The 72,089-nt window shown below is 41.9% G+C and overlaps 1 pseudogene; it reads left to right on the top strand.

The window, feature by feature from the left end:
- The first annotated feature begins 17,400 nt into the window (after positions 1-17,400).
- LOC133241714 (pregnancy-associated glycoprotein 1-like) lies at positions 17,401-55,096 on the top strand (annotated as a pseudogene).
- Positions 55,097-72,089: the final 16,993 nt, after the last annotated feature.

Here is a 72,089-nt window from a genome sequence, read left to right as displayed (position 1 = left end):
ATCTCAAACTCTCAATTTATCTCTCTCCCACCTTTCCACTTTGTTAACTATATTTATTGTTTTGACGGAAGGAAGGGTCTAGGCACTTTTTGGATGAAGGTCTCTACTTGTGACAGTGCAGTGGCCAGGGAAAGCAAGCCTGAGAGAGACTCATTTGAGATGATGCTAAATGTTTAGAAGGACCCAGCCATACAAAAAGCTGGGAGAATAATATTCTAGGTGTGGGAAGTAGCCCCTGCTAAGGACCAAGATAACCAAGTTTAATAAATGGCTACCCTTCCACTGCCAACCTTTCTTGCATGCTTGGAACTTGGCCTACAGGTCAACCACCACGACCTCATCCCATGCTTCACTTGTGAGTTAGAAGAAATGAGGCATGTCAGCCTTCCCAAGAAGGGAGAACCTGGGGCTATTACGAGGCTGAATATGGTCTGGACAATCTGTTTATCACCAGGAGCATCAGGTGCCAGGGGCACCACCAATGCCTCTGACTATCTCCATGTACTTGTTCTCAGGAGTAGAAACACCAAGGAACCAATAGAGCAAAGAAACAAATAATGGCTGCTGTTTCATCTTGCCCCAGGTGATTCCCATGGCCCTTTGACCACACCTTTCTCTGACCAAAAACTCTTTCCTCTATTCCTTCTTCAAAGGTGGCTTGTGAATAACATCAGAACCTGACTGTGAAGCCTGGTGGCTGGAACTCAACTCGCAGTCAGCTGGGACCCAGAGATGTCCAGCCTTGTCCTGTGTTTCTGTCCTTTTCTCCAACCAGATTCATAAAGCAAAGTCTCTACAAAATATAAGGGTGATTGTAATTCTCTCAAGGCCTTTCAATCTGCAAAGTCTATTTGGAGAATGAAAGAGGGAACACATCCCCTGCATCCAGGCTAGTTTCAGACCCCAACCTCACTCAGCCAGTGGTTCCCTGAGGAAACATAAGGCACATATCTAAGTTGCCAGAAGGCTGAGAAGAGAATGCTTCTTGCTGTGAATGCAGGTTCATGTTACCCAGTCAGCAAAGGGTCTGTCTTGTGTGAAGGAGGAGTGGGAGCTCTGGGGATCTGAGTTGGGAGTGAGTCAGTCACCACCTTCACAACTGCCTCTGAGCGTGGGTCTCCCCCACTGTGCCTGGAACCCCAAAGAAAGATCACTGAACACTGCTTTCCTGCTGCTACATGCAGGCAGGTCTGCTGATAAAATCGAAATCAGACTTGAGGGGCAACGGGAAGGAAATTTTTACTCTGGTGCTTGCAGACCTCTGAGAGGTACCCAGGAGTGGATGCAATTGGGCTTTCTCTCATCTTTCCCTTACTGGAAGTCTCCTAGCCTGGAAACCAGAGATTCTGGGTCCCAAGCCTTCACTAACTTACCTGCAGCTAAGGTGAGTCATACACCCCAGGGTTCAGTTTCCCATCTCTTGGATGAGGGAGACTGGACTTGCTCCAGAACACTTGTTCCAAAATAAGGTTCAATGCCAATCAGTGTCCCAGTTGCCCAGAGGTGCATGTTGCTGAGGATGCTGAGGCCGCCTCTGTTGGGCAGGGGGCTGTAACTGTCTGGTGATGTTCATGGGTCCTGGGCTCAGGACTGGGAGTAGTAGACCACTTTGCACACATCTACTGTGACACCTAGGACCTTAGAGGCCTAGCCCCCTGGAACTTTTCATCATTTGGGTTCTGTGGGATGAGATAAGGTAGTTATAAGTCAGAAGTTACCACTGGGGAAGCTTGTAGATTCCTCAGCAGAAACCCAAATTAGGCTGATGAATCATCTCTAAAAAAAAAAAAAAAAACACCTCTGGGAACTAGATATGCCAGGACTCTTAGACAAATTTTGTAGTATTTTAAATACCATTTTAAGTAGGTCATCTTTTAGATTACCTGCCATTTGCTCTCTGGCTTGGAATGATACCCACAGTTAGAGTGGGATCAAAGGGCCTCTGGGGGAGGCTCTCCCTCTCCCTGTGACTCATTAGCAGTGAGTACAGCTCTCTCCCCTCCACATCTGGAGCAGGAATTCCAGCAGGAAAGACACAACCTCCAAGTTTAACCGGAAGACTCAAGAAGGTCTGGTCCTCAGGGAGGCCCTTTTCTTTTCCCAGTGCTTCTTCCTTCCCTCCTGGGTTCTGTGCAGGCTGCCCACCTCCTGGTTACTGCACTCTGAATTCCTGCTCATTTCACTTCCAGATATCTATGCAGTCCCACTTGTGCCTTCCACCCTATCCTGGCCCAATCCCTCACCTGCAGATGGCACTAAAGAAGGGAAAGCCAAGACGGGTCTTCCTAGTTCATTCTTCCTAAAAATGTATGCATTCCTTCTGCTTCCAGACCCTGTCCTGAATCATCAATATCTCCACTAGATGACTCAGCTTAGCAGAGGAATGGAGATGCAGATGGGAGAGGGGGGCAGTAAGGGTGTCAGGTGTGGGGGAGAGTTTTCAGATGACAAGAGATAAGTTGGAGTAAGGAGCATATGGTCTTGCAACCACTCATTCATTGGGGACCTGCTTGAATCTGTTATCTTGGTCTCCTCAGGGTATCACTAAGACAGAAATTTCAAAATGGACTTTCTATAAACTTCTTACTGCAAAACAATTTCAAACATAACAAATATAAGAAAGAAGAGTGTTATACACCCTACATTTCATCATTCGGCATCAGTAACTACAAAACTAACCTCTTAGTCCCACAGGTTGTCATAGACTGGAGACTATGCAACATCAAAGTGGTGGACAATTGAGTTCACAGGAAGACATTCTTGACTTGCATCAGTCTTTCTCTTCTTGTTATGTTCTCACATGTGGTGGTTGAAGGGAACAAGAAGAGGGAAAATGAGAGAGGAAAAAGAGGGAGAAGCTAATCCCATCATGAGGGACCACCATCAAAACCCCATCTCAACCAGAATACCTCCCAAAAGTCCTACTTCCTCATACCATCATATTGAGAGTCAAGGGTGGACACAATTCAATCCATAGCAGCTATGCATAGCATAGCAGCTATCTGTTTTTAAATCAAGACAGACTGTCATTTCATTCTCTTTTACTCCTTATTCATTTTTCCTTAAGTATTTTAGGACGAATGAACATTTCATAAGATATACATAATGAGTATTTGTGGTCGAATGATAGGATATGAAAAAAAATGCTCTTTTGTTCCCAATAAAAGGAATATTTAATATCCAGTCCATGTGAAAATTTCCCTGATTCTCAAAAGGCAGATGTCTTTTCACAGTTTATTGAAAGAATGTATTCATATGTTGCACTTGGTTGTTCTCCTTTAGGACTAAATAACTGTTCCTCTCCCAATTTTAATGCCATTTGTTTGTTCAGAAACAAGGAGGAAGCAGGGTGGTTTGTCTTACAGAATGTTCCTATTGGGACAATATCCCAATGTCACTATTGGGTTTAGAGCAGGAGTCCACAATACCAGCACAGTGGGTCAGGAACAGTACCAGTCCTTGGTCTATTAGGAACAAGACCTCCACAGCAGGAGGTGAGCTGCAGGCCAGTGAGTGAGGCTTCATTTGTATTATAGCTGCTCTCCATCACTCTCTCATCACCCCTAGAAGGGACATTCTAGATTCTTTTCCTGGAACTGTTTGTAGTTACATAACCTATGCTTAATAGAAACAAAAATAGCTTAAATATTGATGATTATTTTTCTCTCTCAGTGCTCAGAATAGTGAGTTGGTGCCCCAGTAGTCTATCACAGTGACAAATTGGATGTTGCCTATTAACATTTGGACACATTCGGACAGCTTAAAATTAAATATGAAAAGCCCCATCCTTTATGGCAAATAGAAGGAGAAAAGGTGGAAGCAGTGACAGATTTCTTCATCTTGTAAAACCACTGTGGATGCTGATTGCAGCCATGAAATCAGAAGGCATTTGCTTCTTGGCAGGAAAGCTATGAGAAACATAAACAGTGTGTTGAGAAGCAGAAACATCATTCTGCCCAACAAACTGGTAGATGTTTGGCCTTTTCATTTGGATTCCTAAACTTTCTCTCCAGTCCCCATTGGTCTCTGAAGTCCCTCAGCTTTCAGGTCCTTCAGGAATCCCAAGATTAATTTGAGCATTTCTTTACCCAGTACTGAAATTAGCCATCTCTTTAAGATCGTCTGATGAGAAATGTATTTGGAAGCTAGATGTTAGACCTCAGAATAGTCCCTGTTATCAAGTTGTCATTCCTTTTAGGCTTTACAGTGGTCGTAGGAGGAAGTACACATTTTCCTTAAAAATTAAAATAAAAAGGAATATAATTAGTTGGTACAAAATTACGCTTTCAGTTCAAGATTTAAGACAGCAGGGTTTGAATTAAACTTCTATATGTTACGTATGAACCTCTTTTTCTAGCCACTGAAAGGCTTACTTCAGAACATTAGTTTTAATTGTTGTCGTGCTTTTACCTGTTAATATACATACGATTCTGTCACAATAACAGAAACAATATGAGGAACAATAAGTTGTTGAATTATTGCTCGCCAGAGCTGCGATGGTGGTGCAGATGCATGGCGGCTGCAACAAGAGCGCAGATGCATGGCAGAGAGGAACTACCCCACGTCCACATCAGGGGCAGCAGCCGAGAGGAGCTACCCTACTTCCAAGATAAGGACCAGCAGCTGTACTTTGCTGGAGCAGCTGTGAAGAGATACTGCACGTCCAACATAAGAGAAACCCAAGTAAGACTGTAGGCACTGAGAGAGGGCATCAGAGGGCAGACAGACTGAAACCATAATCACAGACAACCAGCCAATCTGTCACACGGACCACAGCCTTGTCTAACTCAATGGAACTAAGCCATATCCTGTGGGCCCACCCAAGAAGGACGGGTCATGTTGGAGAGATCTGACAGAATTTGATCCACTGGAAAAGGGAATGGCAAACCGCTTCAGTATTCTTGCCTTGAGAACCCCATGAACAGTATGATAAGGCAAAAAGATATGATAATGAAAGATGAACTGCCCAGGTAGGTAGGCACCCAATATGCTACTGGAGATCAGTGGAGAAATAACTCCAGAAAGAATGAAGGGATGGAGCCAAAGCAAAGACAACAACAAGTTGTGTATGGGACTGGTGATAGAAGCAAGATAAGATGCTATAGAGAGCAATATTGCATAGGAACCTGGATTATTAGGTCCATGAATCAAGGCAAATTGGAAGTGGTCAAACAGGAGATGACAAGAGTGAACATAGACATTCTAGGAATAAGCGAACTAAGATGGACTGGAATGGGTGAATTTAACTCAGATGACCATAATATTTACTTCTCTGTGCAGGAATCCCTTAGAAGAAATGGAGTAGACATCATAGTCAACAAGAGTCTGAAATGCAGTACTTGGATGTAATCTTAAAAATGAAAGTATGATCTCTGTTCGTTTCCAAGGCAAACCATTCAATATCATGGTAATCCAAGTCTATGCCATGATCAGTAATACCAAAGAAGCTGAAGTTGAACAGTTCTATGAAGACCTACAAGACCTTCTAGAGAACACCCAAAAAAGGTGTCATTTTCATTATAGGGGACTGGAATGCAAAAGTAGGAGTCAAGAAACACCAGGAGTACACACAAATTTGGACTTGGGGTACAGAATGAAGCAAGGCAATGGCTAATAGTTCTGCCAAGAGAATGTGCTGGTCATAGCAAACAACCTCTTTCAACAACACAAGAGAAGACTCTACCCATGGACATCAACAGATGGTCTACACCCAAATCAGATTGATTATATTCTTTGCAGCCAAAGATGGAGAAGCTGTATACAGTCAGCAAAAACAAGACTGGGAGCTGACGGTGGATCAGATCATGAAATCCTTATTGCCTAATTCAGACTGAAATTGAAGAAAGTGGAGGAAAGTACTAAATCATTCAGGTATGACCTAAATAAAATCCCTTAGGACTATACAGTGGAAGTGAGAAATAGATTTAAGAGACTAGATCTAATAGACAGAGTGCCTGATGAACTATGGACGGAGGTTCATGACATTGTACAGGAGACAGGAATCAAGACCATCCGCATGGAAAAGAAATGCAAAAAAAGCAAAATGGCTGTCTGAGGAGGCCTTACAGATTGCTGTGAAAAGAAGGGAAGCAAAAAGCAAAGGAGAAAAACAAAGATATACCTATTTGAATGCAGAGTTCCCACGAATAGCAAGGAGAGATAAGAAAGCCTTCCTCAGCAATCAATGCAAAGAAATAGAGGGAAACAACAGAATGAGAAAGACTAGAGATCTCTTCAGGAAAATTAGAGATACCAAGGGAATATTCCATGCAAAGATGAGCTCAATAAAGGACAAAAATGGTATGGACCTAACAGAAGCAGAAGATATTAAAAAGAGGTGGCAAGAATACACAGAGAAACTGTACAAAAAGGATCTTCACGACCCAGATAATCACGATGGTGTGATCACTCACCTAGAGCCAGACATCCTGGAGTATGAAGTCAAATGGGCCTTAGGAAGCATCACTATGAACAAAGCTACTGGAGGTGGTGGAATTCCAGTTGAATTACTTCAAATCCTGAAAGATGCTGCTGTGAAAGTGCTGTACTAAACATGACAGAAAATTTCAAAAACGAAGCAGTGCCCACAGGACTGGAAAAGGTCAGTTTTCATTCCAATTCCAAAGAAAGGCAGTGCCAAAGAATGCTCAAACTACAGCACAATTGCACTCATCTCACACACTAGTAAAGTAATGCTTAAAATTTCCCAAACCAGGCTTCAGCAATATGTGAACCATGAACTTCCAGATGATCAAGCTGGTTTTAGAAAAGGCAGATGAACCAGAGATCGTATTGCCAACATCCAGTGCATTATCAAAAAAGCAAGAAATTCCAGAAAAACACCTCCTTCTCCTTTACTGACTGTGCCAAAGCCTTTAACTGTGTGGATCACAATAAAATGTGGAAATTTCTTAAAGAGATGGGAGTACCAGACCACCTGACTTGCCTCTTGAGAAACGTGTATGCAGGTCAGGAAGCAACTGTTAGAACTGGACATGAAACAACAGACTGGTTCCAAATAGGAAAGGAGAACGTCAAGGGTGTATATTGTCACCGTGATTATTTAACTTATATGTAGAGTACATCATGAAGACTCTGGGCTGGAGGAACCACAGGCTGGAATCAAGATTGCCAGGAGAAATATCCATAGCCTCAGATATGCAGATGACACCACCCTATTGCAGAAAGTTAAGAAGAATAAAGAACCTCTTGATAAACGTGAAAGAGGAGAGTGAAAAAGTTGGCTTGAAGCTCAACATTTAGAAAACTAAGATCACGGCATTGGGTCCCATCACTTCATGCCCAGTAGATGGGTAAATAGTGATGACAGTGGTTGATTTCATCTTTCTGGGCATCAAAATCACTGCAGATGGTGATTGCAGCCATGGAATTAAAAGACATTTACATCTTGAAAGGAAAGTTGACACCAATCTAGACAGCATATTGGAAAGCAGAGACATTACTATGTCAACAAAGGTCCGTGTAGTCAAGGCTATGGTTTTTCCAGTGGTCATGGATGGATGTGAGAATTGGACTATAAAGAAAGCTGAACCCCAAAGGATTGATACTGTTGAGCTGTGGTGTTGGAAAAGACTCTTGATTGTCCCTTGGACTACAAGGAGATCCAACGTGTCCATCCTAAAGGAAATCAGTCCTGAATGTTCACTGAAAGGACTGATGCTGAAACTGAAACTCCAATGCTTTGGCCACCAGCTCTTGCAAAGAGCTGACTCATTTGAAAAGACCCTGATGTTGGGAAAGATGGAGGACAAGAGGAGAAGGGGATGACAGAGGATGAGATGGTTGGATGGCATCACCAACTCAATGGACCTGAGTATGTGTGGACTTTGGGAATTGGTGATGGACAAGGAGGCCTTGTGTGCTGCCATTCAAGGGCTCACAAATAGTCGGAAACGACTGAGCAACTGAACTGAACTGAAGTTCTTGAATATAGTTTCAGATTTCTTTCCTTTTTTTCTTTTTTTTAAATTTAAATTTATTTATTTTAATTGGAGACTAACTACTTTACAATATTGTATTGGTTTTGCCATACATCTACATGAACCCGCCATTGGTGTACACGTGTTCCCCATCCTGAATCCCCCTCCCACCTCCCTCCCTGTACCATCCCTCTGGGTCATCCCAGTGCACCAGCTCCAAGCATTCTGTATCCTGCGTCAAACCTGGACTGGTGATTAGTTTCTTATATGATATTATACATGTTTCAATGTCATTGTCCCAAATCACCCCACCCTCGCCCTCTCCTACAGAGTCCAAAAGACTGTTCTATATATCTGTCTCTTTTGCTGTCTCACATACAGGGTTATCCTTACCATCTTTCTAAATTCCATATATATGCGTTAGTATACTGCATTGGTGTCTTTCTTTCTGGCTTACTTCACTCTGTATAATAGGCTCCAGTTTCATCCATCTCATGAGAACTGATTCAAATGTATTCTTTTTAAAGGCTGAGTAATACTCCATTGTGTATATGTACCACACCTTTCTTATCCATTCATCTGCTGATGGACATCTAGGTTGCTTCCATCTCCTGGCTATAATAAACAGTCCTGTGATGAACATTGGGGTACACGTGTGTCTTTCAATTCTGGTTTCCTCAGTGTGTATGCCCAGCAGTGGGATTGCTGGGTCATAAGGCAGTTCTATTTCCAGTTTTTTAAGGAATCTCCACACTGTTCTTCAGAGTGACTGTATTTGTCTGCTTTCCCACAAACAGTATAAGAGGGTACCCTTTTCTCCACACCCTGTCCAGCATTTATTGCTTGTAGACTTTTGGATCACAGCCATTCTGCCTGGTGTGAAATGGTACCTCATTGTGGTTTTGATTTGCATTTCTCTGATAATGAGTGATGTTGAGCATCTTTTCATGTGTTTGTTAGCCATCTGTATGTTTGGAGAAATGTCTGTTTAGTTCTTCGGCCCATTTTTTGATTGGGTTGTTTATTTTTCTGGAATTGAGCTGCATGAGTTGCTTGTATAATTTTTGAGATTAGTTGTTTGTCAGCTGCTGCATTTGCTATTATTATCTCCCATTCCAAAGGCTGTCTTTTCACCTTGCTTATAGTTTCCTTTGTTGTGCAGAAGCTTTAATTTTAATTAGATTGCATTTGTTTATTTTTGCTTTTATTTCCAGTATTCTCAGAGGTGGGTCATAGATGATCCTGTTGTGATTTATGTCGGAGAGTGTTTTGCCTATGTTCTCCTCTAGGAGTTTTAGTTTCTGGTCTTACATTTAGATCTTTAATGCATTTTGAGTTTATTTTTGTGTATGGTATTAGAAAGTGTTCTATTTTCATTCTTTTATAAGTGGTGACCATTTTTCCCAGCACCATTTGTTAAAGAGATTGTCTTTTCTCCATTGTATATTCTTGCCTCCTTTGTCAAAGATAAGGTGCTCATAGGTGTGTGGATTTATATCTGGGCTTTCTATTATTTCCATTGATCTATATTTCTGTCTTTGTGCCAGTACCATACTGTCTTGATGACTGTGGCTTTCTAGTAGATCCTGAAGTCAGGAAGGTTGATACCTCCAGTTCCATTCTTCTTTCTCAAGATTGCTTTGGTTTCAAGGTTTTTTGTATTTCCATACACATTCTGAAATTATTTGTTGTAGCTCTTTGAAAAATACTGTTGGTAGCTTGATAAGGATTGCATTAAATCTATAGATTTTTTTGGTTAGTATACTCATTTTCACTATATTGATTCTTCCAATCCATGCACATGGTATATTTCCCCATCTATTTGTGTTCTCTTTGATTTCTTTCACCAGTGTTTTATAGTTTTCTATATATAGGTCTTTCAGTTTCTTTAGGTAGATATATTCCTAAGTATTTTATTCTTTTCATTGCAATGGTGAATGGAATTGTTTCCTTAATTTCTCTTTTGATTTTCTCATTATTAGTGTATAGGAATGAAAGGGATTTCTGTGTGTTGATTTTATATCATGCAACTTTACTATATTCATTGATTAGCTGTAGTAATTTTCTGGTGGAGTCTTTAGGGTTTTCTATGTAGAGGATCATGTCTTCTGCAAACAGTGAGAGTTACATCTTCTTTTCCAATATGGATTCCTTTTATTTATTTTTGTGCTCTGATTTCTGTGGCCAAAACTTCCAAAACTATGTTGACTAGTAGTGGTGAAAGTGGGCACCTTTGTTGTTCCTGACCTTAGGGGAAATGCTTTCAATTTTTCACCACTGAGGATAATGTTTGCTGTGGATTTGTCATATATAGCTTTATTATGTTGTGGTATGTTCCTTCTATCCCTGGTTTCTGAAGAGCTTTATCATAAATGAATGTTGAATTTTGTCAAAGGCTTTCTCTGCGTCTATTGAGATAATCATATGGCTTTTAATTTTCAAATTGTTATTGTGGTGTATTACACTTATTGATTTTTGGATATTGAAGAACCCTTGCATCCCTAGGATAAAGCCCACTTGGTCATGGTGTATGAACTTTTTAATATGTTTTTGGATTCTGATTGGTAGATTTTTGTTAAGGATTTTTGCATCTACTTTCATCAGTAATATTGGTCTGTAGTTTTCTTTTTCTGTGGCATCTTTGTCAGGTTTTGGTATTAGGGTAATGGTGGCCTCACAGAATTTGTTTGGAGGTTTACCTTCCTCTGCAATTTTCTGGAAGAGTTTAAGTAGGATAGGTGTTAGCTCTTCTTTAAATTTTTGGTAGAATTCAGCTGTGAAGCCGTCTGGACGTGGTCTTTTTCTTTGCTGGAAGATTTCTGATTACAGTTTCAATTTCCGTGCTTGTGATGGGTCTGTTAAGATTTTCTATTTCTTCCTGGTTCAGTTTTGGGAAGTTGTACTTTTCTAAGAATTTGTCCATTTCTTCCACGTTGTCCATTTTCCTGACATATAATTGCTGATGGTAGTCTCTTATGATCCTTTGTGTTTCTGTGTTGTCTATTGTGATCTCTCCATTTTCATTTCTAATTTTATTGATTTGATTTGTCTCCCTTTGTTTCTAGATGAGTCTGGCTAATAGTTTATCAGTTTTATTTATCCTTTCAAAGAAACAGCTTTTGGCTTTGTTCATTTTTGCTGTGTGGTCTCTTTTGTTTCTTTTGCATTTATTTCTACCAGAATTTTGAAATTTCTATCCTTCTACTAACCCTGGGGTTCTTCATTTCTTCCTTTTCTAGTTGCTTTAGGTGTAGAGTTAGGTTATTTATTTGACCTTTTTCTTGTTTCTTGAGGTATGCCTGTATTGCGATGAACTTTCCCCTTAGCACTGCTTTTACAGTGTCCCACAGGTTTTGGGTTCTTGTGTTTTCATTTTCATTTATTTCTGTGCATATTTTGATTTCTTTTTTGATTTCTTCTATGATTTGTGGTTATTCAGCAGCGTGTTGTTCAGCCTCCATATGTTGGAATTTTTAATAATTTTTCTCCTGTAATTGAGATCTAATCTTACTGTATTGTGGTCAGAAAAGATGCTTGGAATGATTTCAATATTTTTGCATTTACCAAGGCTAGATTTATGGCCCAGGATGTGATCTATCCCAGAGAAGGTTCCGTGTGTGCTTGAGAAAAAGGTGAAATTCATTGTTTTGGGATGAAATGTCCTATAGATATCAATTAGGTCTAAATGGTCTATTATATCATTTAAAGTTTGTGTTTCCTTGTTATTTTTCTGTTTAGTTGATCTACCTACAGGTGTGAGTGGGGTATTAAAGTCACTCACTAGTATTGTGTTATTGTTAATTTCCCCTTTCATATTTGTTAGCAATTTTCTTACATATTGTGGTGTTCCTATGTTGGGTGCATATATATTTATAATAGTTTCATCTTCTTTTTCGATTTATCCTTTGATCATTATGTAGTGTCCTTTGGCTCTTTTCACAGCCTTTGTTTTAAAGTCTATTTTATCTGATATGAATATTGCTACTTCTGCTTTCTTTTGGTCTCTATTTGCATAGAATATCTTTTTCCAGCCCTTCAGTTTCACTCTGAATGTGTCCCCTATTTTGAGGTGGGTCTCTTGTAGACAGCATATATAGGGGTCTTGTTTTTGCCCATTCACCCAGTCTTTGTCTTTTGGTTGGGGCATTCAACCCATTTGTGTTTAAGGTAATTATTGATAAGTATGATCCCATTGTCATTTGCTTTATTGTTTTGCATTCGAGTTTATACACTCTTTTTGTGTTTCCTGTCTAGAGAATATCCTTTAGAGGATTTGTTGGAGAGCTGGTTTGGTGGTGCTGAATTCTCTCAGCTTTTGCTTGTCTGTAAAGCTTTTGATTTCCCCTTCATATTTGAATGAGATCCTTGCTGGGTACAGTTATCTGGGCTGCAGGTTATTTTCTTTCATCACTTTAATTATGTCTTGCCATTCCCTCCTGGCCTACAGAGTTTCTATTGAAAGATCAGCTGTTTCTTTATGGGAAACCCCTTGTGTGTTATTTGTTGTTTTTCCCTTGTTGCTTTTAATATTTATTCTTTGTGTTTGATCTTGTTAATTTGATTAATATGTGTCTTGTGGTGTTTCACCTTGGGTTTATCCTGTTTGGGACTCTCTGGGTTTCTTGGACTTGAGTTATTATTTCCTTCCCCATTTTAGGGAAATTTTCAATTATTATCTCCTCAAGTATTTTCTCATGGTCTTTCTTTTTGTCTTCTTCTTCTGGGACTCTTATGATTCCAATGTTGGAGCGTTTAATATTCTCCTGGAGGTTTTTGAGATTGTCCTCATTTCTTTTAATTCATTTTTCTTTTTTCCTCTCTGATTCATTTATTTCTACCATTCTATTTTCTACTTCACTAATTCTATCTTCCGCCTCCATTATTCCATTTTTTGTTGCCTCCAGAGTGTTTTTGATCTCATTTATTGCATTATTTATTATATATTGACTCTTTTTATTTCTTCTAGGTCCTTATTAAACCTTTCTTGCATTTTCTCAATCCTTGTCTCCAGGCTTGTTATCTGTGAGTCCATTTTGATTTCAAGATTTTGGATCATTTTCACTATCATTATTTGGAATTCTTTATTAGGTAGATTCCCTATCTCTTCCTCTTTTGTTTGGTTTGATGGGCATTTATCCTGTTTCTTTACTTGCTGAGTATTCCTCTTTCTCTTCATCGTGTTTAGATCTCTGAGTTTAGGTTGGCCTGTCTTTATTCTAGCAGTTTGTGGAGTTCTTTTTATTGTCGAGTTTCCTCATCGTGGGTGGGGCTGTACGGGTGGCTTGTCAAGGTTTCTTGGTTAGGGAAGCTTGTATCAGTGTTCAGGTGGGTGTAGCTTGATTTCTTCTCTCTGGAGTGCAGTGAAGTGTCCAGTAATGATTTATGAGATGTCAATGGTTTTGCAGTAACTTTGGGCAGCCTGTATATTGAAGCTCAGGGCTGTGTTCCTGTGTTACTGGAGAATTTGTGTGGTATGTCTTGCTCTGGAACTTGTTGGCCCTTGGGTGGTGCTTAGTTTCAGTATAGGTATGGAGGTGTTTGATGAGCTCCTGTCGATTAGTGTTCCCTGGAGTCAGGAATTCTCTGGTGTTTTCAGTATTTGTACTTAAGCCTCCTGCTTCTGGTTTTTAGTCTTATTTTTACAGTAGTCTCAATGCTTCTCCTTCTATACAGCACCATTGATAAAACATCTATGTTAAAGATGAAAAGTTTCTCCTCAGTGAGGGACACCCAGAGAGGTTCACAGAGTTACATGGAGAAGAGAAGAGGGAGGGAGGATGGATTTAGAGGTGACCCAAACGAGATGAGGTGGAATCAAAAGAGGAGAGTGCAAGCTAGCCACTAATCACTTCCTTATGTGCACTCCACAGTCTGGACTGCTCCTAGATGTTCACGGAGTTATACAGAGAAGAGAAGATGGAGGAAGGAGACAGAGGTGGCCAGGAGGATAAAAGGGGGAATCAAAAGTAGAGAGACAGATCCAGCTAGTAATCAGTTCCCTATGTGTTCTCCACCATCCAGAACACACTGGTGATTCACAGAGTTGGGTAGAGAAGAGAAGGGGGAGGGAGGAGACAGAGGTGAACTGGTGGAGAAAAAGGAGAGTCCAAAAGGGGAGAGAGCAGTCAAGCCAGTAATCTCGCTCCCATGTAAAAATGGGCCTGAAGATTGGGTTCTCAAAGGTACAAAATTTATAACAAATACCAAAAAGCAAAGATTAAAACGCTAGACTAGAGGTTGGATTTTCAAAAATACAATATTAAAGAAAAGAAGAAGAAGAAGAAAAAAAAATAAGACAAAGTCACAAGAATTATAAATATGAATATATATATATATATATATAAGTTTGCTATAAAAAATAGGGTCTTTTTTGCAAAGTAATAGTAGGTTATAAAAATGAAAATTAAAGGAGTAATAGAGGACTTAAAATTTTAGAAAAATTTAAAAAATAAAAGAATGATTGTAAAAATAGTAAAAATATATCTAGGACTTTCTCTGGTGTTGTAATGGGCAGTGTGGGGTCCATTCATTTTTGGATAGTTCCTTGGTAGGGCTTATATTTCTCAAGATCTATAGGCCCCTTCCTATGTAGTTGGTACTAACTACAGGGTTTTAATCTATTGCCCCTGTCACTTCCAAGGTGGTTCCCTCTGTTTTAGCTTCTTCTCTTTGCTGGTCTCTTCAGTGTCTGATTTCCACCCTAACACAAGGGGGGCTGTAGTGGACACTTTTTTAGGATCACTTGTTCAGTCGTGCTGTGGGGAGGGAGGGATGCTGCAAACAAATAACACTGGAGTGCGCTCGCACTGTCTCAGCCACACTGAGCCTGCCTTCTCTCAAGGCTCATGTGCCCTCCCTTCCCACAGTGCTCAGGCTGTAGGTTGTTCTGCCGGGACCGTCGGAGGCTGGCCCTGGGCTGCATGTACCTCCCAGATCTAAGCCACTCAGGTTCAGGCGCTTGGGTAGTCCTCAGAGGCTCAGACTCTGTTGGGCCTGCGTTTTGTGCCCTTCCCAGGTCCGAGCAGCTCAGGTGATGAGGTGTTTGGTGAGTGCTGTCACTGAGACTTATCACCTCCCCCATCCCTGCCACTCGGTTTTCTGGGTGTACAGCCGGCACACCTTCTCAGGCAGATGTTGACCATCCAGAACCCCAAGAAGTTTTAGTTAGCAAAGAAGCCTGCTTGCTGTTTGGTAGATAATGCCTCTCTAGGGCTGCAATTGCCCCCTTCCAGTTCTGGCTGCCTGTCACCAGAGGTATGGTCTGCAGCGGGCTAGTTCTGTTCAGTCCTTTGTTCTGTGCATGGGCCTGGCGATGTCTTAGATTAGGGCTTTGCGTATGGTAGCTATCCCAGAGTCTGATTTTCTAGCCCAAGTTAGTTTGCTCAGATTGCCCTCGAGGCATTCAGGCCCGGTCCTTACTCTAAGCAATGAAGCCTGTGCCTCCCTGCTCAGCCCCCCATTGCTAGTGGCGGGTGCAGACATCTGTGGTGCTTCTCCACTGGGGGAGTTACCATTGGGCTCGTAATCTGTGGGTTTTAATTATTTATTTATTCTTCCTCCCTGTTATGCTGCTCTCTGTGCTTCCAAGGCTTGAGGGTGTTTCCTGGTGTTTGGAAACTTCTCTCTTTTTAAGACTCCCTTCCCAGGATGGAGCTCCATCCCTGCCTCTTTTGTCTCCGTTTTGTCTTTTTTATTTTTTGCAACCTCCTTTTGAAGACACTGGGCTGCTTTTCTGGGTGCCTGATGTCCTCTGCCGGCATTCAGAAGTTGCTATGTGGAATTTACTCAGCGTTTAAATATTCTTTTGATGAATTTGTGGGGAAGAAAGTGGTTTCCCCATCCTATTCTTCCAACATCTTAAGACCACCCCCCTCCTTTTTTTCTTTTGGTTTTCTTTGGTTTTGTTTTTGATGGGCTGTATTTTTGTTTTTCCTTAGAAGATATTCCACTCTAAATGTAGAGTCATAAGAGGAATTTTAAAGCCACTTAAGTAATGTGTTGTTATAGATAGCTAATCAGCAACCTGATGCAATTAGGTTTATTAGTCTTTGTTCTCAATTTGTTCAGTTCAGTCCAGTCCTTCAGTTGTGTCCGTCTCTTTGCAATGCCATAGACTGCAGCATGCCAGGCTTCCCTATCCATCACCAACTCCTGGAGCTTGCTCAAGCTCATGTCCATCGACTTGGTGATGCTATCCAACCATTTCATCCTCTGTTTTCCGCTTGTCCTCCTGCCTTTAATCTTTCCTAACATCAAGGTTTTTCTAATGAGTCAGCATGTTTAGTATATATTCAGTCTCATTTTAAATCAACCAACATGAATTAAATTCCTCTCTGTCCCTACGGCACTCCCAACTCTAGGCCAGAAACAAAAAATTGCAGAGACTGAAGGCTGATTCCAGCACATCACTGTGGAGATTTCGTCCCCCCACCCCCCCTTTTTTTTCCCAGAAAAACAAAAATTAGTTGCTAACATTAAAATCAGTAGATTGAAAAAAAAAATAAAATCAGTATATTGTACATAAATATCCAAACATCTGATTCTCTTGAAAACATGACCAACTTGCCTGCGTTCCAGCATGGGTGAAGTGGAGGAAAGGCTGCTCCCAGAGATAAGGCCTGTGCTGCCCAGATTCCAACATGGCCACCTAGTCCTAGTATCATATCTCCTGCCTCCTGGGGCCATGAGCTTGTGAGAGCTAGACTTCTAGATCTCTTAAGGTAAAGACTACTTTTGTCTTGATCAACTTTGACTTTGAAGCCTTTAACCCAGAACCTAGCACACAGTTCTTCCTTATACAGTTGTTGGATGGATATAAAATATCTTGTGGATGCATATGACATTTCTTCCAGTACTGAAACCATGCAATTGAAGTATTGTTCTGCCCTAAATCTTTGATGCAGACTGGCATCATAGGTGACCCTGATGTCTGCCAATAGACCCACTACCTTAAGCCAGTTGTATGTCCCTGGGCTGTCCCTGAAGTCTTCACTTTGCCATTTTTCAATTTATCCTCCTAGCAATCTCTTCTCCAATGAAGACAGCAATGCATATCTCATGAAATGGCTAGGAAGATGACATGAAACCACAAATGTCGAGCATAGACCCTAGTATCCATTTTCATGATGTTCTTAGAAGTTTTTTTTTTTTTTTTTTCCATGTGGGCAAGGTTCTCTGTCTTCTTAGATGTCCATGCAGATCAGTTTGATTTTCTAGCTAAGCTTCAAGGAAGAGATTACAGTTCAATTCTCTGTATTCTGAGAAGCTTCAAAGGCCACTGACCAAGGACACTGAGGAAGGTAAAGATTTTATCAAGACCTTTGGTTTTTTTTTTCAGATCTTTTAGTGGCCTAAAGAGAAAAACTCAGGTAGGTCAGAGTATATGTAACTGGGGGCTCCTGGTCACCACTACATGCTATGAACCCAAATGTCCCTGAGTACTTGGAGCCAGGAAAGAAGCATGAAGTGGCTTGTGGTCCTTGGGCTGGTGGCCTTCTCAGAGTGCATAGTCAAGTAAGTATAGGGACTGCAAGTCGCATCATATTCCTTTCTCAGATTTTTTTTTTTTTTCATCTGATTATTGGTCTACCTCTCAGGTCTAGAAGGGAATGGAATATTTCCCTAAGAGTCTTAAAGCTCAACTCTTACTTTCTGATAAGTAACTTGCTATAGGAACTGTGGATCCCAAGGTCTTGGTTGGGTTGCACAAATCTTGGGGTCCAATCATATCATGACCTATTGAAAATGCAACGCCTTGTAACTGTTCAGTGCACAGTCAATGCAGATGTCGATGTGGTCTTGTGGAATAGCACTTTCTATATTTTATTCAACATGTCCTCGTTTTTCCCTGCCTACTGCAGTGTGTATATGCCTATGTCTGCATCTCTGTATCACTGTCGTTTATCACTCCATCTCTTTGGAAGTCAGTGGAGTGTATTTCTCTTTGTGTTGTTTTCTTTTAATTTTTCACTTGACTCTTCCTTCCTTCTCAAGCCTCTGAATTTCCCTTACTTGTTCCCTATATCTTGGATTCTTCTTTCAACTCTCTCTTCTCTGTCAACTTGGAGATAGATACACTGTTTTATATCTGACAAGCAGTGTGACCACAGCCAACTCAGAAACCTCTTGCATTTCAAATTGCTCCCTTGTAAAAGAGGATAAGAGTCCCCCTTCTACCTTCTTCCTTGAGATTCTATGAGAAGGAATGAATGGGATGGCAACAGCAATGCTAATGGCTATCACTGTTGAGACTGGAAGATCCTCTGGAGAAGGAAATGGCAATCCACTCCAGTATTCTTGCCTGGAAAATCCCCCTGGTGGGTTACAGTCAATGTGGTCGCAAAGAGTGGAACACGACTGAGCGACTTCCCTTTCACTTTCACTGTATATACATCACTTCACTTATCCCCAAGGTATCCTATTTGGAGGGTTTGTATTGTTACATTCTACTATTTTGCCGAAGGGGAGACTGAGACATCACATGGTCATATGGCTTATTCAAGACTGCAGAACAGAACCTGTATTGAAATCTATGTCTTTGCCATGGTATATGCATAAAATTCTTATAATAATGTGCCTCATAAATATGATTAGAAAATACACAAGGCCATAACAATGCAGTTATACCTTAACACTGACAGCTAATTGTAGCATCTTCTTTGTTTTCTTTGTCAAATGCTCAGTGAAAGAATACCTCTAAGGTGAGTGAAGACCATGAGAAAAACCCTCAGTGGAAAAAACATGCTGAACAATTTCCTGAAGGAGCATGCTTACAGACTGCCCCAGATCTCTTTTCATGGCTCAAATCTAACTATTCATCCACTGAGAAACAGCATGGATGTGAATATTTTGGGAGGATGGTATTCCACAGTGCCCCCTGGTGCTCTAGCTTAGCACTGGGGCTCATCTGGAATTGCCAGGTGGGATGTTGGGGTTAGGGTTCCTGAGGAGGCAGAGACACTGGAAAACAGGGACCCCCCCCCCCAACCAGAGTAGAAGGCACTCTCACCCTCAACTGTTGGTCTTTGTGACTGTGGCCCGGAAATTATCAGGTGTCAGGTAAATATCCATTTCTGTGTCAAAGATGTGTCATTTGTTTGAGGGCGATTGTTCTTTCTGAACTAAGTGAACCACTCAGTTACAGATGAAGAGTGAACCATCACTGATCATAAGTTAGAACCAACTGGAAAGCAATTGTGAATCCCCAGGCAGAGGAATTCAGTTTCCACAGATGCAAGAACGACAGCGCTAAAAAGTTACTGAACCTGTATTCTGTGTATGGACATAAGAATCACTGTGGTTACTGTTTTTAGATTAGACCAAGGGCTTATTTTTACTTCAACAGTGCCCATGCCAGCCTGAGAAATAGACAAAGAGTAAATACATGTCAAATGAAAGGGTCACTTGTGAGCTGTTGATTGGATGTGGTCTGAGTTTGGAGATAGTGGCTGGGGTTGATCAAGAAGGACCTCCTGAAGAAGCGGGTGCTAAGGCTGGGTTTGAAGAGACACAGAACTTCTCAAATGAAGGCATCAGGACTTCCCTGGGTGTCCAGTGGTCCTGCAATCCCAGTGGTTATGCCTCTGGGCTTCCCATACAGGAGGTACCAGTTCAACACCTGGTCATAGAGTCAATATCCTGCATAATGTAGCACAGGAAAAATATATCAAATGCAGATACCTCTGTGACCAAAGTCTGTGAGCTGCACAGTGGTTAGAAGTTGATATCAAGGGATATGTGACACTGAGCAGGAGGCATCACTGTGGGAATAGAGGGTAGCCAGTTCTGCACTAACCCACTCCTTCTTTCTCCCTGTAGTTGGTCTACCTGGGTAGCATCACCATTTGAACACCCCCTCAGGAATTCCAGGTTATCTTTGACACAGGCTCATCTGACTTGTGGGTGCCTTCTGACTTTTGCCCCAGTCCAGCCTGTTGTGAGTACAGACACCCTGTACCCGGACCATCCTTCACTTGCCCTGCCACCCTGTTTCCACCCTTGGCACCTGATGACACTCATCTCTTGTTTCTGCAGCTATACATGTTAGGTTTGACATCATCAGTCTTCCACCTTCCAGCTTACCAAATAGACCTTCAGCATCACCTATGGATCTGGGAGAATGAAAGAAGTTGTTGCTCATGACACAGTTTGGGTAACAGTGTAACATATGCTGAGTCAGGACTGGCTAGGGAGTGACCACTACTTGCAAAACAGATGCAGGACCATCTGGCAGGACCCTTCCTAGCCTAACTCCCATAGATATTGGCCATCTTATCCACAGGATCATGTCTCTGGGGAGGCAGTGCCCATGGTGACACACAAGCAAAGAAATTAGGTAACCCAGAGAGTGGCTTGAGGTGTGGACTTGCAGCTCTTCCGCCCATGAGCAGTTCAAGGTTCATTTTGCTGGGAGTGAGAAAAAAGGATAAAAGCACCCACTTTTATATTCACGGACTGTTCCAGGCACTTTCAGGTGATAACTGGTTTAATCCTGCATCAACCCCACACAGAAGTTACTCTGGTTAGCTCATGAGACATATGAGGAAACAGTGCAGACAGCAAGAGCCTTGCTGAGGGCACACATGTGGTAAAAGGTGGAATTAGGCTGGCTTATCAGACTGAAGTTGCTGTGGGGTGGTTGGGGACAGGATAAAACTGATCTGAGGACTCTGGGGGAAGTCAAGGGCTTCAGGTATCCATAGTGGGAAACTGGAGGCCTGAGAAGTCAAGGGGCCTGATAAATGAGTTCTCACTCTAGAGGACCCTTGAGAGTCTAATTAACCTATGGCCTGCCTCCTCCAAATTATTTGAGTAGTTCCACTCTCTCACTTTCTCTCTCATACACACTCACAGAAATATACACATATCCCCAAAAGTGATTTCCCCAGGCAGTAATTTCATAGAACCCTGCAAGCAAGATTGTGTTTTCGGCTTCTGTCTTCCTGGACAGACACAGAATATACCGTACATTACAGAGAATGCAGTCCATTCCTGTCATTAGGTCACAGTGATGCCAAACAGAAGGGTATCTTGCTCTCAATTGTTTTGTCCATAAGGTGGCACCACTGGGACCTGGCCTAACTCAGTTGCCCCACTTGTACAGAAGCCACGAGACCAATTTGACTCAGTCAGGAGGTATTATTCAGAGGGGCAGATGTTATAAAATTCACAGCCTCTCTCAAATGGAACCCCAATTACCCTCCCAACTTGGTCTAACCATCTTTGGGTCACCACAGACAGAGCCCAGCCTCAATTCTTCTCTGAGGATCTAATGGCAATGCATCTCAGGCCAGTCCTAGCCCCACTTCATGTATCATGTATCATGTATCATGTAAGTGGGAACACTCTTTTTTTCCCACAGACTGGGGACCTTGTAAGCACTGACCAGCCATTCGGTCTAAGCATGGTGGAATACGGGTTGAGGATATATGTTTTGATGGTGTCTTGGGCTTGAACTACCCCAACATATCCTTCTCTGGAGCCATCCCCATATTTGACAACCTGAAGAATCAAGGTGCCATTTCTGAGCCTGTTTTTGCCTTCTACTTGAGCAAGTAAGTCTGAGATGGACAATCCCTTTCTCCAAATTAGCTGTAAGATGCTTTCAGGTGCATGGAAATTATAGAACACTTGATAAAGAAGTATCCTGAGTGATAACCTAACCCAGGATAACTATGGACCCAGGACCCTACCTGGCTTCACCCCTGGCTTTTATAAATAAAAGTTTATTGGAACACAAGCCTACTCCTGGGCTCAAGATCAGTAACTTGGTCTGGGCGGGGGGCGGGGCGGGGGGGGGGCGGCGCGGCGGTGAGTGAGGAGAAAGGCTAATGGAAGGCAACAGGAAACAAGTTGAAGAAAAAGGCATTAGGTTATGCTTATGAATTTGATCAGGAAGGAAGGAGAAGGATGGTGGATATCTTTCCTTTCTCATTAGTATTTCACTGGGAGCCCAGGACCAGCTACCCAATTTGTAGGAGCCAGTGAGAAATGAAAGTGTGGGACACAAAAGTGTGGGACCCCTTGTTCAAGAAATATTAGGCATTTCAAGACAGGGAGAGCAGAGGTGGGGTCCCTTCTGTGTTTGGGGCCCTTTTGACAGTAGAGGTCACAGGCCATTGGAGTCAACGCTGGGTGACCTGAACCCACACCCTTAGAATTCCCAGGCCTTGATTTTCCTTAAAAAATGACAAGGGGGAAGCCAAAACACTTCAGCACCCTGTCCTCTGAGGGTGTCTGAGCACTCAGGTTGCTGGAGATCCAGGGCGTCTTCAGAAGACATAGTGGGTGGAGCCCAGCCAAGTGATTCAGCTTCTAACCTCCTCTGTGCCACTCATTAGTCAGTAACAGACTTCAGTCTCGATCTCAATCTCTCCTAGACTCAATTTCTGCATCTGTACATGGGGACCTTATTAGGGCCTTGATGGGTGGACAAGCACAGCTGTCAGACAGTGCTATTGTTACTGTCCTCCAAGGATCGCTCCTCACTTCTCTCTACAGAGATGAGCAGGAGGGCAGTGTGGTGATGTTTGGTGGGATGGACCACTGCTACTACAAGGGAGAGCTCAACTGGGTACCATTGATCCAAGCGGGTGACCGGAGTGTACACATGGACTGGTAAGCCTCTTCCTCTGAGGGTCAGCCCAAGTGATGCTCCCACTACTGTACATGGACACAGAGAGACACACACAAATGTATTCTCAGACACACAGTCACACAGACATATACACTACCCACAATGACACAGACAGACACACAGACACATGGAAACACACAAGCAGAAATGTATAAACCTACACAGAGACACATATAAACATGCATAGCTAGTCAGAGATGCACAAGCACACACAGAGACACATACAAACACACATACAGACAAACACACAAACACATAGATATACAAATAACCCATGGGTTCATAATCCCCAGGCCTTCTGAGCATGGCTCTGATCATGGTCCTAAAAGGCACCAGAGAGGTCTGTGTACCTGGGAGAGGGCTGTACCCACTTCCCTTTGAGGTGGGGAGCATGGTTAGAGGATTTTACCATGTGGTGACAGAGGACCAGGGAAAATATCTCCAGCCTGAACAGAGTTATGGTAAGATGACCAACTGTCCAGGGCTACCTAGGACATAGGAAGTTCTCAGTACAGATAAATTTCAGTTAGGAATCAGAGACAGTCCCGAGAAAATGGGGAAAACTGGTCTTCTTAGGCAGCAGCTACCCAGCAGTGGAGAGAGGTTGGCTGCAGTCTTAAGATGTGAAAGCAACTAATAAAAAAGACACACCAAGTTCTTGGGCACACAGTGGGACAGGGGCTATTACAGAGAATCAGGAAGGTGGGATCCAGGAGTGACCTGAGGACAAGAGGCATAATTGATAGGATTCTGTGTGATACCCACAGACAAAAGTTGACCTGTCCTTTGGAGTTTCTGTGGCCTCATCATGTATTTCCTGGCCAGGGTCTCAGGGTCTGAGCTGGTTGTAGGAGTAGTGCTGGGAGACACCCTCAACCAGAGAAGCCCCTCTCTCTCCCTACTATGAGAATCTGCTGCCCCTGTGAATCTGCATCTTCACTCTGTGTGTGACCTGTTATTTGTTCCCCACCAGATACAGCTCTCTGAAGGTTTCTTATTGTTTTCTCAGTCTTCATTCACTCATTGGACAGACAAGCTTTGGACATCCACTGTGTGCCAGGCACTTTAGGGAGGCAAGGAGAATAAAACTCGCCTTCACATCTAAGAAGGCAGATGTACATGAAGTGACTTGCCCACAAAGTGAATTGTGACTTTGGTACATGCTAGACATGCAGCAGACTTAGCAGCAGCAGACATGAGGAGGAGAAGGCAATGGCAACTCACTCTAGTACTCTTGCCTGGACGATCCCAGGGACAGCGGAGCCTGGTGGGCTGCCCTCTATGAGGTCACACAGAGTCGGACATGACTGAAGTGAGTTAGCAGCAGCAGACATGAGGAAGGGTCTACAGAGAGTGACTAAGACAGGAGACTGATAAACACTGGGGAAAAGACTTCCTGAAAACAATACAATTAAGCTGGATTCTGGAAGATGAGAAGAAATTTGCTAGTCAAAGTGCAGTGGAATCTTCTAGGAAGGAAGACCAGCTTGTGTCAAGGTACAAAAGATCCTTGTGCATTCAAGTACTGCATTCGAGGATGTCAAGAAAGGTGCTATGTCGAGAGCAAAGGAAAAGAGGGTGAGAGATGAAGGGCTGTTTAGGAAACAGTTGGGAAGGGGACAACTCTGGGGAGGCTCAGAGTGACCTTGATGCCCACTTTCTTCCTTTGTCTCTCAGCATCTCCATTGAAAGAAAGGTTATTGCTTGTTCTGGAGGCTGCAAGGCCTTTGTTGACACCGGGGCAGCATTCATCAAAGGCCCAAGAACACTGGTCGATAACATGCAGCTCATCGGGCCCATGCCACCAGGTTCCAAGGTGAAGGGTCATGCTCCAGGGTCACTCCCAGTCTCCACACATAACAAGAATCACCAGGGCCAACCTCTCACCCTCTCTCTCTAACAGCACTATGTTTCATGTTCTGCAGTCAATACACTGCCCTCTATTATCTTCACCATCAATGGCATCAACTACCCAGTGCCAGGTCGAGCCTACATCATCAAGGTGAGGGGAAAATACTGAGGGTTGGTTCTCAAACTGGAGCTTGCAGGAACCCTTGGGCAGCAGCAGCTGGGAGGAGGGAGCCCTCTGGAGGCCATGTCAAACCATTGCAGGTGCTGCTGAGCCCTGTAGCTGTGCCAGTGACTCCCACAAAACCAATCAGTTGAGAGCAAAGGGCCGTGTGGAACACTGATCTTTCTGAAATAAATGTGGAGAGGCCACACCATATGTCATGGTGGGAGTCAGGGAGAGGGGAACACTAAGGTCCTCAGTCCACAAAGAGCTTCAATTCAATCTGAACTCAGAGATGCATAAACATGAAATTTAGCACTTGCAGTCCCTGAAATAGGCCATGTTACAAGGAGAATGGCTGGGGACAGTCCCAGTGTGATGTCCCAGCATAAGTTAACAGGCTCCCTTCCCTTCTCAAAGTTTTCCTTGTTTGGATGATAAATTACATGGTCAGCCTAGTTCTTGGCTTCATCGCCCCTTGCTCCGGCCAGGTGCCTCTTTTGTGAGTTGGGGTACCCGACCCCTCTGTGGTGACGTTGGATGCTAACGTGAATAAAGTGTGCACTGTGACTGCTCAGCTATGGCACTGTGTGGAGGCTTCATGTCAGCTCCCAGTGGGAGTTCAGAGCAGGCTGATGGGGTCAAAGAGAGCTTTGAGGAAGGCAGAAAATTTCAGGAATTCTAAAACCAGAAACTCATTGAGCCATATGGAGGGTTGCTTGGTTCTAGGCAAAACTGCACTGGATTCCATGCAAATGGCATCTCAAGATGGTCTGCACTGGGGCACTGGGGACTTACTTGGGGTGATGAGGGCTACAGACTGACCAGTGGGGTTGGGGAGCCAGAGTACGTTACCCAACCAATCCTGGAGTGGCCAAAGAGGGTGAGTGTGGGCTGAAGGAGGCTTCTCAGAGTTCCTGAGTTAAATCTTAAAGACAGTGTTGTGGGCACTGCTCTATTTAAGATGGATAACCAACAACGAGTTGCTGTGTAGCACAGGGAACTCCACTCAGTTATATGACAGCCTGGATGGGACGGGTGTCTTCGAGACCAGGACACCCGGATACATACGGTTGAGTCCCTTTACTGTCCACCTGAAACTCAGAATATTGTTAACCAGCTATCATTCCAGTTCAGTCGCTCAGTCATGTCCGACTCTTTGCGACCCCATGAATCACAGCACACCAGGCCTCCCTGTCCATCTTCAACTCCCGGAGTTTACTCAGACTCATGTCCATCGAGTCAGGGATGCCATCCAGCCATCTCATCCTCTGTTGTCCCCCTCTCCTCCTGCCTCCAATCCCTCCCAACATCAGAGTCTTTTCCAGTGACTCAACTCTTTGCATGAGGTGGCCAAAGTACTGGAGTTTCAGCTTCAGCATCATTCCCTCCAAAGAAATCCCAGGGCTGATCTTCAGTACGGACTGGTTGGATCTCCTTGTATTCCAAAGGACTCTCAACACTCTCTCCAACACCACATTTCAAAGGCATCAACTCTTCGGTGCTCAGCTTTATTCACAGTCCAACTCTCACATCCATACGTGACCACTGGAAAAATCATAGCCTTGACTAGATGGACCTTTGTTGGCAAAGTAACCAGCTATACTCCAATACAAAATAAAGTTTTTTTTAAAATAAAGTACAGATTGCGGGGACGCAGGAGGAGAACTAGCATTCTCTGCAGAGAAAACAAGGAGCAGGAGTCAGAAGGAAAGAAACAGGGAGTGAGGAGAGCTATGGACACACTTGTTCTTTTCGAAAAAATTATATTGAAGTGTGGCTAATCTTCAGTGTTGCATTACATTCTGCTGCACAGCAGTGTGACTCAGTTATACACATAAAAATATATATATTTTCTTATTCTTTTTCATGGGACTTATTGCTGAATACTGAATATAGTTTCTTATGCTCTACAGAAGGACTTTGTTGTTTTTCATTCCTCTGTTTCCCAACTACCACTCCTCCCCTCCCCCACACCCTTCCTCATGGCAACCTCATGTCTTGGACCTCTTTGGTTTTGGATGAACTCTCATATCCCCAGATGCTGTGAAAACCCCTTGATACTTACCAAAAGAGGGAAATAAAACAAAGAATTGTGCTTGGTCTGGATATTGCGGGGAGTCTCCGGTAAGGTCTCATGCTGACTGGTGTGTGTCTCTGGCTCCCCCAGGATTCTAGAGGCCACTGCTATACTGCCTTTCTAGAGAACACTGTGAGTCCATCTACAGAGACCTGGATCCTGGGTGATGTCTTCCTGAGGCTGTGTTTCTCGGTCTTTGATTGAGGAAATGATAGGATTGGCCTGGCACAGGCAGTGTACATTCTTGGAGTGGTTGAGGAATTAGTAAGGCTGCTCAAGACACACACTCACTTACACTTTGGGCACTTCTGCCCAGGATGCTGGTGAACTGTGTTTGGTGGTCTGCACACCTTATTCTCAGTAAAGAATAAAGTGTTTCACTCTTAATGGTGCTGAAACAAATGGTTGCCTCTGTTTGTGTCTGGGAGTGCAGTATCTAGAACCAAGTCTGTAAAAATTGAGAGGAGTCCTATTCCAACTGGCTTAAAGGAAAAGGAAGACTCATTGAAATGATTCTTGGAACCCAGGACACAAGACTCAAAGCAGATAAAAAGATCTCAGTAACTGGACCCAAGAAATCAGAAGTTATCAGTTCTCTCTATCTTACCCTCAGTTTTTCCCTTCCCTCTTCTTTGATGGTCTTAGCCTGACAACTTTCTTCCTTTAGGCTTCTACACCTAGTGATGGCCTCCAAGCTACCTGCCCTAGGTTTGTATATCCTGAAGGCATCCCCTAGTAAGGAAAGAAGCTTGGAGCCATTAGAGTTCAAGGGTGTTCCCTGAATGACCCATCTCAGTTCACATGTACAGCCCGAGATCAGCCATCCTGGCAGGGCCATGGGGTCCTATGATTGGCTTTACATGGTCACTGGCCATGACACAGCAGCACACATGATTGTCAAATTCCTCCAGAACTACATGACTGAAGCTGGAGAGACAGCCCCAAGGATAGCGACTGGGGGATGGTCTAGGCCATGGAAGAGTTTGTGATGACCCACCAACTCAACCACCTTCTCATTCAGAGGAATTATAAGGGGTAATGAAATAGACTCTTTTCATTCCATCTCAGATGATCTTATCACTGGACTTCTCCTCCAGGGGATTTTGGGTGAAGTCCTTCATGCAGAGCTGGTTCCCTCTTGTTCCCACACCCCAGTCATCAGCTCTCTGCCACATAAGCCTGCTCTGTCCTTTCCAGTCCTACTTGGTAAATGGTGGCCCCAGTGGATCCCTAAGCCATCTCTCTCCTCCAGGGCCCAGAATGCCCCTTGCTTGGCCTCCAATGCTGCTGGGGAGAATGCAATGCATGTATCGGGGGACCCTGGGTACACAGAGCCTTCAGCCTTTCTGAGCTTCCTCCAGGGGTGGAGCTACAAAGTATTTGCTTGGAGCTGCCCTGGTTAGGCACTTTTGCAGTGGGAGCATCCGTTCTTTCCACCTGGACCCCTCAGTAGATGCCTCAGCTAAGACAGCATGGGTCAGAGGTTGATTTCCTTTCAGATTGACTGGTTTGATCTCCTTGTTGTATAAGGGACTCTCAAGAATCTTCTCAAGCATAACAGTTGAAAAGCTCAATTCTTTGGCATTCACCCTTTCGTATGGTCCAGATCTCACATCTGTACATGATTCCTGGAAAACCATAGCTATGACACTACAGACCTCTGTAGCAAAATGAGTCTCTGCTTTTTAATACACTGTCCAGGTTTTTCATAGCCTTTCTTCCTTCCAAGGAGCAAGTGTCTTTTAATTTTGTGGCTGCAGTCAAGGTCCATAGTGATTTTGGGGTCCAAGAAAATAACATCTGCCACTGTTTCCACTTCCCCCTCATCTATATGCCATGAAGTGATGGGACTGGATGCCATGAATGTTGAGTATTTTTTTGTGAATAGTTTTTTGAATGTTGAGTTTTAAGCAAGCTTTTTTCATCTCCTCACCTTATCAATTGGTCTTTAGTTGTTTGCTTTCTGCTATTATGGTGGTGTCATCTTCATATCTGTGGATGTTGATATTTCTCCCAGCAGTTTTGATTCCATCTTGGGATTTATGCAGTCCAGCATATCGAATGATCTTTCCTACATAAAAGTTCAATAAGCAGAATGACAATGTATACTGTGTCATGCTCCTTTCCCAATTTTAAATCTTGTAGTTGTTCTGTGTCTGATGCTAACTGCCAATTTTTGACCTACATACAGACTTTCAGGAGATAGGTAAGGTTATCTGCTACTCCCATTCTCTTAAAAATTTTCCTCAGTTTGCTGTGGTCCACACAGTGAAAGGCTTTAGCACAGTTAGTGAAGCAGATGAAGATGTTTTTCTGGAATCCCCTTTCTTTTTCTCTATGGTTCAAAGGATTTTGGCAATTTGATCTCTGGTTCCTCAAACCAGTTGTACATCTGGAAGTTCTCATTTCATGTACTGTGAAGCTTAGCTTGAAGGATTTTGAGCATTATCTTGCTAGCAAGTGAGATGAGTGCAATTGCATAAGTTGAACATTCTTTGCAATTGCCTCTTTTTAAAATTGGAATGAAAACTGACCTTTTCCAGCACTGTGGCCACTGCTGAGTTTTCCAAATTTGCTGACATATTGAATGCAGCACTTTTACAGCCTCATTCTTTAGGATATTTTAAACAGCTCAGCTGGAATTCCATCACCTCCACTAGCTTTGCTTTTAGTGATGTTTCCTAAGGCCCACTTGACTTCATGCTCTAGTATATCTGGCTTTACATAAGTGACCCAAACATCATCTCTATCTGGGTCATTATGACCATTTTTGTATAGTTCTTCTGTGCATTCTTGCTACCTGTTATTAATCTCATCTGCTTCTGTTAGGTCTTGGACTTTTCTTTCCTTTATTGTGCCCATCTTTGGATGAAATATTCCTATGGTATCTCCAATTTTCCTGAAGAGATTTATACTCTTTACAATTTATTGTTTTCCTCTAATTCTTGCACTTTTCATTTATGAAGACTTTATTATCTCTCCTTGCTATTCTCTGGAAGTCTGCATTTCATTGGGTATATCTTTCCCTTTCTTGTTTGCTGTTCACTTCTCTTCTATACTTAGCTGTTTTCAAGGCCTCCTCAGGCAACCACTTTACCTTTTCACATTTGTTTTTCTTGGTGATGGTTTTGGTCACCAACTCCCATACATGTTACAAACCTCCACTCATAATTCTTCAGGCTACCAGACCTAATCACTTGAATCTATTTTTAATCTCCACTGCATAATCATAAGGGATTTGATTTACATCATAGCTTAATGGTCTAGTGGTTTTCCTTACTTTCTACAATTGAAGCCTGAATATTGCGTGCTTCTGCCTAAGCAAGTGCAGATTATAGTGCCAGATTACCACCCACCACTCCGTGTAGGTATGGAACAAAAAAGACAGTTTGAGGACAATACAGTGGAAGTGAGAAATAGATTTAAGGGACTGGATCTGATAGACAGATTGCCTGATGAACTATTGACAGAGGTTCATGACATTGTACAGGAGACAGGGATCAAGACCATCTCCACGGAAAAGAAATGCAAAAAAGCAAAATGACTGTCTAAGAAGACCTTACAAATAGCTGTGAAAAGAAGAGAAGTGAAAAGCAAAGGAGAAAAGGAAAGATATAAGCATCTGAATGCAGAGTTCCACAGAATAGCAAGAAGAGATAAGAAAGCCTTCCTCAGCGATCAATGCAAATAATAGAGGAAAACAACAGAATGGGAAAGACTAGAGATCTCTTCAAGAAAATTAGAGATACGAAGGGAACATTTCATGCAATACTGGGCTTGATAAAGGACAGAAATTGTATAGACCTAACAGAAGCAGAAGATATTAAGAAGAGGTGGCAAGAATACATAGAAGAACTGTACCAAAAAACAGCTTCATGACCCAGATAAACACGATGGTGTCATCACTCACCTGGAGCCAGACATCGTGGAATGTGAAGTCAAGTAGGCCTTAGAAAGCATCACTATGAACAAAGCTAATGGAGGTGATGGAATTCCAGTTGAGCTATTTCAAATCCTGAAAGATGATGCTGTGAAAGTGCTGCACTCAATATGCCAGCAAATTTGGAAACTCAGCAGTGGCCACAGGACTGGAAAAGGTCAGTTTTCATTCCAATCCCAAAGAAAGGCAATGCCAAAGAATGCTCAAACTACTGCACAATTGCACTCGTCTCACATGCTAGTAAAGTAATGCTCAAAATTCTCCAAGCCAAACTTCAGCAATATGTGAACTATGAACTTCCAGATGTTCATGCTGATTTAAGAAAAGGCAGGGGAACCAGAGATCAAAGTGCCAACATCTGCTGGATCATGGAAAAAGCACGAGAGTTCCAGCAAAACATCTATTTCTGCTTTATTGACTGTGCCAAAGTCTTTGACTGTGTGGATCACAATAAACTGTGGAAATTTCTGAAAGAGATGGGAATACCAGACCACCTGACCTGCCTCTTAAGAAACCTGTATGCAGGTCAGGAAGCAACTGTTAGAACTGGACAAGGAACAACAAACTGGTTACAATAGGAAAAGGAGTATGTCAAGGGTGTATATTGTCACCCTGCTTATTTAATTTATATGCAGAGAACATCATGAGAAACGCTGGGCTAGAAGAAGCACAAGCTGTAATCAAGATTGCCAGGAGAAATATCAATAACCTCAGATATACAGATGACACCACCCTTATGGCAGAATCTGAAGAGGACCTAAAAAGCCCCTTGATGAAAGTGAAAGAGGAGAGTGAAAATGTTGGCCCAATGATCAACTTTAAGAAAACTAAGACCATGTCATCTGGTCCCATCACTCATAGGAAATAGATGGGGAAACAGGGGAAACAGTGTCAAACTTTATTTGGGGGGCTCCAAAATCACTGCAGATGGTGACTGCAGCCATGAAATTACAAGACGCTAACTCCTTGGAAGGCAAGTTATGACCAACCTAGATAGCATATTGAAAAGCAGAGATATTACTTTGCCAACAAAGGTCCATCTAGTCAAGGCTATGGTTTATCCATGGATCATGTATGGATGTGAGAGTTGGACTGTGAAGAAAGGTGAGCGCCAAAGAATTGATGCTTTTGAACTATGGTGTTGGAGAAGACTCTTGAGAGTCCCTTGCACTGCAAGGTGATCCAACCAGTCCATCCTAAAGGAGATCAGCCCTGGGTGTTCACTGGAAGGACTGATGCTGAAGCTGAAACTCCAATACTTTGGCCACCTCATGCGAAGAGTTGACTCACTGGAAATGACCCTGATGCTGGGAGGGATTGGGGGCAGGAGGATAAGGAGATGACAGAGGATGAGATGGCTGGATGGCATCACCGACTCGATGGAAATGAGTTTGAGTGAACTCCGGGAGTTGGTGACGGACCAGGAGGCCTGGCATGCTGTGATTCATGGGGTTGCAAATGTCGGGCATGACTGAGCAACTTAATTGAACTGACCCTAGGTTTGTTCTGGCGTTTCACATACATAGCTGTGTGACCTTGATCAAGTCCCTTAACCTCTGTTTTCTCCTCTGGAAAATGGGCACCATGATGATACTTTAACCTTTTAGATTGCATATGTGCCTGCAAGGAGCAGGCGGCCCTTAGAGGACTTTCTGCTTCCTGAGTTTGGAACAAATGTGAATTATTTTGCCACCTGGGGAGAAGGAAAATTTCTGTTTAGAGGTTATGCCTGCCATCCCCAAGGTTAAATACTGATTCAAGCCAAATGACATCTATTTCTGAACCATAACACAGAACCGAGTTGATGTTTCTGTTTTCTGGGGTCCCACAACAGCTAATGATTACTGTCTCAGATTCCTCCCTCCCTCAGCCTTACCAGTCAGCCTTTCCTTGCTAACTACTTCTAGACTGAAATCAACTGCAAGGAGAGTTGTAAGGCGTTTGGTCTCTTTTCGGTTTCCCACATCTCCAGTGTAGCAACAAGTAGCTGTTTTGGCTTCTTGTCATAGCAACAACTATGGCAACTTGCACAGTCCAATCTCAGCCTGTTAAATTTAACTGTCCCCATATGGCCCCTCATGGTTAAAATACCTACAGTGGCCTTAGAAACCTGCCTATGCCCGCTGTTTAATGAGGAAATATGTGTGGACCTGATCTAGTTTGCTTTCCCAAGCATGATTCTAACCATGCATTGAAGGAACCAGACATTTAGTCATCTAACTACAAACAGGAATTGACTAAAGCAAACCACCCTGTTGGGGGCCGGCATGAGGCACTCCGCCCGTGACAAAGGTCATGAGGAAGGACATACGCAAAGGCGGGATCGAGCCTCAGGAGTCCCCCCTGGAAATCCTCGAGCATCTACCCCCATAACCAGAGCCTGCCTACTTTACTACTTTGTGCTCATCTACACCTCTGACTTTACGGGGGACTGTCCCCCACCACCTCTTTCGGAGAAGGAGTTAACTTAGAGCTCCATTTAATAAAAACTCCTGGGCGTGATAAGAGTGTTTTAACCTACAAACTCCTCTGAAGGTTCTCTAGCCTACCTGACAGGCTTGTCCAGCCACATGTGATTGCTCACAGCCTCCCAACCATGAGAGGCACGAGATGCTTTAAACCTTCTGAAAACAGGTTATTTAGAGAAGTTAGAAAATTATTAGTATAAGTATAGTGGGCTGATTAGAAATTGTATTGGTGAAGGGTTTTTCATTTGTTGAGCCAATGTTTACTGCTAAGTCTCTACATCCCCTGCCCTTATACACATTAATGAATATATAGAAGAAATAAGTATTAACCTTTGATATAAATCACGTTAGACCTTAGGCCAAGTAAATTCTTTCCTTAACTAAAACCCACTACACCCTCACCCTATAGGAATGTAACTTTATTTGAGTGACGTCTGTTTTAAGAATAATCACCCTTGGAGAAATAAGTGTTGACTGACCACTGTCACAAGGAGAGGGTCATAAATCGTCAGCAGTCCCCCCTGGCCAGAAGATGATGTAACACCCCTAAGACCTCTGTATACATTTGTGTGAAGCACCTGACTTTAATAAAAGTCAGGACTGCTGTCCCCGCGTGACTTTTGTATAACATCTCAGTGTATAAAAACAGACTCTGGAAAATAAAGAATTGGGATCAGTTTCTCGAAATACTGGTCTCCCCATGTCGCTCTCTCTCTCACTCTGGCTGTCTCCATCTGGAGTGCGGAACCCACCATGCTTACTAATTATGCCTGGGCTTCTAAGATCTGACCAGGGAGGCCTCAGTGTCTCCTTTCCTTCGGGAGAACGGAAGGACGCTTGCAGCCTATGTAAGTGGTGCAAGCTTCTTTTCTTGAAGTTTTATTGGTCTCCCGCATAAACCAAGCTACTCAGCCTCTTTTCTCCACTGAATTTTCCTACTGAGCTATCCTCATTCTATTACTCTTTATATCTTTGATGAATATTTAAATAGTCGCCGACGCCATCCCCGCTTCGAATACCCTGGATCAGCCGGGGCTGGACCCCGGCACCACCCATCATGCATTTCTCGCTTACCTCAAAACAATATTGAAGTGATCTGCCATGACAATCTCTTACATTGGCATGTACACTCTAGACGGGACACTTTTCCTCTGGACTCGTTTTTCACCTAGTGCAGCATGTCTACCACGAGGCTGGCCCTCACCTGGGTTTTGCAGACTTAGCCCACTCCAGATCCCTTCCACATCCGTCAGTAAAATCTAGAGAAAAAACTCAGTCAAAGCTCTCACTTATGCAGAAAAACAGCTTTTGTTTTTTTTAGAAAACAGTGTTTGGTAACACATTCAAAATTTTGTGCTCCTTGCCTTAGATTCAAGGACTTGTACCAGAGGATGGGAAGCTTCCCCTTTGATCTAAATCTTTCTCTACTCTCACCAGGGCCAGAGGCTTCACTGGATCCTGTGCCCTCACTGGTATTGTTCAGTTGCTAAGTCATGTCTGACACTTTGTGATTACATGTATGGCAGCAAAACAGGCTATCTCGTCTTTCACTATTTTGCGGAGTTTCCTCAAACATGTCCATTGAGTTGGTGATGCCATCTCATCATCTCATCCTTTTGACACCTCTCCTTCTGCCAACAATCTTTCCCAGCATCAGGGTCTCTTCCAATGAGCTGGCTCTTCACATCAGGTGCCCTAAATGTTGGAGCTTCATCTTCAGCATCAGTCTTTGCATTAAATATTGCTCTACCACTTCCAAAACAAAACTCATGTTTCCAATCACCTAACAATATTGAGCATTGATAAGGTTTCATAGAACAAGGATATTGTCCCCTGGGAAATCCCAGCACTGCCGCCCTGCCTTTCTCTTACCATTCTCTCCACCTGGTATAGAATTGTTTCCCTACAGCTTCTCTTGCTTGAAAAGGCCTACCAACCTATCATTGTCAGCTATCCAGGAGCTGTTCCTTCCTCTTTACCCAAAGACTTCTGCCTGCTCCCTGATTGTCCTCTGTACATCAGTTCAGAGGACTTGCTATATCATGCTAACTTCTTGCTATATCATGGGGTGCAGCACACCAGGCTTCCCTGTCCATCACCAACTTCTGGAGCTTGCTCAAACTCATGTTCATCAAATTGGTGATGTCACCCAACAATTTCATCTTCTGTCTTCCCCTTTACCTCCTGCCTTTAATCTTTCCCAGCATCGGGGACTTTTCTAATAAGTCAGTTCTTCCCATCAGGTGGCCAAAGTATTGGAGGTTGAGCTTCAGCATCGTTCCTTCCAATGAATATTCAGGACTTATTTCCTTTAGGGTGGACTGGTTGGATCTCCCTGCAGTCCGAGGGACTCTCAAGAGTCTTGTCCAACACCACAATTCAAAAGCATCAATTCTTTGGTGCTCAGCTTTCTTTATGGTCCAACTCTCACACCCATCACAACTTCTGGCAAAACCATAGCTTTGACTATACAAACCTTTGCTGGTAAATCAATGTCTCTAGTTTTTAGTATGCTGTCTAGGTTTTTCATAGCTTTATCTTCCAAGGATCAGTGTTTCTTTTTTCACAGCTGCAGTCACTATTTCCAGTGATTTTGGAGCCCAGGAAAATAAAGCTTGTCACTGTTTCCATTGTTTCCCCATGTATTTGCCATGAAGTAATGGAATGGGATGCCATGGTCTTCGTTTTTTTGAACTGTACATACCATTTCAATATCATCCCTAAGAAAAAGAAATGCAAAAAGCTTGTCTGAGAAGGCCTTACAAATAATTTACATAAGAAGAGAAGCAGGAGGCAAAGGAGAAAAGAAAGACATACCCATCTGAAGGCAGAGTTCCAAAGAATAGCAAAGAGAGATTAAGAAAAAAAAGCCTGCCTAAGTTATCAGTGCAAAGAAATAGAGGAAAACAACAGAATGGGAAAGACCAGAGATCTCTTCAAGAAAACTAGAGATAGGGAGGGAACATTTCATGCAAAGGTGGGCATAATAAAGGACAGAAATTATATGGACCTAATAGAATCAGAAGACATTAAGAAGAGGTTGAAAGAATACATAGAACTGTACAAAATAGATATTAATGACCCAGATAACCACAATGGTGTGATCACTCACCTAGAGCTAGACATCCTGAGATGCACATCAAGTGGGCCTTCAGAAGTATCACTAGGAGCAAAGCGAGTGAAGGTGATGGAATTGCAGTTGAGCTATTTCAAATCTTAAAAGATGATGCTGTTCAACTGTTGCACTCAGTATGTTAGCAAATTTGGAAGACTCAGCAGTGGCCACAGGACTGGAAAGGTCATATTCATTCCAATCCAAAAGCAAGGCAATTTCAAAGAATGTTCATCTCCCACACAGTTGCACTCATCTCACATGCTACCAAAGTAACTTCTCGAAGCAAGTCTTAAACAGTACAGGAACTGCGAAATTCCATAAGTTCAATCTGGATTGACAAAACACAGAGGAACCAGAGATCAAACTGCCAGCATCTGCTGGATCATAGAAAAAGCAAGAGAATTGCAGAAAAACACCTAACTCTGCTTCATCGACTTTGCAAAAGCCTTTGACTGTGTGGATTACAACAAGCTGTGGAAAACTTACAGAGATTGAAATACCAGACCATCTTATCTGCCTTCTGAGAAATCTGTATGCAGGTCAAGAAGCAACAGCGAGAACTGAACACGGAATAGAGTGGTTCCAAATCAGGAAAGGAGTATGTCAAGGTTGTATACTGTCACCCTGATTACTTAAATTAGATAAAGAGTACATCATGAAAAATGCCCAACTGGATGAAGCACAAACTGGAATCAAGATTTCTGGGAGAAATATCAATAACATCAGATATGCAGATGACACCACCCTCATGGCAGGAAATTAAGAGGAACTAAAGAGCCTCTTCATGAAAGTGAAAGAGGAGAGTGAAACATCTGGCTTAAACTACCCATTCAGAAAACGAATATTATGGCATCTAGTCCCATCACTTCATGGCAAATAGATGGGGAAACAATGGAAACAGTGAGAGACTTTATTTTTAAGGGCTCCAAAATCACTGCATATTATGACTACTGGATGCTTGGGGCTGGTGCACTGGGACGACCCAGAGGGATGATATGGGGAGGGAGGAGGGAGGAGGGTTCAGGATGGGGAACACATGTATACCTGTGGAAGATTCATTTTGATATATGGCAAAACCAATACAATATTGTAAAGTTAAAAAAAAAAATAAAAGATGCTTGCTTGTTTGAAGAAAAGCTATGACAAACCTAGACAGGATTTTTAAAAGCAGAGACATTTTGATATATGGCAAAACCAATACAATATTGTAAAGTTAAATAAAATTAAATTAAAAAAAATAAAAGCAGAGACATTACTCTGTATAATCAAAGCTATGATTTTTCCAGTTGTCATGTATGGATGTGACAGTTGCACCATAAGGACTGGTGAGCAGTGAATTGATGGCTTTGAACTGCGGTTTTGGACAAGACTCTTAGAATCCCTTGGACTGCAAGGATATCCAACCAGTCAATGCTAAAGCAAATCAATCATGAGTATTCATTGGAAGCACTGAATCTGAACCTGAAGCTTCAATACTTTGGCCAACTGATGTAAAGAACAGAGTCATTAGGAAAGACCCTGTTGCTGGGAAAGATTGGAGGATGAGATGGTTGGATGGCATCACTCACTTGATGGACATGAGTTTGAGCAAGCTTCTGGAGTTGGTGAAGGACAGGGAGGCCTGGCGTGCTGCAATCCATGAGGTTGCAAATAGTCAGACATGACTGAGCGACTGAACTTAATTGAACATACCTCATAGAAAATACTATTTGTAATTGGCATGTTTCTCCAGAAAGACTGGGGCTCCCTAAGGCCCCAACACTTATACCCAGTAAAGTATGAGCCCATTCACAGAATTCAGCACCTAGCATTCACAAGGCATTCAGCGAGTTCTGATTGCAGGGGGACCTCCATTTTGGTAGACATAGAGGAGCAAAGGACACATTTATCCTCCTGGATCAAATAACTCCAAAATAGACAAGATAAATGAAAGGGTAGTTTTTACATCAAACATCTAGCAGCAGAGAATGGATTCGTGGTGGTGGTGGGGATGCAGCAAGCAAGGTGAGTTCTACAATTGCCCCAACTCTAGAAATAGTTTCCAACACATACATGGAGGCGTTATCTAGGCAGAGAAAACAGTCTCCCCAAGAATAGAGATTTGAGACTCTACATAGTTAAGAGTTCACAGGAGAAAGCTACACAGATAGAACTGTGGGAAGGTACAGATGAAAGCCCTGCAGTTTTCAGTGGAGACTTAATAGTACTGGTTCGAATTATAGGGAACAACCCTTGAGCCTCAAATTGAGCCAAATCTAATTGTGTCCTCACCCACCAGAGTGGAAATTATTCATAATTCCCATGACATAAGTAGGGCCTTGAAGACAATATTGCCTTGCTAGTGGGGAATAATAAACCTGGTCTAAAGGCTGGTCTCATTTCAGCTTAAAAAACTGAACAGCAAGCCTTCCAAAAGTACAACTGTTTCCAAGAAATTAACCCTGTTTGCAAACAGTGCCAGGAATAATTTATAATAATTAAAAAACATCTAGTATCCAAAGGGTAAAAGTGACCACATTCAACATCCAATTTAAAATTTCCATATAAATTGTGAAAGTATTTGTCCTAGTTTCTTCACAATATTGTAAAGTAATTATCCTCTAACTAAGATACATAAATTTAAAAAGAAAAAAATTCCAGATGTGCAAAGAAACAAGAAAATATCCAAAATAAGGGGAAAATCCATCAGTAAAAACATGCTCAATCACTACAAAAATATCCGGATGGTATTTGCCGAGTCTTTCACATACACCAGTCAAAAATTGTTTCCTCCTCTTTTACACTTCTGGCTCTTTTCAACCAACCATGGCTCTTGTGCCACGTCCTGGAATCTTGGTCCTCTGTCACTTGCAGTTATGTCCTAGTTCCATCAGTATATTGTAAAGTAATTATCCTCATATTAAGATGAATAAATTTAAAAATAAAAAAATTCAGGATGTGCAAAGAAGCAAGAAAACATCCATAATAATGGAAAAATCAACGAGTAAAAACACAGTTAAAAATATATATTACGTAATTAGTAGGGAAGGACATTAAACTGTGTACTACAATAATAATCCTTATATTCATGAGGCTGAAGAGTATTGTGTATGTTAAATAGATACATGGAAAATAATAATGGAAAGAATGTGGGAGAAATTAATTGTCCATCACAGAACTTTGAAACAACTTTAAAAATACTAAAATATATGTAGATGGAATCCAACAGGAAGTTAGAGACAAGAGAATAGAGAAAAGAACTTCATAAGTACTGGCTGAAAAATTTCCAGATATGATGAAAACTTTAAACCCACAAACACAGAAGCTCAATTAACTCAAGGACAAGAAGTATGACAACTATACAAAGGCACATCATAATTCATTGCCTAAAACAATCAATCAAAGAAATGTAACCAGAAGGAAAAACAGACACAGCAGAACAAAAACTGGGAATGACAGCAGATTAGGCATATGAAACAATGTTAGCCAGAGGACACTGGCACCACATCTTAGAGTGCTGAGAGAAATATAATTGACTCAGAATTCTATACCCAAGAAAAATATATATCAAAAACAAGATAAAATACTTTCTCAGATGTACAACAACTACAAGACTGCATCGCCACTAACAGACCAATCTGATAAATGTTTTATAAAAGGTCTCAAGTCAGAAGAAATTTAAAAGGAAGGGGAAATCTGGATCTACAGGGGGAAGGAACAGTACCCCAAATGATAAACATGTAATATATATTAAAAGGTAAATATAATGACTTTCCCAGTGGTCCAGTGGTTAAGGATCTGTTTTGCAATGTAGGGGATGCTGGTTTGTTTCTTTGCCAGAGAGCTCAAATCTCACATGCCACTGAGCAATTAGGCCTGCGTGTCTCAAATAGAGGTTATATGCTGCAAGTACTGAGCTTGCCCTCCTCAAATAGAGAGTCCCTACCACAAGGAAGATCCTGGATGCCACACTAAGCCTCAACACAGCCAAAGAAATGATAAATAAATATATAATTTAATAATTATTAATAATTATCATAATTAATAATGATAGACTGGAAAGTTAAAGATGCACACCATGGATCTTAAAACTACTTTAAAAAAGTTACAGTTAATAAAGTGATAAAGTCGGAAAAAGGGAATCATAAAAACTACTCAGTAACAAAGAAGTCAGGGATAAAAAGAGACATGGGAAGAAAGAACATGGGACAAACTGAAGATAAAGAGCAAGATGATAGAATTAAACCCAACTAGAGTTAACCCCTCAGATGTGAACCCAGACTGAAAATAAATTGCAGGCCCCAGATGACAGCAGATCCCCATACACTGCACTCTGTAGCCGAAAATGAGTCTGCCAGGCTTCAGGGCCCGATGTGCCTGGGCACAGAACAGCACCAAAAGTTTATATGGAACAGTAAATTAGAAAACTTCAATCATATGATAAACATGTAATATATACATGTTTATATATCCTCTGTTTATAAAGAAAGTAGATCCTCTGTTCATAAAGAAATTTCATTAGAAATCAATGTTCACTGGACAGAAGAAGAATAAGGTGCTAGCATGGTGTGGACCTTCCCTCCTTTACTACTTTAATTCTTTCCATGAAGGAGCAGATAAATTGACAGGACTTACATCTCTTCAATACTAGGTATACTTGACCTGGGACACATGTTCGATTTTCATGGTTCATTCTCCTCTCTTTGCTCATACGGAGCAACAGAGACTGCTCCTCTAAAGACAGCTCAATAACTACAAGCAAATCCAGATGATATTTGCCAAGTCTTTCACATAAACCAGTGAAAACTGTTTTCTTCCTAATTTGCACTCCTGGCTCTTTTCAAACAACCATGGCTCTTGTGCCACGTTCTGGAATCCTGGTCCTCTGTCACTTGCAGCATTGTTCCCATACACCAGGCCTCAGTTATGCTCAATGGAATTCCTATTCAGAGTGGCCATAATACATGCAAGAATGGAAACAACAGGCAGCTCCTTACTCTCCTCTCTTGTTCATTCACTACATACATTCACTGAACACCTGTGTAGCAAGTCTGTTACAAACAAACCTTCAAGTTGAAAACTTTCAAACATGTAAAACTGCATTTTAATGTGCAATCACATCAGTTAGTTCACAGATCTGACACACATTTTCTTGGGCACATCCCAGACAAGTGGGTATGCTTTTGTATACTTTACTGTACAGAACTGTATGGAGCACAATAAGTGTTAGTTGCTCAGTCAGGCCTGGCTCTTTGCGACTGCATGGACTGCAGCCCACCAAGCTCCACTGTTCATGAGATTTTTCCAGCAATGATAGTGGACTGCATTGCCATTTCCTTCTGCAGGGGATCTTTCCAACCAAGGGATTGACCCTGGGTCTCCTGCACTGCAGGCAGATTCTTTACCGACTGAACTACCAGGGAAGCTGATGGAGTACAATAGTGCGGTATTTTTATTTCAAGCCTACGGTGTCTGAAAGGAAGCACAAATGCAGTGGTAATATAGATGGTACTACTGTTCTATTTTTAAAAGTGTTCTTAGTTGCTCAGCTGTGTTCAACTTTGGCAACATATGGACTGTAGTCAGCCAGGCTCCTCTTGCCATGGGGATTGTCCAGACAAGAATACTGGAGTGGGTTGCCATGCCCTATCCAGGTACTGCAAGACTAAAAATGTATCTTTTCCTGTTTGTGTTTGTTTTTAATGTATTATTTGTGTTAACAGTATCATAAAGCTAATAAACTAGAGTAATGTATAGCCATTTGTCTTAATTGGCTGTCTAAGTAACTTTGCTGGACTTATGAACATATTGGGATGTTTGAACACCCTTTTGAAATGTAACTTGTTCACATACAAGGGACTTACTCTCCTGCTAAAACCTGTGGATCCAAAAGTGAGTGCATCTCCTCTAGGTCCAAGGAAGTCACATTCTTGGTTGGGATTTTAGAGGAAACTTGAGATCTCCATAATTCTAGCCATATCAGTCCTTCAAAAGACCTTGATCAGGAGAAACTAATGTTAAAGTGGAAATAGTCATTGTGTTTCTACACACTTCTAGAAAGTGTTGCTAACTCCTCAGTACTGGATCTTGTAATGCTGGTGACTGGGTGGTGAAGTGATGTGAACAGAAGTAAGGAAGGTGAGACAGGTAGGTCAGAATGTGAGGTAACAAAGTCAAGGTGTTAAGAAGCTGAAGAATTGAGAGAGATTTGTGACCTGAGTTGGAAAAGCAGTTTTCAAAACAAATTGGGTCCTGTGGTATGTATAAAGATCTCTACTGACCAGTCTGGCTTTTTTTTTTTTTCTGGAGCACAGTTCAGATCCATCCAACTGTCTCTCATTGCTGCTGCTTCCTCCTGGCTCCCACACTGTGCCTAGCTGTTCAGCCTTATATATTCAGAAAAGGTTTGTTCTTTAGGGCAGACTCTGCTGGCTGCCTACAAAATGATCTATTCTCTGCTTCTCTTTCAAAACTGAAAATAGTTTGTTATATAGCCATAAGCCCAGTAGCTACAGGACTGCATTTCCTACCCACCGGTGCTTTTGGTCATGACTGGTGCCTGAAATGCAAGCAGACCTATAAGAGGGATTTCTTGGAAGATTGCTTTCAAGGAGCTGATTTAGCTGAGAGATGAGTCTCTTCCCTTCCCTACCTTCTTCCTAACTGCTCCCTGGATTTTAGTTGTGATGGCTGGAACTCCTGCATTTGTATTGGACAATCATGTAATGCTGGAAATGGATACCACCCAAGATCTCACTGGCCCACCTCCAGCTTTGGTTCAGTAGGAGAGAAAAATCAATTTTACCTTGCTAAAGTTATGGTTGTTTTAGTTTTTTTGCAATGTGCATCCAAACTAATCCTGATACTACTATGTGTTTAATGTGATATAGCCTTATTATTTTGTTGGGTTTAGTGAATATATTTAAATTTTACATTTCTCTTATTTTTTATTTTATAAATTGATTCACCAATGACAGGTATACCTAAATTGTATAACTGCAAAATTATGATTATAAGCATACTTTCCTATAGATTTTGCATTTTTATACTTTCTTATTTTCTTTCCTTTCTTGTTTTCTTCATATTTGTACAGCCTGGGCCATTTCTCTCTTATAACCTCATCCATATCCATATTGCAGACCAAAACAGGGTTAAAGCTGTGTGGGGAGAACCAAAGAAGAATGAATTACAGGGACATGAATGAAGGGTAGTGGCCTTTTTTACTCAACATGAATGTTCTGTAGTAGGATCACATTCCTCTGCCCAGCTGTGGACCTACCACCCCAAGATTTGCCATGACCATGGAAGATACCTCAGCCAGTGGGATTTGAGTAGAGGTGATATGTCACTTCCAAATGGAAGTATTATTTTCCTGTCCAATAAGCTGAAATGCAGATATAATGACAGGAGCTGGAACAGCCATATTAGACCAGACGTAAGTAGCACAGGTGGAAGCTGTGACAAGAAAGAAGTGGGTCTTCATTCCTGTGGAGAGACCTGCACTAATATTATATGAAAGAGAATTGAAATTGCATTGTATTTAAGACAATGTCATTTAAGGTTCGATTACAGTAGTTGAACCAGTAATCTAACACTCATAATAGTATAACTGATCTTTGTGTTAGCCTTGTCTTGACATTAGAGTCTGGTATAATGAGACAAGATCTACTGACGTATACTTACAAGTGAGTCAAGTGAAGCCCTACCCTCTGGAAGCTGTGATCTAGTGTGGGTTTCAGAAACTCAAGCAAGAACAAAGTGGCATGGTGGGGACAGCTTCAAGATGCTGTAGGGACATTTGGGAGGGAAACCTAAATCAGTCCTGGTCCCAGGAAGTTGCTTGAAGTAGCGGACTATGCTCTATTGGTCTCCTTAAAAATAGGCCATGGTGCCAAGTTTCATGTAAAAGTGATGTATTTCAAATTCCTTCCAGAGTGTTTTCCCTTTTGATCCAGTGCTTAAGATATGCGTTAGAGACCTGGCTTGGGAAAATTTCAAATGCCCCAGGGTAACTAAACTGGCAGGCCACAACTACTGAGACTGAATGCCCTAGAGCCTGTGATCTGCATCAAGAGAAACACAGGATTTAAAAGCCAGTGTAGTGAAATTACAGAGTAGCCCCAGCTTGCTGCAAATAGAGGAGTCCTGAGCAGCAATGAGGACCTAGTGCAGCCAAAATTAAAAAAAAAAAAAATATATATATATGTATAGGGAAAAAAACAATAAACAAGAATTGTGGGAAACTTTTATATCCCACTCACACCTATGGATAGATCAACTAAACATGGAAATAACAAGGAAACACAAACTTTAAATGATACCATAGCCCAATTAGGCCTAATTGGTATCTATAGGACATTTCACCCCAAAACAATGAATTTCACCTTTTTTGCAGGTGCACATGGAACCTTCTCCAGGATAGATCACATCCTGGGTCATAAATCTAGCCTTGGCAAATTTAGAATAATTGAAATAATCCCAAGTATCTTTTCTGGCCACAATGCAGTAAGATTAGATGTCAATTACAGGAGAAAAACTATTAAAAATTTCAACATATGGAGGCTGAACAACATCCGGATGAATAACCAACAATTCAGAGAAAAAATAAAAAAGGAAATAAAAAAATGCATAGAAAGGAATACAAATGAAAACACAACAACCCCAAAACTATGGGACACTGTAAAAGCAGGGTTAAGGGGAAGGTTCATAGCAATACAGGCTTACCTCATGAAACAAGAAAAAATTCAAGTAAATAACATAAATCTACACCTAAAGCGCCTAGAAAAGGAAGAAATGAAGAACCCCAGGGTTAGTAGAAGGAAAGAAAACTTAAAAATTAGGGCATAGATAAATGTAGAAGAAACAAAGGAGACCATAAGAAAAATCAACAAAGTCAAAAGCTGGTTCTTTAAGAGGATAAATAAAATTGACAAACCATTAGACAGACTCATCAATAAACAAAGGGAGAAGAATCGAATCAACAAAATTAGAAATGAAAATGGAGAGATCACAACAGACAACACAGAAATACAAAGGATCATAAGAGACTTCTATCAGCAACTATACAACTATCAGCAACAATAAAATAGACAACTTGAAGAAATGGACAAATTCTTAGAAAAGTATAACTTTCCAAAACTGAATCAGGAAGAAATAGAACAGCTTAACAGACCCAGCACAGAAACTGAAACTGTAATCAGAAATCTTTCAGCAAACAAAAGCCCAGGACAATTCACAGCTGAATTCTACCAAATATTTATAGAAGAGCTAACACTTATCCTACTTAAACTCGTCCAGAAAATTGCAGATGAAAAAAAACTGCCAAACTCATTCTGTGAGGCCACCATCACCCTAATACAAAACCAGACAAAGATGCCATATATAGGCCAATATCACTGATGAACATAGATGCAAAAATCCTTAACAAAGTTCTAGCAAACAGAATCCTACAACATATTAAAAAGATCATACATCATGACCAAGTGGCCTTTATCTCAGGGATGCAAGGATTCTTCAATATTCACAAATCAATCAATGTAATACACCACATTAACAAACTGAAAGATAAGAACCATATGATTATCTCAATAGATGCAGAGAAAGCCTTTTTAAAAATTCAACAACCATTTATGATAAAACCCTCCAGAAAGCAGGACTAGAAGGAACATACCTCAACATAATCAAAACTATATATGACAAACCCACAGCAAACATTATTCTCAATGGTGAAACATTGAAAGCATTTTCCCTAAGTCAGGAATAAGACAAGGGTGCCCCCTCTCATCATTACTATTCAACATAGTTTTAGAAGTTTTGGCCACAGCAATCAGAGCAGAAAAATAAATAAAAGGAATCCAGACTGGAAAAGAAGAAGTAAAATTCTCACTGTTTGCAGATGACATGATCCTCTACATAGAAAACCCTAAAGACTCCATCAGAAAATTACTAGAGCTAATCAATGCATATAGTAAAGTTGCAGGATATAAAATCAACACACAGAAATCCCTTTCATTCCTATACACAAATAATGAGAAAATAGAAAAGAAATTGAGGAAACAATTCCATTCACCATTGCAATGAAAAGAATAAAATACATAGGAATATATCTATCTAAAAAACAGAAGCTGTATATATAGAAAACTATAAAACAATGGTGAAAGAAATCAAAGAGCACACTAATAGATGGAGAAATATACTGTGTTCATGGATCAGAAGAATCAATATAGTGAAAATGAGTATTCTACCCAAAGCAATCTATAGATTTCATGCAATCCCTATCAAGCTACCAATGGTATTTTTCACAGAACTAGAACAAATAATTTCAAAATTTGTATGGAAATACAAAAACCTCGAAGAGCCAAAGCAATCTTGAGAAAGAAGAATGGAACTGGAGGAATTAACCTGCCTGAATTCAGACTCTACCACAAAGCTACAGTCATCAAGACATTATGGTACTGGAATAAAGAAAGAAATATATCAGTGAAACAAAATAGAAAGGCAAGAGATAAATCCACTCACCTATGGACACCTTTATCATTGACAAAGGAGGCAGGAATACACAATGGAGTAAAGTCAATCTTTTTAACAAGTGTTGCTGGGAAAACTGGTCAACCACTTGTAAAACTGAGACTACAACACATTCTAACACCATACACAAAAATAAACTCAAAATGGATTAAAGATCCAAACATAAGACCAGAAACTGTAAAACTCCTATAGGAAAACATAGGCAAAACACTCTCCGACATAAATCACAGCAGGATCCTCTATGACCCAACTCCCAGAGTATTGGAAATAAAACAAAAAGAAACAAATGGGACCTAATTAAACTTAAAAGCTTTTGCATAATGAAGGAAACTATAAGCAAGGTGAAAAGACAGCCTTCAGATTGGGAGAAAATAATAGTAAATGAAGCAATTGACAAAGAATTAATCTCAAAAATATACAAGCAACTCCTGCAGCTCAATTCCAGAAAAATAAACTATCCAATTAAAAAATGGGCCAAAGAACTAAACAGACATTTCTCCAAAGAAGACATACAGATGGCTAACAAACACATGAAAAGTTGGTCAACATGGCTCATTATCAGAGAAATGCAAACCAAAAACACAGTGAGGTACCATTTCATGCCAGTCAGAATGGCTGCTGTCCAAAACTCTACAAACAATAAATGCTGGAGAGGGTGTGGAGAAAAGGGAACCCTCTTACACTGTTGGGGGGAATGCACACTAGTACAGCCACAATGGAGAACAGTGTGGAGATTCCTTAAAAAACTGGAACTACAACTGCCATATGACCCAACAATCCCACTGCTGGGCATACACACTGAGGAAACCAGAATTGAAAGAGACTCGTGTATCCCAATGTTCATTGCAGCAATGTTTATAATATCCAGGACATGAAAGCAACTTAGATGACCATCAGCAGATGAATGGATAAGAAAGCTGTAGTACATACACACAATGGAATCTTCAGTTCCGTTCAGCCACTCAGTCGTGTCTGACTCTTTGTGACCCCATGAATCACAGCATGCCAGGCCTCCCTGTCCATCACCAGCTCCCAGAGTTCACTCAGAATCACCTCCATCGAGTCAGTGATGCCATCCAGACATCTCATCCTCTGTCCCCTTCTCCTCCTGCCCCCAGTCCCTCCCAGAATCAGAATCTTTTCCAATAAGTTAACTCTTCACATGAGGTGAGGTGGATAAAGTACTGGAGTTTCAGCTTTAGCATCATTCCTTCCAAAGAAATCCCAGGACTGATCTCCTTTAGGATGGACTAGTTGGATTTCCTTGCAGTCCAAGGGATGCTCAAGAGTCTTCTCCAACACCACAGTTCAAAAGCATCAATTCTTTAGCTCTCAGCCTTCTTCACAGTCCAACCCTCACATCCATACATGACCACTGGAAAAAACCATAGCCTTGACTAGACAGACCTTTGTTGGCAAAGTAATGTCTCTGCTTTTGAATATGCTATCTAGGTTGGTCATAACTTTTCTTCCAAGGAGTAAGCCTCTTTTAATTTCATGGCTGCAGTCACCATCTGCAGTGATTTTGGAGCCCCGTAAATGAAGTCTGACACTGTTTCTAATGTTTCCCCATCTATTTCCCGTGAAGTGATAGGACCAGATGCCATGATCTTCGTTTTCTGAATGTTGAGCTTTACGCCAACTTTTTCACTCTCCACTTTCAATTTCATCAAGAGGCTTTTTAGTTCCTCTTCACATTCTGCCATAAGGGTGGTGTCACTGCATATCTGAGGTTATGGATATTTCTCCTGGCCATCTTGATTCCAGCTGTGCTTCTTCCAGCCCAGCGTTTCTCATGATGTACTCTGCATAGAAGTTAAATAAGCAGGGTGAAAACATATAGACTTTATGTACTCCTTTTCCTATTTAGAAACAGTCTGTTGTTCCATGTCCAGTTCTAACTGTTGCTTCTGGACTTGCATATAGGTTTCTCAAGAGGCAGGTCAGGTGATCTGGTATTCCCATCTCTTTCAAAATTTTCCACAGTTTATTGTGATCCATAGAGTCAAAGGCTTTGACATAGTCAATAAAGAAGAAATAGATTTTTTTCTGGAATTCTCTTGCTTTTTCCATGATCCAGCAGATGTTGGCAATTTGATCTCTGGTTTCTCTGCCTTTTCTAAAACCAGCTTGAAGATCTGGAAGTTCATGGTTCACGTATTGCTGAAGCCTGGCTTGGAGAATTTTGAACATTACTTTACTAGCGTGTGAGATGAGTGCAATTGTGCAGTAGTTGGAGCATTCTTTGGCATTACCTTTATTTGAGATTGGAATGAAAATGAACATTTTCCAGTCCTCTGGCCACTGCTGAGTTTTCCAAATTTGCTAGCATATTGAGTACAGCACTTGCACAGCATCATCTTTCAGGATTTGAAATAGCTCAACTGGAATTCCATCACTTCCACTAGCTTTGTTCATAGTGATGCTTCCTAAGACCCACTTGACTTTACATTCCAGGATGTCTGGCTCTAGGTCAGTGATCACACCATCGTGATTATCTGGGTCATGAAGATCCTTTTTGTACAGTTCTTCTGTGTATCCTTGCCACCTCTTCTTAATATCTTCTGCTTCTCTTAGGTCCATGCCATTTCTGTCCTTTATAGAGTCCATCTTTGCATGAAATATTCGCTTGGTATCTCTAATTTTCTTGAAGAGATCTCTAGTCTTTCCCATTCTGTTGTTTGCCTCTATTTCTTTGCATTGATCGCTGAGGAAGGCTTTCTTATCTCTTCTTGCTATTCTTTGGAACTCTGCATTCAGATGCTTATATCTTTCCTTTTCTCCTTTGCTTTTCACTTCTCTTCTTTTCACAGGTATCTGTAAGGCATCCTCAGACAGCCATTTTGCTTTTTTGCATTTCTTTTCCATGGGGATGGTCTTGATCCTTGTCTCCTGTTCGATGTCAAGAACCTCCATCCATAATTCATCAGGCACTCTGTCTATCAGATCTAGTCCCTTAAATCTATTTCTCACTTCCACTGTATAATCATAAGGGATTTGATTTAGGTCATACTTGAATGGTCTAGTGGTTTTCCCTACTTTCTTCAATTTAAGTCTGAATTTGGCAATAAGGAGTTCCTTATCTGAGCCACAGTCAGGTCCTTGTCTTGTTTTTGTTGACTGTGTAGAGCTTCTCCATCTTTGGCTGCAAAGATATAATCAATCTGATTTCAGTGTTGACCATCTAGTGATGTCCATGTGTATAGTCTTCTCTTGTGTTGTTGGAAGATGGTGTTTTATATGACCAGTGCATTTTTCTTGGCAATACTCTATTAGTCTTTGCCCTGCTTCATTCTGTATTCCAAGGCCAAATTGCCTGTTACTCCAGGTGTTTCTTGACCTCCTGCTTTTGCATTCCAGTCCCTATAATGAAAAGGATATCTTTTTTGGTTGTTAGTTCTCAAAGGTCTTGTAGGTCTTCACAGAACCATTCAACTTCAGCTTCTTCAGCATTACTGGTTGGGGCATAGACTTGGATTACTGTGATATTGGATGGTTTGCCTTGGAAACGAACAGAGATCATTCTGTCGTTTTTGAGATTGTATCCAAGTACTGCATTTCGGACTCTTTTGTTGATCATGATGGCTACTCCATTTCTTCTGATGGATTCCTGCCCACAGTAGTAGATATAATGGTCATATGAGTTAAATTCATCCATTCCAGTCCATTTTAGTTGCTGGTTCCTAGCATGTTGACGTTCACTCTTGCCATCTCCTGTTTGACCACTTCCAATTTGCCTTGATTCATGGATCTGACATTCCAGATTCCTATGCATAATTTCTCTTTACAGCATTGGACTTTGCTTTAATCACCAGTCACATCCACAGCTGGGTATTGTTTTTGCTTTGGCTCCATCCCTTCATTCTTTCTGGAGTTATTTCTCCTCTGATCTCCAGTAGCCTATTGGGCACATACTAACCTGGGGAGTTCCTCTTTCAGTATCCTATCATTTTGTCTTTTCATACCGTTTATGGGGTTCTCAAGGCAAGAATACTGAAGTGGTTTGCCATTCCCTTCCCCAGGGGAGCACATTCTGTCAGATCTCTCCACCATGACCCGCACATCTTGGGTTGCCCCACGGGCATGGCTTAGTTTCACTGAGTTAGACAAGGCTGTGGTCCTAGTGTGATTAGATTGACTAGTTTTCTGTGAGTATGGTTTCAGTGTGTTTGCCCTCTGATGCCCTCTTGCAACACCTACCGTCTAACTTGGGTTTCTCTTACCTTGGGCGTGGGATATCTCTTCATGGCTGCTCCAGCAAAGAGCAGACATTGCTCCTTACCTTGGACGAGGGGTATCTCCTCACCGCTGCCCTTCCTGACCTTCAACGTGGGATAGCTCCTCTAGGCCCTCCTGTGCTGGTGCAGCCACAGCTTCTTGGACGTGGGGTTCGTCCTCCCAGCCATCGCCCCTGGCCTCGGGCGTGGGGACGTGGGGTAGCTCCCCCACCTGCCACCCCTGACCTCGGATGCTGGGTATCTCCTCTCGGCTGCCCCCCCTGACCTCGGATGCAGGGTAGCTCTTCTCAGCCATTCCTGCACCGTCGCAGTCTGGTACTCTCGGACGCTGCCCCTGACCTCAGACGTGGGGTAACTCCTCTTGGCCGTGCTTAGTGCGCCGGTCGCAGCCGCCTGTGATTAGCACGCCAGTCGCAGATGCTTCGGTCGTGTCTGACTCTGTGTGACCCCATAGACGGCAGCCACCAGACTCCCCCGTCCCTGAGATTCTCCAGGCAAGAACACTGGGGTGGGTTGCCATTTTCTTCTCCAGTGCATGAAAGTGAAAAGTGAGAGTGAATTCGCTCAGTAGTGTCCGACTCCTAGCTACCCCATGGACGGCAGCCTCCCGGGCTCCTCCGTCCATGGGATTTGCCAGGCAAGAGTACTGGAGTGGGTTGCCATTGCCTTCTTACACAGAGACACATAAAAACATGCATAGCTAGTCAGAGACACACAAGCACACACAGACACACACAAACACACATACAAACAAACACACAAGCACATAGATACACAAGCAACCCATGCGTTCATAATCCCCAGGCCTTCTGATCAGCTCTCTGACTAGGGTCCTAAAAGGGTCCGGAGAGGTCTGTGCAGCTGGGAGAGGGCTTCACTCACTGCCCTGTGAGGCGTGGATCATGGTTAGAGGATTCTACAGTGTGGTGAACAGAGAATCAGGGAGAATTTCTCCATCCTGAACAGAGGTATAAGATGACCAACTGTCCGGGGCTACCTGGGACCAAGGAAGTTCTCAGTACAGATAAATGTCAGTTTAAAAACAGGCAAAGTCCTGAGCAAATCGTGAGAACTGGTCTCCTAAGGGAGCAACTACTGAGAAGTGTATAGAGATTTGCTGGAGTCTTAAGATGTGAAAGCAACTAATAAAAAAAGACACATCAAGTTCATGGGCACACAGTGGGGCAGGGGCTATAACAGAGAATCAGGAAGGTGGAATCCAGGAGTGGCCTGAGGACAAGAGGCATAATTGATAGAATTCTGTGTAATACCCTCAGACAAAAGCTGACCCGTCGTTTGGAGTTTCTGTGGGCTAGTCATGTATTTCCTGGCCGGGGTCTCAGGGTCTGAGCTGGTTGTAGGAGCAGTGCTGGCAGACACCCTCTCCCAGAGGAGGCCCTCTCTCCCACCACTATGAGAATCAGCTGCCCTCGTGAATCTCCATCTTCACCCTGCGATTAACCCATTATGTGTTCCCAATCAGATACAGCTCTATGGATGTTTCTCATTCATTATTCTCACAGTCTTCATTCACTCACTATACAGACAAGCATTGGGAATCCACTGTGTGCCAGGCACTTTAAGGAAGCAATGAGGTAAAACTTGCCCTAACATTAAGAAGGCAGATGCACAGGAAATGAGACACACACATAGTGAATTGTGACTTTGGTACATGCTAGACATGAGGAAGTGTCTACAGAGACTGTCAAGAAAGGAGACTGATAAACAGCAGGGGAAAGACTTCCCTGAAACCATGACAATTAGCTGAAATCTGGAAGATGAGAAGAAATTTGCTAGTCAAAGGGGAGGGGCCTCCTCTAGGAAGGAAGACCAGCTTGTGTCAAGGTGCAAAAAAGCCTGGTGTATTCAAGTACTGCATTCAAGAATGTCAAGGAAGGTGCCGTGTCACAAGCAAAGGAAAAGAGGGCAAGAGACAAAGGGCTGTTTAGAAGACAGTCAGGAAAGGGCAAGCTCTAGGGAGACTCAGAGTGACCTTGATCCTTCTCAGTCACACTGTCTCTCAGCATCTCCATGAAAAGAAAGGTTATTGCTTGTTCTGGTGGCTGTGAGCCCTTCGTGGATACTGAGACATCACTGACCTTTGGCCCAAGAAGACTGGTCAATAACATCCAGAAACTCATTGGTGCCACGCCAAGGGATTCCGAGGTGAAGGGTCATGCCCCAGGGTCACTCCCAGTCTCCATACACAAGAAGGATCTCCAGTGCCAACCTCTCTCTCTCTCTGTCTCTAATAGCACTGTTTCATGTTTTATGGTCAGTACCCTGCCCTCTATTATCTTCACGATTAATGGTATCAACTACCCAGTCCCAGCTCAAGCTTACATCCTCAAGGTGAGGAGAGGACCCTGAGGCGTGGTTCTCAAATAGGAACTTGCAGAACCCTTGGGCTGCTACGTGGAAGAGGGTGCCCTCTGCAGGCCATCTCACACTATTGCAGATGCTGCTGAGCCCTGGGGCTGGCCAGACTCTGACAATAGGAACCACTTGAGAGTAAAGAGCCATCTGGGACACTGATCATCTTGAAATAAATGTGGAGACACCACACGATGCTGACATGGTGGGAATCAATAGGAGATGGGATCACTCAGTTCCTCATTGTTCAAAGAGCTTCAGTTCAATCTGAACCCTCAGATGGATGAACACTGGAGGTCAGCTCTAGCAGTCTTTGAAATAAGTCATGTGACAAGGAGAATGGCTGGGGATACTCCCAGTGTGCTGTCCCACTATAGGGATTAACAGTCTCCCTTCCCTTCTCGCAGTTTTCCTGGTTTGGATGATAAATTACACAGTCACTCTCATTCTCGGATGCATCTTCCCCTAGCTCTGGCTGGGTGCCCCCTTTATGAGTTAGGATACCTGACCCCTCTGTGGGAAGGCTGGATGCTAATGTAAATAAAGTGTACACAGTGATTGTTCAGCCCCAGCATAGGGTGGAGAATTCATGTCAGCTATCTAGGGGAGTTCAGAGCTGGCCGATGGGCTCAAAGAAGACTTTGAGGAAGGGAGGGAATTTCAGGAATTCTAAAACTGTAAACTCATGGAGCCATATGGAGGGTCGCTTGGTTCTGGGCAAAACTGCACTGGATTCCATGCAAATGGCATCCCAAGGTGCTCTGCACTGGGGCACTGGGGACTTACTCAGGGTGATGAGGGCTACGGACTGTCCGGTGGGGTTGGAAAACCAGAGTACATTACCCAACCAAGCCTGGAGTGGCCAAAGAGGGTGAGTGTGGGCCAAAGGAGGCTTCCCAGAATTTCTAAGTTAAATCTTCAACAATGTGTTGTGGGCACTGTTCTATTTAAGATGGATAACCAACAAAGGGCTACTGTGTAGAACAGGGAACTCCAGTTAATTATATGACAACCCAGACGGGAGGGGTATTTTTGCAACCAGGATACATGGATGTATATGGTTGAGTACGTTTACTGTTCCCCTGAAATTCAGAATATTGTTAATCAGCTATACTCCAATACAAAATAGAGTTTTTTAATTAAGTACAAATTGTGGGGATGCAGGAGGAGAACCAGAATTCTCTGCAGGGAAACCAAGGAGCAGGAGTCAGAAGGAAATAAATAGGGAGAGAGTACAACTATGGACACTCTTTTTCTTTTCTAAAATGTTTATTGAAGTGTGGCTAATCTTCAGGGTTGCGTTAAGATCTGCTGCACAGCAATGTGTCTCAGTTATACGCATACAGAAATATATATTCTTTTTCTTATACTTTTTCATGTGGTTTATCACTGGATATTTAATATATTTCTTTATGCTCTACAGTAAGACTTTGTGGTTTATCATTCCTCTGTATCCACAACTCCCAGTCCTCCTCTCCCCCACACCCTTCCTCATGGCAACCACATATCTTGGCCCCTTCAGTTGTGGATGAACTCTCATATCCCCTGCTAAGGAGAAAATCCCTTGATACTTACCAAAAGAGGAAATAAAACCAAGAATTGTGCTTGGTCTGGATGTTTTTGGGAGTCGCACGTAAGGGCTTAGGCTGACTGGTGTGTGTCTCTGACTCCCCCAGGATTCTAGAGGCCACTGCTATACCACCTTTATAGAGAACACAGTGAAGACATCTAGAGAGACATGGATGCTGGGTGACGACTTCCTGAGGCTGTATTTCTCAGTCCTGAATTGAGGAAATGACAGGATTGGCCTGGCACAGGCAGTATAAATGCTTGGAGTGGTTCAGGAATCGGTAAGGCCGCTCCAAGCAAACACTAAATCACACTTCGGGTACTCCTGCCCAGGATGCTGGTGAACTGTATTTTGTGGTCTGAACACCCTATTTTCAATAAAGAATAAAATGTTTTACTTGTAATGGTGCTGAAACAAATAGGTGCCTCTGTTTGTGTCTGGGAGGTGTACAATGTTTGGGAAGGATCTAGAACCAAGTCTGAATCACAGTTGAGAGGAGCCCACTTCCAACTGGCTTCCAGGAAATGGGAGACTCATTTAAATGATTCTGGGAATCCAGGACACAAGAATCAGAGCAAATACAAAGATCTCAGTGACTGGACCCAAGAAATCTGAAGTCATCAGGTCTCTATTCCACACCCTCACACTTTCATTCCCTCTTCTTTGATGGTCTTAGCCTGACAACTTTCTTCCTTAAGGCTTCTACACCTAGTGAGGGAGTCCAAGCTACCTGCCCTAGGGTTTTATATCCTGAAGGCTTCTCCAATAAGGAAAGAAAAGATTGAAGACATCAGAGTTCAAGGGTGTTCTCTGAATGACCCACCTCAGATCATGTGTACAATCCTAGATCAGCCATCCTGGCAGGGCCATGCTGTCCTATGATTGGCTTTACATGGTCGTGTGGCCCTGACCCAGCAGCACACATGATTGTCAGTTTCTTCCAGAACTACATGACTGAAGCTGGGGAGAGGCAGCCCCAAGGATAGTGACTGGGAGATGGTCTAGGCCATGGAAGAGTTTGTGATGACCCACAAACTCCACCACCTCCTCATTCAGAGGAATTATGAGGGGTAATGAAATAGACTGTCTTCATCCCATCTCAAATGATCTTATCACTGGGCTTGTCCTCCAGGGGAGTTTGGGTGAGGTACTTCATGCAGAGCTGGTTCCATCTTGTTTCCACACCCCTGTCACCAGCTCTCTGCCACGTATGCCTGCTCTGTCCTTTCCAGTCCTACTTGGTAACTGGTGGCCCCAGTGGACCCCTGAGACACCCCCCTTCTCCAGGGCCTAGAATGCCCCTTGCTTGGCCTCCAGTGCTGCTGGGGAGAATGCAACGCCTGTATCAGGAGACTCAGGGTACTCAGAGCCTTCAGTCTTTCTGAGTTTCTCCATGGGTGGGGATACAAACTGTTTGCTTGGAGCTGCCATGATCAGGCACTTTTGCAGTGGAACCATCCGTTCTTTCCACCTGGAGGCCCTCAGTAGATGCCTCAGCTGAGACAGCAGGGGTCAGTAGTTAATTTCCTTTCAGATTGACTGGTTTGATCTCCTTGTTGTATAAGGGACTCTCAAGAATCTTCTCAAGCACCACAGTTCAAAAGCTCAGTGCTTTAGCATTCACTGTTTCTTACAGATATCATGCCTGTACCTGATTTCTGGAAAAATCATAGCTTTGACACTACAGACCTCTGTAGCAAAGTGAGTCTCTGCTTTTTAATACGCTGTGCAGGTTTTTCATAGCCTTTATTCCTTCCAAGCAGCAAGTGTCTTTTAATTTTGTGGCTGCAGTCAAGGTCCATAGTGATTTTGGAGCTCAAGAAAATAAAATCTGCCACTTTTTCCACTTTTCCCTCATCTATATGCTATGAAGTGATGGGACTGGATGTCATGAATGTTGACAATCTTTTTGTGAATAGTTTTTTGAATATTGAGTTTAAGGTAGTTTTTCATCTCCTCTTCTCATTGAGAGGCTCTTTAGCTCTTTTTTGTTTTCTGCTATTAAGGTAGTATTATCTTCGTATCTGTGGATATTGATACTTCTCCCAGCAATCTTGATTCTAGCTTGGCATTTATCCAGACCAGCATATTGAAAGATGTATCCTACATATAAGTTAAATAAGCAGAGTGACAATGTATACCTTGTCATTCTCCTTTCCCAATTTTAAATCTTTCAGTTGTTCCATGTCTGATTCTATCTGCTGCTTTTTGACCTACATACAGACTTGTTAGGAAAAAGGTAAGTTGATCTGGTACTCCCATTCCTTAAGAATTTTCCACAGTTTGTTGTGGTCCACACAGTGAAAGTCTTTAGCATAGTCAGTGAAGCAGATGGAAATGTTTTTTTCTGAGATTCCTTTGCTTTCTTTATGATCCAATGGATGTTGGCAATTTGATATCTGCTTCCTCAAACCAGTTTGTATATCTGGAAATTCTCAGTTCATGAACTGTTGAAACTTAGCTTGAAGGAATTTAAACATTACCTTGCTAGCAAGTGAGATGAGCACAATGGCATGATAGGTTGAACATTCTTTGGAATTGCCTTTCGTTTGGACTAGAATGAATATTGACATTTTCCAGCACTGTGGGCACTGCAGAGCTTTCCAAATTTGCTGACATATTGAATGCAGCACTTTGACAGCCTCATTCTTTAGGATTTTTAAACCGCTCAGCTGTAATTCCATCACCTTCCCTAGCTTTTCTTGTAGTGATGCTTTCTAAAGCCCACTTGACTTCATACTCCAGCATATCCGGCTTTATGTGAGTGACCTCAGCATCATACCTATCCCGGTCGTTATGACCATTTTTGTATAGTTCTTCCATGCATTCTTGTCACCTCTTCTTAATCTCATCTGCTTCTGTTAGGTCTTTGACTTTTCTCTCCTTTATCGTGCCCATCTTTGCATGAAGTGTTCTTCTTGTATCTCCACTTTTCTTGAAGAGATCTATACTCTTTACAATTCTGTTCTTTTCCTCTAATTCTTGCACTATTCACTTATGAGGTCTTTCTTATCTCTCCTTGCTATTCTCTGGAAGTCTGCATTCAATTGGGTATATCTTTCCCATTCTCCTTTGTCTTTCACTTCTCTTATTTTCTCAGCTGTTTTTAAGGCCTCCTCAGGCAACCACGTTGCCTTGTCACATTTGTTTTTCTTGAAGATGGTTTTGATGACCACCTCCCATACAATGTTACAAACCTCCATCCATAGTTCTTCAGGCTAACAGACCTAATTCCTTGAATCTACTTTTCATCTCCACTATATAATCATAAGGGATTTGATTTAGGTCGTAGCTGAATATTCTAGTGGTTTTCCTTACTTTCTTCAATTTAAACGTGAATATTGTTTTCTTCTGCCTAAGCATTGCTTCCAGATCACCACCCACCACTCCCAATGGGCCTGGAGCAAAAACACACAATTTGAGGACTGTTACCCTGGGTTTGTGCTTGGCTTTTCACATGCTTAGCTGTGTGAGCTTGACCAAGTGTCTTAACCTCAGTTTTCTCATCTGAAAAATGGGCACCATGATGACAATTCCACTTTCTAGATTGCGTGTGTGCCTGCAAAGAGCAAGTAGCCCTGAGAGGTCTTTCTGGGTTCCTGAGTCTGGAACAAATATGAATTATTCTGCCACCTTGGGAGAAGGAAATCTGTTTAGAGGTTATGGCTGCCATTCCCAAGGCTAAATATTGATTCAAGCCAAATGACATCTATTTCTGAACACTGGCCCAGAAATCTGAGTGGATGCTTCTGTTTTCTGGGCTCTCAGAAGCAGTAATGATTACTGGCTCAGATTATTCCCTTCCTCAGCCTTACCAGTCAGCCTTTCCTTGTCAACTACTTCTCCCCTGAAATCACACTGCAAAGAAAATTGTACAGGTTCTTGGCCTCTAGTCAAGTTTCCTACATCTCCAGCTTAGCAACAAGTAGCTGTTATGGGTACTTGTCATAGCAACAACTATGGCAACCTGTATGTTTCAATCTCAGCCCGTTAAATGAATCTTTCTCCATTTGGCCCCTCATGTTTAAATTACCTATAGTTGCCTTAGTAACCTTCCTATGCTTGCTATTCAATGTCGAAATATGTCTGGACCTCATCTAGTTTTCTTTCCCAAGCATAATTCCAACCATGCAATTAAGTAACCATATATTTAGTCATCGAACTACCTACAAGAATTGACAAAAGCCAACCACCCATCATGCATTTCTTGCTTGCCCCAAAACACCATTGAAATGATCTGCTGAAACAATGTGATACATTGGCATGTACACTCCAGAAGGGACACTTTTTCACTGGATTTGTTTTTCACCTAGTGCAGAAAGTCTACCATAAGCCTAGCCCTCCAGTAGCTGGTCATCTAACTTTAGCAGACTCAGCCCACTCCAGATCCCTTCCACATCCCTCAGTAAAATCTAGAGAATAGACTCAGTCAAAGTTCTCACTCCTGCAGAAAACAGTTTTTTTTTTTTTTTAGAAAACAATATTTGGTAATACATTCAAAATCTTGTGCTCCTTGCCTTGGATTCAAGGACCTGCACCAGAGGATGGGAAGCCTCCCCTTCCACCTAAATCTTTCACCACTCCCACCAGAGCCACAGGCTTGACAGGACCCCAAAGACTTCTGCATGCTCTCTGATGTCCTCAGTTCAGTTAAATCTCTCAGTCATGTCCAACTCTTTGCTATATCATGGGGTGCAGCTTGCCAGGTTTCCCTGTCTATCATCAACTCCCAGAACTTGATCAAACTCATATTCATCAAGTCAGTGATGCCACCCAACAATTTCATCTTCTGTCTTCCCCTTTGCCTTTTGCCCTTAATCTTTCCCTGCATAAAGGTCTTTTCTAATGAGTCAGTTCTTTCCATAAATTGGCCAAAGTATGGAGGATGGGTTCCTGAGGTAGGGAGCAAGCAAGGAGAGTTCTACAATTGCTCCAACTCTAGAAATAGTTTCCAACACATACATGGAAGGTGTACCTAGGCAAAGACAAACAGTCTCCCCAAGAAGAGAGATTTATGACTCTATTTAGTTAGAGTTCACAGGAGAGAGATACATACAGAAAACTGTGGGAGGTACAGGTGATGCCCTTCAAGTTTTTAGCAGAGAGCTGATAGTACTGGTCTGAATTATAGGGAACAATCATTGAGTCTCAAATTGCACCAAGTCTAATGTGTCTCCATTCATCAGCGTGGAAATTAGTCATTTTTAATATACATTTATTTATTTTAATTGGACTGCTAATTACTTTACAATATTGTATTGGTTTTGCCATACATCAACATAAATCCTCCATGGGTGTACACATGTTCCCCATCCTGAATCCCCCTCCCACCTCCCTCCCCATTCCATCCCTCTGGGTCATCCCAGTGCACCCACCCGTGCATCCTGTATCATGCATTGAACCTGGACTGGAGATTCATTTCACATATGATAATATACATGTTTCAATGCCATTCTCCCAAATCATCCCACCGTTGCTCTCTCCCACAGAGTCCAGAAGACTGTTCTATAGATCTGTGTCTCTTTTCCTGTCTCTCATACAGGCTTATTGTTACCATCTTTCTAAATTCCATATATATGTGTTAGTATACTATATTGGTGTTTTTCTGTCTTGCTTATTTCACTCTGTATAATAGGTTCCAGTTTCATCCACCTCATTAGGACTGAGTCAAATGTATTCTTTTAAATGGCTGAGTAATACTCCATTGTGTATATGTTCCAAAGCTTTCTTATCCATTCATCTGCCGATGGTCATCTAGGTTGCTACCATGTCCTGGCTATGATAAACAGTGCTGCGATGAACTTTTGCGTACATGTATCTCTTTCAGTTCTGGTTTCTTTGGTGTGTATGCCCAGCAGTGGGATTGTTGGGTCATAGTACTAAGTCAATTCAGTCGTGTCCAACTCGGTGCGACCCCACAGATGGCAGCCCACCAGGCTCCCCCATCCCTGGGATTCTCCAGGCAAGAACACTGGAGTGGGTTGCCATTTCCTTCTCCAGTGCATGAAAGTGAATTTGCTCAGTCGTGTTCGACTCTTAGCGACCCCATGGACTGTAGCCCACCAGGCTCCTCCGTCCATGGGATTTTCCAGGCAAGAGTGCTGGAGTGGGGTGCCATTGTCTTCTCCATGTTGGGTCATATGGCAGTTCAATTTCCAGTTTTTTTAAGGAATCTCCACACTGTTCTCCATAGTGGCTGTAGTAGTTTGCATTCCCACCAACAGTGTAAGAGGGTTCCATTTTCTCCACACCATCCTCTGCATTTGCTGCTTGTAGACTTTTGGATAACAGCTGTTCTGACTGGCGTGAAATGGTACCTCATTGTGGTTTTGATTTGCATTTCTCTGATAATGAGTGATGTTGAGCAACTTTTCTTGTGTTTGTTAGCCATATGTATGTCTTCTTTGGAGAAATGTCTGTTTAGTTCTTTGACCCATTTTTTGATTGGGTCGTTTACTTTTCTGGAATTGAGCTGCAGGAGTTGCTTGTTTATTTTTGAGATTTTTTTTTTTTCAGTGGCTTCATTTACTATTATTTTCTCCCATTCCGAAGGCTGTCTTTTCACCTCGCTTATAGTTTCCTTTGTTGTAAAGAAGCGTTTAATTTTAATTAGGTCCCATTTGTTTCCTTTTTGCTTTTATTTCCAATACTCTGTGAGGTGGGTCATAGAGGATCCTGTTGCGATTTATGTCAGAGAGGATTTTGTCTATGTTCTCTGCTAAGAGTTTTATAGTTTCCAGTTGTACATTTAGATCTTTAATCCATTTTGAGTTTATTTTTGTGTATGGTGTTAGAAAGTGTTCTAGTTTCATTCTTTTACAAGTGGTTGACCAGTTTTCCCAGCAACACTTGTTAAAGAGATTGTCTTTTCTCCATTGTATATTTTTGCCTCCTTTGTCAAAATAAGGTGTCCATTGATCCATAGGATTTTTGCATCTATGGTCATCAGTGATATTGGTCTGTAGTTTTCTTTGTTTGTGGTATCTTTGTCGGGTTTTGGTATTAGGGTGATGGTGGCCTCATAGACTGAGTTTGGAGGTTTACCTTCCTCTGCGATTTTCTGGAAGAGTTTAAGTAGGATAGGTGTTAGCTCTTCTCTAAATTTTTGGTAGAATTCAGCTGTGAAGCTGTGGACTTTTGTTTGCTGGAAGATTTCTGATTACAGTTTCAATTTCTGTGTTTGTGATGGGTCTGTTAAGCTTTTCTATTTCTTCCTGGTTCAGTTTGGGAAAGTTGTACTTTTCTAAGAATTTGTCCATTTCTTCCACGTTGTCCATTTTCTTGGCATATAGTTGCTGATGGTAGTCCCTTATGATCCTTTGTATTTCTGTGTTGTCTGTTGTGATCTCTTCATTTTCATTTCTAATTTTATTTATTTGATTTTTCTCCTTTGTTTCTTGATCAGTCTGGCTAATGGTTTGTCAATTTTCTTTATCTTCTCAAAGAACCAGCTTTTGGCTTTGTTGATTTTTGCTATGGTCTCTTATGTTTGTTTTGCATTAATTTCTGCCCGAATTTTAAAGATTTCTTTCCTTCTACTAACCCTGGGGTTCTTCATTTCTTCCTTTTCTAGTTGCTTTAGGTGTAGAGTTAGGTTGTTTATTTGACTTTTTTTTCTTGTTTCTTGAGGTATGCCTGTATTGCAATGAGCCTTCCCACAGGTTTTGGGTTCTTGTGTTTTCATTTTCACTTGTTTCTACACATATTTTGATTTCTTTTTTGATTTCTTCTCTGATTTGTTGGTTATTCAGCAGCGTGTTATTTAGCCTCCCTATGTTGGATTTTTTAGTAGTTTTCCTCCTGTAATTGAGATATAATCTTACTGCATTGTGGTCAGAAAAGATGCTTGGAATGATGAAAAAAAAATTTTTTTTCTGAGTTTACCAAGGCTAGATTTATGGCCCAGGATGTGATCTATCCTGGAGAAGATTCCGTGTGCACTTGAGAAAAAGTTGAAATTCATTGTTTTGGGGTGAAATGTCCTATAGGTATCAATTAGGTCTAACCAGCCTATTGTATAATTTAATGTTTGTGTTTCCTTGTTAATTTTCTGTTTAGTTGATCTACCCATAGGTGTGAGTGGGGTATTAAAGTCTCCCACTATTATTGTGTTATTGTTAATTTCCCCCTTCATACTTGTTAGCATTTGTCTTACATATTGTGGTGCTCCTATGTTGGGTGCATTTATATTTATAATTGTCATATCTTCCTCTTGGATTGAAATTTTGATCATTATGTAATGTCCTTCTTTGTCTCTATTCATAGCCTTATTTTAAAGTCTATTTTATCTGATATGAGTATTGCTACTCCTGCTTTCTTTTGGTCTCTATTTGCATGAGATATCTTTTTCCAGCCCTTTACTTTCAGTCTGAATGTGTCCCCCCCCTTTTTTTTTTTTGAGGTCGGTCTCTTGTAGACAACATATATAGGAGTCTTGTTTTTGTATCCATTCAGCCAGTCTTTGTCTTCTGTTTGGGGCGTTCAACCCATCTACATTTAAGGTCATTATTGATAAGTATGATTTTGTTGTCATTTACTTTATCATCTTGGGTTTGAGATTATACACCCTTTCTCTGTTTCCTCTCTAGAGAATATCCTTTAGTATTTGTTGGAGATCTGGTTTGGTAGTGCTGAATTCTCTCAGCTTTTGCTTTTCTGTAAACCTTTTGATTTCTCCTACATATTTGAATGAGATCCTTGCTGGGTACAGTAATCTGGGCTTTTTTTTTTTTTTTTTTAATTTCATCACTTTAAGTATGCTTTGCCATTCCCTCTTGGCCTGAAGAGTTTCTATTGAAAGATCAGCTGTTATCCTTATGGGAATCCCCTTGTGTGCTATTTGTTATTTTTCCCTTGCAGCTTTTAATATTTGTTCTTTGTGTTTGATCTTTGTTAATTTGATTTATATGTATTTTGGGTGTTTCACCTTGGGTTTATCCTGTGTGAGACTCTCTGGGTTTCTTGGACTTGCATGATTATTTCCTTCCACAATTTAGGGAAGTTTTCAACTATTATCTCAAGTATTTTCTCATGGTCTTTCTTTTTGTCTTCTTCTTTTGGGACTCCTATGATTCGGATGTTGGGGCATTTAACATTGTCCCAGACGTCTCTGAGATTGCCCTCATATATTTTAATTCTTTTTTTTTTTTCACTCTCTGTTCCATTGATTTCTACCATTCTATCATCTACCTCAATTATCCTATCTTCTGCCTCTGTTATTCTACTCTTGGTTCCCTCCAGCATGTTTTTTAATCTTATTTATTTCCTTATTTGTTTTATATTGACTCTTTTTTATTTCTTCTAGGTCCTTGTTAAACCTTTCTTGCATCTTCTTAATCCTTGTCTCCAGGCTATTTATCTGTAATTCCTTTTTGTTTTCAAATTTTTGAATCATTTTCACTATCATTATTCAGAATTCTTTATTAGGTAGATTCCCTATCTCTTCTTCTTTTGTTTGGTTTGGTGGACATTTGTCCTGTTCCTTTGCCTTCTGGGTATTTTTCTGCCACTTCATCTTGTTTATATTGCTGTGTTGGGGTTGTCTTTCCGTATTCTGGCAGTTTGTGGAGTTCTCTTTGTTGTGATGTTTCCTCTCTGTGGGTGGTGTTTGACGGGTGGCTTGTCGAGGTTTCCTAGTTAGGGAAGCTTGTGTCAGTGTTCTGGGGGGTGGAGCTGTATTTCTTCTCTCTGAAGTGCAATGAAGTGCCCAGTAATGAGTTATGAGATTTCAATGGGTTTGGAGTGACTTTGAGCAGCCTGTATATTGAAGCTCAGGGCTATGCTTCTGTGTTGTTGGAGAATTTGTGTGGTATGTCTTGCTCTGGAACTTGTTGGCCCTTGGGTGGTACTTGATTTAAGTTTAGGTATGGAGGCGTTTGATGAGCTCCTATTGATTAATGTTCCCTGGAGTCAGGAGTTCTCTGGTGTTCTCAGGATTTGGACTTAAGCCTCTTGCCTCTGGTTTTCAGTATTATTCTTACAGTAGCCTCAAGACTTCTCCATCTATAGAGCACCAATGATAAAACATCTAGGTTAAAGATGAAAAGTTTCTCCATAGTGATGAACATCCAGAGAGGTTCACAGAGTTACATGGAGAAGAAAAGAGGGAGGAGGGAGACAGAGGTGACCAGGAGCAGAAGAGGAAGAATCAAAAGAGGAGAGAACAAGCTAGCCAGTAATCACGTCCTTATGAGCTCTCCACAGTCTGGATCCCTCAGAGATGTTTATAGAGTTACACAGAGAAGAGAAGAGGGAGGATGGAGATAGAGGTAAACAGGAGGAGAAGAGGGGGAATCAAAAGGGGATAGAGAAGCTAGCCAGTAATTACTTCCCTAAAAAAGGACCATGCCAATGCCAAGGCTGTACATTGTCACCCTGTTTATTTAACTTATATGCAGAGTACATCATGAGAAACACTGGGCTGTAAGAAGCACAATCTGGAATCAAGATTGCTGGGAGAAATATCAATAACCTCAGATATTCAGATGACACCACCCTTATGGCAGAAAGTGAAGAGGAACTAAAAAGCCTCTTGATGAAAGTGATAGAGGAGAGTGAAAAAGTTGGCTTAAAGCTCAACATTCAGAAAACGAAGATCATGGTATCTGGTCCCATAACTTCATGGGAAATAGATGGTGAAACAGTAGAAACAGTGTCAGAGTTTATTTATTTAGGCTCCAAAATCCCTGTAGATGGTGATTGCAGTCATGACATTAAAAGATGTTTACTCCTTGGAAGGAAAGTTATGACCAAAATAGATAACATATTGAAAAGCAGAGATATTATTTGGTCAACAAAGGTCCATCTATCAAGGCTATGGTTTTTACAGTGGTCATGTATGGATGTGAGAGTTGGACTGTGAGGAAAGCTGAGTGCCGAAGAATCGATGCTTTTAAACAGTGATGTTGCAGAAGACTCTTGAGAGTCCCTTGGACTGCAAGGAAATATAACCAGTCCATTTTAAAGTAGATCAGTCCTGGGTGTTCTTTGGAAGGAATGATGCTAAAGCTGAAACTCCAGTACTTTTGCCACCTCATGCGAAAAGTTGACTCACTGGAAAAGACTCTGATGCTGGGAGGGATTGGGGGCAGGAGGAGAAGGGGAAGACAGAGGATGAGATGGCTGAATAGCATCACCGACTCAATGGACATGGGTTTGAGCAAATTCCGGGAGTTGGTGATTGACAGGGAGGCCTGGCGTGCTGCAGTTCATGGGGTCTCAAAGAGTCGGACATGGCTGAGTGACTGAATGAACTGAACTAATGTGCTCTTCACAGTCTGGATCCCTCAGAAATGTTCACAGAGTTACACAGAGAAGAGAAGAGGAAGGAAGGAGACAGATGTGGCCAGGGGCATAAAGGGTGGAATCAAAAAAGAGAGACAGATCCAGCCAGTAATCAGTTCCCTAAGTGTTCTCCACAGTCTGGAACACACAAAGAGATTCACAGAGTTGGGTAGAGAAGAGAAAGGGGCAGGGAGGAGATAGAGGCGACCTGGTGGAGAAAAAGGAGATCCAAATTGGAAGAGAGCAATCAGGCCGTGCTCTCTCTCCCAAGTAAAAATGGTTACTGAAGATTGGGTTCTTAAAGGTACAAAATTGATACCAAATACCAAAAAGCAAAATTTGAAAATCTAGAGTAGAATTTGGATTCTCAAAAATACAATATTTAAGGAAAAAAAAATATATATATATGAAGTTTGCTTTAAGAAATAGGGTCTTTCCCCCCCCAAAGTAATAGCAGGTTATAAAAATGAAAATTAAAGGAGCAGTAGAGGACATAAAAATTAAAAAACAAAAATTAAATTTAAATAATGAAAATAGTAAAAAATATACCTAGGACTTTCTCTGGTGGTGTTGTGAATAGTGTGGGGTCAGTTCGCTTTCAGATAGTTCCTTCATCCAGCTTATACTTCTCAATATCTACAGTCTCCTCCCTATGTAGTCAGTGCTAACTGCAGGGTTTTAATCTATTGCACCTGTCACTTCCAGGGAGGTTCCCTCAGTTTTAGCTTCTTCTGTTTACTGGTCTCTTCAGTGTCTAATTTCTACCCTAACCCAAGGGGGTGGTGGTGGACAATTTTTTAGGCTCATTTGTTCAGTCATGCTGTGGGGAGGGAGGAACGCTGCAAACAAATATCACTGGCATGTGTGGGAGTGCTCCCAGTGTCATGGGCAAACTAGGTTTGCCCCCGCTCACGGTGTGTGTGCTTTCACAGTCTACACTGCTCAGGCTCTAGGTTGCTCTGCCAGGAACTGTCTGAGGTGAGCCCTGCGTTGCATGCACCTCCCAGGTCTAAGCCTTTCAGGTTCAGGTACTCAGGTACTCCTCAAAGGCACAGACTTGGTTGGGCCTGCGTTTTGTGCCCTTCCCAGGTCTGAGCCGATCAGTTGAACAGGTGTTTGGAGAGCACGGTCACTGTGACTTATTGCCTCTCCCTTCCCTGCCGCTCATTTTTCTGGGTGTACAACTGGCGCACCTTCTCAGGTGGATGTTGACTGTCCAGAATCCCAAGAAGTCTTGGTTAGCAGCAAACTCTGCTTGCAGTTTGGTAGATGATGCCTCTCTGGGGCTGTGATCTCCCCCTTCTGGCTCTGGCTGCCCTCGCCTCCCTGTCTCTGTCAGGGGATGGGCCTGTCCACACCTGGCTAGCTCTGCTCAGTCCTTTGCTCTGTGAGAAGGCCTGGTGGTGTCTTAGTTTATGGCTTTTTGCTGGGGTAACTATCCCAGGGCCTGGTTTGCTATTTCAAGTTAATTCCCTCAGATTGCCCTTGGGGCATTCAGGCCCAGTCCTTATTTTAAGCAATGCAGCTTGCACCTCCCTGCCAAGCCCCCTGTTGCTAGCGGCGGATGCAGGTGTCTGCGCTGCTTCTCCGCTGGGAGTTACCATGGGGCATGTAATCTGTGGGTTTAAATTATTTATTTATTTTTCCTCCCAGTTATGTTGCCCTCTGAGGTGCCAATGCTTGCCACAGACTCGCCAGTGAGAGTGTTTCCTGGTGTGTGGAAACTTCTCTCTTTTCTAAGACTCCCTTCCCATTATGGATCTTTATCCCTACCTCTTTTGTCTCTCTTTTTATCTTTTACATTTTTTCCTACCTCCTTTTGAAGACAGTGGGCTGCTTTTCTGGGTGCCTGATGTCCTCTGCCTGCATTCAGAACTTGTTTTGTGGCATTTACTCAGCGTTCAAATGTTCTTTTGATGAATTTTTTTTTGGGAAAAAAGTGGTCTCCCTGTCCTATTCCTTTGCCATCTTAGGAGTGCCCTCGAAATTACTCCTATTTTCCATGAGATCAGTAGGGCCCTGAAGACAATATTGCCTCCCTAGTGGGGAATATTAAACATGGTCTAAAGGCTGGTTTCATCTCAGCTTAAAGAACTTTACAGCAAACCTTCAAAAAATGCAGTTGTTTCCAGGAAATTAACAGTGTTTGCAAACAGTGAAAGGAATACATTAAAAAATTAAAAAAAAAATCCAGCATCCAAAGGTAAAGTGACCACATCCACAATCCAATTTAAAATTTCCGTATAAATTGTGAAAGTATTTGTCTTAGTTTCATCTCAATGTTGTAAGATAATTATATTCTGATTAAGATAAACAATTAAATTTAAAAAGAAAAAAAAATCCAGATGTGTAAAGAAGAAAGAAAATATCCATAATGAGGGAAAAATCAATTAGTAAAAATACAAGTAAAATATATATGACATAATTAGAAGGGAAGGACATTAAAATGCTTACTACATCAATAATCCTTATATTCATGAAGCTGAAGAATATTGAGTATGTTAAATAGAGACATGTAAAATAGTCATGCAAAGACTGTGGGAAAAATTAACTGTGCATCAGAGAGATTTGAAGTAATTTTAAGAGTGTTAAAATATGTGTAAATGGAATCCCACAGGAAGTGAATGGCAGGAGAAATGTAACAAGAAGAAGAAAGACACAGTAGAACAAAAAATGGGGATGACAGCAGATTAGGCAAATGAAACAGTGTTAGCCAGAGGACACTGGCACCACATCTTAAAGGCTGAGAGAAATATAATTGACTCAGAATTCTATACCCAAGAAAAGTACATATCAAAAACAAGATAAAATACTTTCTCAGACATACAACAACTACAAGACTGCATCACCACCAACAGACCTTTCATAAACGGTTCAAGTCAGAAGGAATTTAAAACGAAGTGAAAATCTGGATCTACAGGGGGAATGAACAGTTCTAAAAATGATAAACATGTAATATGTATTAAAAGGTAAATATATGGACTTCCTTGGTGGTCCAGTGGTTAAGAATCTACTTTGCAATGCAAAGCATTTGCAAATGGCAAAGGTTTGTTCCTTTGCTGGAGAACTAAGATCCCACATGCCACTGAACAACTAAGCCTGCATGTCTCAAATAGAGTTTACATGCTGCAAGTACTGAGCTTTCCCTCCTCAGATAGAGAGTCCCTACCACAAGGAAGATTCTGCATGCCACACTAGGACCCAGTACAGACAAAGAAATGATAAATAAATAATGATTTAATAATGATCATAATAATGGTATACTGGCAAATTAAAGATGAATACTATGTATCTTAAAACTATTTAAAAACAGGTACACTTAATAAAGTGACAAAGGATATAAAAGAGAATCATAAAAAACTATTCAGTCACAAAGAAGTCAGGGATAAAAAGAGACATGGAAAGAAAGAACATGGGACAAACTGAAGATAAAGAGCAAGATGATCAAAATAAGCCCAACTGGAATTAACCCCATTGGTGAAGGAAATGGCAACCCACTCCAGTATTCTTGCCTGGAGAATCCCATGGACGGAGGAGCCTGGTAGGCCACAGTCCATGGGGTCGCAAAGAGTTGGACACGACTGAACAACTTCACTCACTTTCTGAGTTAACCCCTCAGATGTGAACCTAGACTGAAGATATAACCCAGGGCCCAGATGACAGCATATCCCCATACACTGCACTGTGCAGCCAAAAACAGAGCCTGCCAGGCCCCAGGGCCCCACGTGCTTGGGGACAGAACAGCACCAGAAGATTATATAGAAGAGTAAATTAGAAGACTTCAATCATACAAAGTACATCCTCTGTTTATAAAGAAATGGCATTAGAAATCACACAGAGGAAGAATAAGGTGCTAGCATAATGCAGACCTTCCATCTTTTAGAACTCTAATTCTTCTCAGGAGGGAGCAGATACATTGACAGGACTTACATCTCTTCAATACTAGACATACTTGATATACATAGACAATACTAGACATACATGTTTGATTTTCACGGTTCAGTCTCCTCTCTCTTCTCCTCTTTTGCTCATCCTGGGCAACAGGGAATGCTCCTCTACACCACAGCTCAATCACTACACACAAATCTGGATGATATTTGCCGAATCTTTCACACAAACCAGTGAAAACTTGTTTCCTCATATTTTGCACTCTTGGCTGTTTTCAACCAACCATGGCTCTTGTCCTACCTCCTGGGATCCTGGTCCTCTGTCACTTGCAGCCATGTTCCCATCCACGGGGCCTCAAATACACCCAGTGAAATTCCTATTCAGAGTGGCCATAATACATGCAAAAGGGAAAGAACAGGCAGCTCGTTACTCTCTTCTATTGTTCCTTCACTACAAACATTCACTGAAAACCTGTGTAGCAGGTTTGTTACATACAAACGTTCAAGTTGAAAACTTTCAAACATATAAAAGTGCATTTGCATGTACCATCACATCAGTTAGTTCACAGATCTGACACACATTGTCGTGGAAACATCCAAGACAAGTTGGTGTGCATTTGTGTACTTTACTGCACAGAACGTTATGGAGTACAATAGTGCAAGACTTTTATGTCAAGCCTGCTGCTGCTAAGTCGCTTCCATCGTGTCCAACTCTGTGCGACCCCATAGACGGCAGCCCACCAGGCTCCCCTGTCCCTGGGATTCTCCAGGCAAGAACACTGGAGTAGGTTGCCATTTCCTTCTCCAATGCATGAAAATGAAAAGTAAAAGTGAAGTCGCTCAGTCGTGTCCGACTCTTCGCGACCCCATGGACTGCGGCCCACCAGGCTGCTCCGTCCATGGGATTTTCCAGGGAAGAGTGCTGGAGTGGGGTGCCATTGCCTTCTACGCTTTCTGAAAGGAAGTATAAATTAAGTGGTAATGTAGATGGTACTACTATTCTATTTTTAAATGTGTGCTTAGTTGCTCAGCTGTGTCTGAATTTTCAACATATGGACTGTAGTCTGCCAGGCTCCTCTTTCCATGGGGATTCTCCAGACAAGAATAGTGGAGTGGGTTGCCATGCCCTATCCAGGTACTGCAAGATTAAAAATGTTTCTTTTATTCTTTGTGTTTTTTATGTATTATTAGCGTGAAAAGTATCATAAAGCTATCAACTACACTAATATATAGCCAAATGTCTTAGTTGGCTACCTAAGCAACTTTGCTGGATTTATGAAGAAAATGGGACTTTGAACACCCTTTTCAAAAGTAGTTTATTCATATACAGGGGACTTACTGTTCTGCTAAACGTGTGGATCCAAACGTGAATGCATCCCCTCCAGATTCAAGGAAGTCACATTCTTGGTTGGGATTTTAGAGGAAACATGAGATCTCCATAATTCTAGCGATTTCAGTATTTTCAAAAGACTGTGATCAAGACAAACAAATACTAAAGTATAAACAGTCATTGTGGTTCTACCCACTTCTAGAAAGTGTTGCTACATTCTCAATACTGGATCTTGTAATGCTGGTGGACTAGATGGAGAAGTGATGTGAACAGAAATAAGGAAGGTGAGACAGGTAGGTCAGAATGTGAAGTAACAAAGACAAGGTATTTAGAAGCTGAAGAATTGAGAGAGATTTGGGACCTGGGTTGCAAAAGCAGTTTGCAAAACAACTTGGGTCATGTGGTATGTTTAATCCTCAGTTCAGTCCTTAGAAGTTTTCTACTGACCAGTCTACTTCTATTTTCTGGAGCACAGTTCAGATCCATCTAGCTGTTTCTCATTGCTGCTCCTTTCTCCTGGCTCCCACAATGTGTCCAGACGTTCAGCCTACTCCATTCTTTTTTGTTGTTGTTGTTTTTCTTTAAGGCAGGCCCTGCAGGCTACCTACAAAATGATCTATTTTCTGCTTCTTTTTCAAAACTGAAAATAGTTTGTTGTATAGCCATGAGCCCAGTAGCTACAGGACTGCATTTCCTGCCCACCCATTCTCTTA

Source organism: Bos javanicus, chromosome 29 (assembly GCF_032452875.1).
Source record: "Bos javanicus breed banteng chromosome 29, ARS-OSU_banteng_1.0, whole genome shotgun sequence".
Taxonomy (NCBI): domain Eukaryota; kingdom Metazoa; phylum Chordata; class Mammalia; order Artiodactyla; family Bovidae; genus Bos; species Bos javanicus.
The sequence above is the reverse complement of the archived record's forward strand: the minus strand, read 5'-3'. Positions and strand labels throughout refer to the sequence as shown.